The sequence below is a fragment of the Arachis stenosperma genome, chromosome 1 (assembly GCF_014773155.1).
Source record: "Arachis stenosperma cultivar V10309 chromosome 1, arast.V10309.gnm1.PFL2, whole genome shotgun sequence".
Classification (NCBI taxonomy): Eukaryota; Viridiplantae; Streptophyta; class Magnoliopsida; order Fabales; family Fabaceae; genus Arachis; species Arachis stenosperma.
The window spans coordinates 35,524,799-35,596,887 of NC_080377.1; the positions used below are offsets into that span (position 1 = coordinate 35,524,799).

General features: G+C 35.9%; 3 protein-coding genes across 6 annotated transcripts; 2 read left to right on the forward strand and 1 right to left on the reverse strand.

The window, feature by feature from the left end:
* Positions 1-11,078: 11,078 nt before the first annotated feature.
* Positions 11,079-17,346, forward strand: LOC130949404 (phragmoplastin DRP1E-like). The gene is made up of 15 exons (XM_057878158.1): positions 11,079-11,462; positions 11,608-11,671; positions 12,379-12,486; positions 12,880-12,981; positions 13,120-13,170; positions 13,281-13,342; positions 13,552-13,642; positions 13,759-13,823; positions 13,964-14,158; positions 14,253-14,372; positions 14,462-14,532; positions 15,858-16,083; positions 16,209-16,259; positions 16,373-16,741; positions 16,982-17,346. The coding sequence occupies exons 1-15, from the start codon at positions 11,334-11,336 to the stop codon at positions 17,108-17,110; spliced, it is 1,833 nt and encodes a 610-aa protein (XP_057734141.1). The 5' UTR covers positions 11,079-11,333; the 3' UTR covers positions 17,111-17,346.
* Positions 17,347-29,824: 12,478 nt separating this feature from the next.
* LOC130973369 (expansin-like B1) lies at positions 29,825-31,832 on the forward strand. 2 transcript variants are annotated; one of them, XM_057897893.1, is made up of 5 exons: positions 29,825-30,014; positions 30,299-30,405; positions 30,731-30,912; positions 31,058-31,190; positions 31,535-31,832. In XM_057897893.1, exons 1-5 carry the CDS (start codon positions 29,876-29,878, stop codon positions 31,736-31,738), a joined length of 765 nt encoding a protein of 254 aa, XP_057753876.1. In that variant the 5' UTR covers positions 29,825-29,875; the 3' UTR covers positions 31,739-31,832. The 2 variants fall into 2 exon arrangements, with proteins under 2 accessions (XP_057753876.1, XP_057753947.1); XM_057897964.1 differs by having other exon boundaries at positions 31,070-31,190.
* Positions 31,011-35,074, reverse strand: LOC130973234 (pentatricopeptide repeat-containing protein At3g29230-like). Of its 3 annotated transcripts, XR_009084093.1 has the most exons (3): positions 33,135-35,074; positions 31,526-31,689; positions 31,150-31,210 (listed from the first exon to the last, which is right to left on the reverse strand). XR_009084093.1 is itself a non-coding variant. In XM_057897781.1 (2 exons), the coding sequence occupies exon 1, from the start codon at positions 35,068-35,070 to the stop codon at positions 33,211-33,213; it is 1,860 nt and encodes a 619-aa protein (XP_057753764.1). In that variant the 5' UTR covers positions 35,071-35,074; the 3' UTR covers positions 31,120-31,210; positions 33,162-33,210. The 3 variants fall into 3 exon arrangements, 1 of the variants encoding a protein (XP_057753764.1); XR_009084099.1 differs by lacking the exon at positions 31,526-31,689 and having other exon boundaries at positions 31,011-31,210; XM_057897781.1 differs by lacking the exon at positions 31,526-31,689 and having other exon boundaries at positions 31,120-31,210; positions 33,162-35,074.
* Positions 35,075-72,089: the final 37,015 nt, after the last annotated feature.

Genomic DNA, 72,089 nt, shown 5'->3' on the forward strand with positions numbered 1-72,089 from the left:
CAAAAAGAAAATAAATTAAAGTTAAAATCGTATAATAAATGAATAATAAATCAATAATATGAATAATAGTGTATTGTATATAATTTAGTATTTTACTTACATCAATATATCCTTCAATGTTATGAATTGTATAGCACTCAAATGCTTAACCAAAAATTCAAAATCAAAGTAAAATAATAAAAAATTTAGAATACTTATAACAAATGCTTAATAAAATCACAGTAATTATAACAGAAAAAGCAAACAAAGATAATGAAGATGACAAAAAATGCTTAATTATAATTATATAAATTATACTTAAACTAACTCAGTAATTATAACAAATGCTTAACAAAATCACAGTACACACAATTTCATAATCATAAACACAAAAAATTTCAGAATAGCATCATAAATATATAACATAACAAATCTTGAAAATTACAATAAATAATGAAAATTTCATAGTCAAAGAAACCAAAATCAACAACTCAGAAAAATAATCATATAAAGTATACAATTAACAACTCATGAAGATTATAACAAATGCTTAATTATAATCATATAAATTATACTTAAAGCAAATCATGAAAAAAAAACAGAGTTCTATGACTTACCCAGTTATCCGACGGTGAAGAGGTGACGACCGGCGAAGGCGCGACGACCAGAGAAGAGGTGACAACCGGCGAAGATGTGAAAACGGTGAAGATGACGGACTCCCTGCTATGGTGTGCATGATGTATCCTGACCTGACTGACCTTCACTCCACAGTGCGTAAGAGGTAGTGGTGACGGACTGAGGGGGTGGGATGTAGCGTCGTAGCAGTGAAGGACTGAGAGGGTGGGAGGTGGTGGTCGGTGGTGGTGATGGTGCGACCATGCGTGGTTCAGAGAGGGCGAGAGGCTGAGGTTTGACGGTGGTAAAGAGTTCAGAGGCTAGGTTGAGGATTGTGAATTATAAGTGTGACGGCTAGGGTTTCCACTTTCCTTCATATGATAGATATATATATGTATATATATATATATATATATATATATATATATATATATATATATATATATACATATATATATATATATAAGGGTATTCTAGTATTTTTACATAAACGAGGTTTAAACGGGTCTCCACAGCGCGGGGACCTCTATCTCTGCCCCCGTCCCCGCGGGTACAAAATCGTCCCCATATTCGCCCCGTGGCGGGTAAATCCCTGCGGGTACCCGCTCTGCTGGGATTTTTGCCATCCTTAATATTGGTTGGGCTAAAAAAGAGGTTACAGGATGAAAATGGAGCTTGGGTTGAAGAGCTCCCTCAGGTACTATAGGCTTATAGAACAACACATCATTCTACGGCTAGAGAAACACCCTTTCGACTTTCATATGGAATAGAAGCCATGATCCCAATAGAGATCAATGAGCAAAGTCTAAGAGTGAGATTTAATGATGAGGTCGAAAACATCCAAGCCCAAAAAGAAGAGATTGAACTACTTCCCGAATCCCGAGAGCAAGCACAAATAAGACAAGCAGCGTTAAAGCAAAGGATGGCGATAAGGTACAATAAAAAAAGTCATTCGAAGGAGCTTTGCTACTAACGACTTAGTCCTGATATGAAATGACATTAGAGCAAACAAGTCGGGCAAAGGGAAGATTGCTACAAACTGGAAAGGACCTCTCAAGATAATTGAAGTCATGGATAAAGGTTACTATAGGGTGTCCGACTTGGATGGAGCCGAGTTCCCAAGCTCATAGCATGCTTGTAATTTAAAGAGATACTATAGCTAGAAGCATACTTCGTTCCCTGATGTACTCTTTTTTCCGACTTCATGGGTTTTTCCCGAAAAGGATATTCCTGAAGGGGTTTTAACGAGACATCAAAGCGGGGGCTACGGGTGAAGAATCTTATTCCCTTAGTAGCCAAAGTATCTTTGTAAAGTTACATTTCATTAACAATAGTACTTCCTCTTTTAAGAAAATTCCATTATCGTTCCCATGATACGCACCGACTTAAACTCGAAAAAACGCGAAAATCCATTGCCCGACCTATGTGATCGGCAAGATAAGCTGACGAGGTACAAGCCGGAGTAAAGAGGTTATAAATGATGATCATAAGAACTCAGGGATGACATGGCCAAATGACTTATAAGTCAGAGAGCCCCTGGGCACAACAAAATGCATTGCAAAAATAACTTAAGTTATAAAAACGATTCAATAGGAAAATAAATTGAACGTTTACACTAAGTAATGGAAAAACAAAAGGCTATCTAGTAAAAGCTTTCACAAAGGTTTTTGCAAAGGCTATCCAATAACATTAATGCAAACAAAGCATAGAATCAGCAATCATAAAGGAAAAAATCCATGAGTTCACAAAAACAGCTATTTTGTTAAAGTCCTATTAAGGACTAAGCATCCAAAAAATAAATAGTAGCTGTTGTTAAAGATCCCTTTAAGTGACCAAAAGTTAGAGGCCAACACAAATGCCAAAAATATACATAAAAGAGTTCCTAAAAAAGGTCCCACAAGTCGGGCCTTAACAGAAACATCAAACAGGGCCAATAAGAGGGTTTGAATCGTCAACAGAAGATGAGGTCGAATCAGCAGCAATAGTAGGAGGGGACAGAGGAATTTTTTCGGTGACAGAAGTCGGAGCGGCCTTAGGCTGAGTAGATAAACTTGGCAGAAACCCCTCGGATGGGCTAACCTCACAAGGAGGAGATTCTATTAAGTGCTGCCCAGTCGTCTTCAACTCGGAGTCAGTGGGAGGACGATGAGGAAAGACAATCTTCCCTTCGATTATGAACTTATCAGGATGAAGAGGAGACAGATCAAGGTCGAGAGCAATAACCCGAACCTGGTCCTTCAATACCCTGAACACCTCCTCCGTCCCTTCCACAACCAATTCCTCCAAATCTATATAACTCTCCCTAAGTTGCTCCATTTCCTTTTTCAGCTCCATATTCTCCCTAAAAACCCTAGCATGATTCTGTTGAGACTTCTTCAGCAAATTCTCAGCCAAAGCGTAGGAGGTAGCAGACTCCCTCTCCCTATCCTGAGCTTTGAAGAGCTCGGCCTCCAGGCTTACTTTTTCCTCTTCCAGCCCCTTCTCAGCCTCCCTAAGAGTTGCCACCTCAGCCTGAAAGATCTCCAAAGAATGCTGTGTAGCATTCAGAGGAGCCTTTTCAAACTCTTTAAGAAGGTCATAGCACACTCCCACAGTTCGAATCCCCCCTCGAATTAAGATTTTGAGGTGATTTTTGATAGAAGAATCATCCATAGCAATAAAATGGGGGAAGAACGTGCCTCTCACAAAACTTCACCCCATCAAAACCAACATCATCAATATTAACGACGCTAGACTCCGAATTCTTCCTCTTTTTAGAGGTCGGCTCCGAGAAGGGAGGAAATGGGAAAAAGAAGTATGCACTTCACTCATTCTAGTGTGATTGAGATACTTTAAAGAAACTTGTAAGATAAAACAAATAAACAAGTAATAAAGACGCAAGAAAGCATTCAGTCAAGAATCAAGCAATTGTGAAATGGATGATGAGTGGACATTTATTGATGTGCAAGAGAATTCAATGAACCAAATGAAATATGGAATTCACACATCAATTAATGATACACTTTGAATTTTAGTTCGCATCACCTAATTGACATAGAAGTGGGGTACATGGGTGCTATGTAACTTAGAAAAAAAGGTAGAAGTTGAAATCAATCACATAGCAAGCATGGTCCACAAAGTTTAGAAAGCTCAAAAAGATGTCACTAGGTAAGCTTACAATATAATTTCACAATTCCTCAATCTCAATGTATGACCTAGGTGATATAAATAAAAATCAATCATAAACAAGCATCACCTAATAAAAAAATACATTAACCACATACAATTGCCTCATCATGGTTAAAAATTTAAATCACATGGTGGCCAAACCATGTAATTCACAAGATTTAGAACGCTTTGAAGGCAATGTTGTGAGTACTTGGTATGCATAAAATTAAGCATGAAGAATTTAATACCAAGCAACAAATTACAACCTCAATAAAGGAATCCAATAATGAATAATTTCAGCATCAAGAAATAGCAAATCAAATCAATAATTCAATACTTACCACCTAAAATAGGAAATTAAATTAACTAACTAACTAACTAATTAACTAACTAACTAAAAGAAATGATAGTAGATGATAAACAGTTGTGGTGGGTGATGGTTGAAAGAAGAAAAGAAGAGAAGAGAAAAGAAGAAAAGAAATGGAAAGAAGAGAAGAAAAGAAGAGTATGTAAGACAGGGGAGGTCACGCGTACGCATGGGTCACGCGTACGTGGGACAAGGAGAAATGAAAGTGACGCGTACGCATACGCGTGAGGGCTCATCGTGCCCTTCACACAGTACCCGCATGGTCCTGGCACAACTCTCTTTCCGGACTATGCAGCAGCACAATCCCAGCACCAAAAATCCATGATGATCCAGGTTTATGGGGCGACGCGTATGCATGAGAAGGGTTGTGCGCCCCGCATCTAGCCAGCACGGTCCTGGCACAACTTTCTGTTTGGACCGTGCGATGGTACAGTCCACGCACGATCCTGGCACAGTCAGATTCTGGGGTGTCACGCGTATGCGTGGGTCAAGCGTACGCGTGAGGCCTCTTTTTTTTGAGAAACTAACAAGCTACCTAAGCACTACCAAACATCATCAAACAAGCTAAACTACAACTTAAAACTAAAATAAACCTAACTAAGAACGAAAATTCAACTTATTTACTAATATAAACAAAGGAGAAAGTGGAAAGAATTTACCATGGTGTGGTGTCTCCCACCTAGCACTTTTGTTTATTGTCCTTAAGTTGGACATTTTGGAGAGCTTTAATCAAGGAGGCTTGTGTTTGAATTCATCCTTGAACTTCCACCAATGTTTGGACTTTCATTGATTGCCAGAATTTTCAACCAAGTGCACAAAACTATGATGGAGTTCCACACAAGTTAGGAGCTCCCAAAAATGATCCTCCTCTTTTAATTTGGGATCCCAAACCTTGTTTTTATACCCGTCTTCAAGTTGATCATCATAATTCTCTCCAGGTGTCAAACACGTAGAATTCTTATAAAAGCACCCAAACATCCTCCTAGACCCATTAAATTTAGCAACCCTCCAACCATTGGATTTAAACTTTGAGTTCTTAACCATAATGAACCTTGAATGTTGGTTACAATCACTAACCATCTCCCTTTTGCTCTTAAAGCTACAAAGAGCTCTAAGTTGACCATCCGTCTCAAACAAACCATATTTAAACTAAATAATCAAGCTTAGGGATAAGAGATTTACCCACTTGAATGAAAGAATGGATGGTGATGGCTTCGAGAGAGGTGCCTCCAACGGTCTTGACCAAGCAATCTCCACTCCCTTGTGCTTTTCTTTGATTACTTCCACCATTTGACAACTACCTTTTAATTCAATCTCTTTCTCACCAAATTCTTCAAACTCTTCCCCATCACTCAAGTTATATCTCGGAGGTTGAGAAAAGTCTAACTCAACATCAAATCCAAATTCAATGGGGGAGGATTCATCAAGCTCAAAAGGATCATATGTTGATACAGAATCATTATCAATAGGATGACGTGTTGCTTGTCCCATTTCTTCCAATTCTTCATTCTTAATATGCTTTGGAGGTTGTGTACTATCCTCCTCAACATCACTTTCAAACTCCACAACTTTGGATTCCTTTGTGCATTCAACATCTCCTAAATCTTCAACCACTTCTTCTAGTTCAATCATCTCAACTTCCTCCTTTTGTTTCGATTCTTGCTTCAACTTCTCTTCTCCTTGAAGTTCCAAGTTCTCCTTCTCATTGTGATCCTCAGTTAATCCTCCACATTCATCAATGAGAGTGTCTTGATTGCATGAGCGCAATGAGATTAAGTGCTCCATTGCTTCGCACCTTTGGAGAATGAAAAGAAGCTCTCTTTGTTCTTGCATTAACGGTTGGAGAACCTCATCCAATGAAGGCGGTGGTGAAAGAAATGGTTCATTATTTAGAGAAAAAGTGTCATAGTTGGAAGGTGGTTTATATTGATGAATGTCTAAAGGTGGTGTATGTGAAATTTGTTGTTCTTGGGGGTATTGGTGTTAGAATGGTGGTGGCTCTAAATATGATTCATATGGTTATTGGTATGGTCGATATGGGTTAGGATCGTATAGAGGTGAATGGTGATATGGGGTTTGTGAGTAAAGTTGCCAACAATGTTTAGGAGTTGGTTCATAATTGTGTACATTATCAGGTGGATTGTTACCATAAGAAATCGGAGGAGGTTGTTGCCATGAAGGTTGCCTATAAGCATGTGGCTCTTCCCTAACTTGATTTCCATTCCCATAATGTGATCCCTCATTGAAACTTTCATTTTCTACAACATAATTGTAATTAAACTCATAGCCAAAGGGGTGAGAATTCATATTAAAAAAAGGGAAAACAAAAACAAACTATTGAGAGATAAAGAAACAAAAACCTAACTAGTGACTCAAACTAGCAAACAATCAAAGAGCAAACTATTCACAATATTAACATATGTACAATAACCAACAATAAGCACACATTGTAATTCTCCGGCAACAGTGGCAAAAACTTTATGTTGGCGATCATTGATTCGAAATTTCTTCTCAATAAAAAGCATCACTTCGTTGCAAATATAGTTCCAAACTAACAACCAACTCGCATCAAAGTTTAATTTTGGTTGTCACAAGTTCAACCCAATAGAAATAACCGAGAGTATTGTTCCTAGGTCATTCTCCCTAACAATTACAATCGAGTGCTCAATTATTGGTTATGAGATTCACGGGGGTGGGTTGATGATAAGAAGGCAAGAATTTAAATGACAATAAAGTAAAGAAAATAACTAAAGATATCAAACACTAAAGAGGCATTTATGGAAAAGATTGAGAATCAAGGTTTTCTATCCTAGTCATTAATCATAACACAATAATTATCAAGAGTTAAGCCTATTACGTTATCTTCGCATCAGAAGAAAGTCAAATATGCCTAATTAACCCCAATTCATAAGTAATGTCAATGGAAACAAGATTAACTAACAACTCTAGATCACCAATCCAAGTTGGGTATTAATGACTCAAGATTACCAAACTTCTCTTTCCAAGCAAAAAATACTCAAAATCTACTCTAAAACCCAACTAAGTATTTTATCAAACACTCGGAAGCCATAAAAGAAAAGTATGATAAAATTGCAAGAAATATAAAATTTAAAGCTACCAATTGTAAGATAACAATAATAACAACTCAAATAAATATCAATAACATAAAAAATATTAAAATTGCATTAAAGAAAATCAAAATTAACAAGACTGTCCAAAAGCAAAAATGGAAAAAAATGAGAAATTAACATGAGAACTAAGAAAATTAAGTCAATAGAACAAGGAAAAGTAAAAAAAAAAAAAAAATAGATAAAAACAAGAATTAAAACCTAAATCTAAGAGAAAATTAAACTAAAAACTTTAATTTCTAGAGAGAAGATGGAGTTTCTCTCTCTAGAACTAATCTAAAGCATGATTCCTAAGCTACACTAATTGTTCCCTCATTGTTCCTTCTTGAATTTGGCCTCAAATACTTCAGAAATGAGTTGAATTTGGACCTAAATGAGCTCAAAAATTGCCACCAGTGTGTTTCTTTAAGTTGGTCATGTACTGCTTGTCACGCGTACGTGGAGATCACGCGTACGCGTCGCTTGACAAAACTCTGGTCACACGTACACGGAACTGGACAGATTTTTAAATCCTCATTTTTTCATGAATTCTCCACTTTTACATGCTTTTTTTATTCCTTCAATCCAATCTTTGCCTTCTAAACCTAAAATCACTTCATCAAACACATCAAGATATCGAATAAAATTAAAATGAATTAAATTTAGCAAATTAAAAGCCTTAAATGCATATTTTTAATGTTAAGCATAATTTAGGAGAAATTTACAAAATCATGCTATTTTATTGAATAAATATAAAATAAATTGATAAAATTGACTAAATTTAATACAAGATAAATCACAAAATTAAGATTTATCAAAGTACTACTCACTTACCATTGCAGAACTGACGTGAAGCTATCTTGAACCCTTTCATTACCATCTCTAACTTCATCACTCAAGGTTCAATCACCTACAGTCCATTTCAGATATGTCTCATAACATAATCTTTTATGGTGGGTTTTGGATCCATTTAAAAAATAAATAAATTCTATTGAAAATATATAAGTTGTTACGATTTACATTAGATTGATATATAGTTTGATTTACTTATTAATTTAATCTGATCTGATCCAACATGATTGTAATTTGGATTCAATGAATTTATTTGATTAAAAAATATAAATTCTTAATATTTTAATATTAGAATAAGTAACTATATTTAACTTGATAAAATGAATAAGAAAACAAATTTTATTTTATTTTCATAAGATGTTAACTAATAAGTAATGAAAAATGCTAGTAAATTAATACTTTTAGTAAAAAATTATTAATATTGACTCAAATATAAGGTAAGTATGAGAAAAAAAATATTAATCACCTAATATTTTTTAAATAATAATATTTGAATAACATAAATTTGTAATATATTAATTAGTCTTTTGAAAATTTAATATTTTAATGTAATCTTTGAAAAATATTAATTAGATATTATATTTTTGCTGAGGTATTACAATTTCTGTCATGTAAGGTAAGAATTTGTATATGTTAAAGTTTTAATGTGTATATAATATTTAATAAAGGATAAATATTTGGGTCTCTTAACTATAGTCCAAAAATAAAAGATGCTACTTTTAGAAAAATTAAAGACAAGATGAGAAAGCAAATTCAGATTTAGAAAAGAAAACATTTTTTTTATAGACAGACATGTTTTAAATAAAACTGTTGATGAGACTATATATTTCAATTTATTCATTAGGGATATTCATAACATGCTCTCCTAATTTTAGTGGGGTCAAAAGAGTATAGAAAGAAAAATGACAGATTAGCTAGGATACTATGACAATACCAAAATTAGAGGGTAGACTATGTTTTAAAGACTAAGGGGCTCGAAATCTGGTGTTATTAGCAAAATATAAAAAATTGTCTCTTAGTAACAATCACTTCCATCTAAACTTCTTAAAGGTAAATATTTTCAATACAATTCCATAATGAATTCAGAGGTTAGAGTAGAATCTTCATAGGAATGGCGTAACATATTAGAAGGCTACAAGGTTATTGAAAAAGGGCTAGTTTGACAAGTTAGTGATAGTTTCAATATCTGAACTTTCAGTGATCTTTGGCTTGTTCATCCGCATCCTTGTGTAATTTCTTAATCTTCAATTTCTAATATACAAAATCAATCATTGTTGATGGTCAATGATTTAATAATTTCTATTGGACTATGGAATCAAACTTTAGTTAGAAGCACCTTTTTTAAGAAAATTAGTCAGTGCATTCTAGAAATAAATATTAGGGGAGGAGAAAACAAAATTTATTGGGCCTTAATAAAAGTAGTTTGTATGAAGTGTTACCGATTATCGTGTTGCTTATGGATTCTTGCATGCTCCTGTAAATTTTTTGTCCAGAGATCATGAGACAACGAAATTTGTGGAGGGATTTGTGGAAGTTGAAAATTCTAGTGAAGATAAGAAATTTTTTTAGAGGGATTTTCATGAAAAATTTCTAGTTTTCTAAAACCTTTAACACCGCATTCCATCGCCAAAGTGCATATAATTCCCAGAAACAATCAACCATTGCATTTTTCATTGTGCGAAATCAAAGGAAATTTGGATAAAAAAATGGCTTACCAGCTATAAAGGGCACCAACAACATTGATTTTATGTTGAGTGAAACATGAAGATGAGGTCCTACATACCTAATCAAAGAGTTCCTTACAAATATTGATGATGGTAATTCTAAGTTTGTCTTTATGAAAGGCAAAAAATAAGGCCAATTCTATGGTGCCTAACTTTTGTCTAAATTACTTTTTATAATAACTTTAAAATATTTAAAGGTTTTTAACTTTTATACTTTTAAATTTAAAATTAATTATTTTACCTATTTTAGTAGTTAGGCAATACTTTTTAGACACTATAATAAATACCCAAAAATAAACTTACACTTTAAAATGTATCAATTAGTGTAAAAGTGGTAGTAGGGTCAACTTTAAACTTGTAAAAGGAACTTCAACAAAATTCCAATTCCTAATTGATAAGAATCTTACTTTCTTTTTATTATTTTTATTAAATTTTTATATGATGTTAATTCTATATTAGAGTGTTAAAAAATTGGGAGTTCTCCATCTTTTTTTTCTTCTTTATCCCACATATAGATATCTATATTTTCTTTCATTACATGAATAAAATTATCTAACTTTAAAAAATATAACACTTAACAAAGACATGTCAATTTGAATTGATTTTTTAAAAAAATATTTTTCTATCTTTTTTGAAAAGATATTTTTAATAAAAAACTTAGTTTATATTTAAATATATGTTTTTTAAAAAATTAAGAATATTAAAAATGTCTTTTTTTAATAAAATATTTAAAAAATATATATATCTAAATAAATTTAAAATTAAATAAACATATTTTATTTTTAAGAAAAAATATTTTTAAATTAAAAAAAATCAATTCAAACTAATACTAATTAACAAAAGTTAATAAGAAGACCAAATTAATTTATATGAATATTTTTTAAAAATAAAATTAAGATATTAATTTTTTTAAGAATCTAATAATTGATTCAGTCGTTATATTTCATAGATTAATTAATATATATTATGTTATTATTAACATGATGATAATACTAAATATGTGTGATTATCTTAGTATTTATAAATAGTTAATTAATAGTATATAAATAAATTAAATATTATTAATTAATTTTCTTTACATATAAGTATATAACTATATTTGGATTGGACCTATTTAATTAACGATTCATATAATGACTATAATGACTAAATGATAATGTGAAAAGTTAATGGTAGTAAGACAAGTCACGCCTCCTCCTCCTTCCCCACCCCGCTGCTCTTCTCCACATCCAAACAGCACTTTTCAACGGCCAAAAAGCAACCAAATTCAAAATTAAAAAGAAATACGCAACACCCGCAGAGAGAAAAAACCGTCATAACGTAACAGAACTCAAACTGAATCCTGAACACTGAACACTGAACTGCACCCAAACCCGAAAATCACTAACAAAAAAAAAAAAAATAGCTTCCTTTCTCTTCTTCCTCCCGTTCCTTCTTTTCCTACCCCTCACACTCACTTTCCTAGCCTCCTTCCTTCCCATCGTTTCTTCTTCCTCCGAACCTGAGCCCGAACCTACCGCTTCCAAACCTACTCACACCACGATGGACTCGTTGATCGGACTCGTCAACCGTATTCAGCGTGCATGCACCGTCCTCGGCGACCACGGCGGCGACTCCGCTCTCCCTACACTCTGGGAGGCTCTTCCCTCTGTCGCCGTCGTCGGCGGCCAGGTCTCTTCTCTTTCTACAATGCGTTTGAATTGTTTGTTTGATTTCTGATTTTAACGCCAGTTCACGTTCTTATGCGCTTTTGGTTTTGCTTTCCGTGACTGTGAAACCTTTTTTTGATGGAAGCGTGGTTTGTAACTGAATGCAGAGTTCTGGAAAGTCGTCGGTGTTGGAGAGCATTGTTGGCCGTGATTTTCTGCCTCGGGGATCAGGTTTGTTACGATTTAACAGTTGATTTGGAATTTTATATTTTTTCCACTGAAAGTTTTCTTTGGTTGCCGAGAAAAATTTGGAAATGGAAGAAATCAACACAATTTTTAATTTTTAACATTTTATTATTCTTGAATTTTGCTTTATAAGAACTGTCAAATTCTGACAAGGGGACAGTATAAGACAATTCTGACAATAAGCTATGTTTTTTTTTTCATTTTTTGAAAACTTTATTTTTATTTAATTATTATTGTTACTGACTTGCTGGCATCAAAATGAAAATGATAATTTTGGATAATGAAAGGACAAATGATACTCTGAATATTAATGAAAAAAAATGATACTCTGAATAATAATGAAAAAAAATGGATTTAGCTAATATGTTACTAAACATATTAATATTTACTATAAATAGAGATTTTAAAATTTTTTACTTTAATAAATGCATAACAAATGTATTGGAAATTTTAATTTTGCAATGTTTCTTATAAAATCTTTTATAATCGATAACCTTAACATGTACTTTTAGGAGTTAGGATGCATGTTAGCTAAATTCTAAAAAATAAAATGCAGAGAAATTAAGTAACGTTTCACTTTCGGTGCTGGAAAAAAAAAAAAAGCAATGCTTGGCCTTTTGTTTTTGTTTTTGTTCTTTTTTTCCCTTTGTTTTTTTTTCCCCTGGATATCTTACATTTCAAATGCTTTGTAGGGATTGTGACTCGGAGGCCTTTGGTGCTGCAGCTTCATAAAACAGAAGACGGGGTGCAAGAACATGCGGAATTTCTTCACTTGCCAAGGAAACGGTTTACAGACTTCTGTATGTCTTCTCATAAAGTTCAAATATACATTCAAATATAGTGGAACTTAGAGTTCTCTGATTACAGCATGCTCCCTGCATGCATTTTTTTAAACTCTTAAATTGAGCCAACGCATGGCTGCATTGTGTCAATTTGTATTCAGTAATAATGTGTTTAACAGTAGGATATATGACTAAGATTATCTTTGTATCTCTTAGTGCGAGCATTTCCTTCAGTTGACTTAAAACTCTAATATAATATTAGCTGCTATGTTATTAGTGTTATACAAGTTGACACTGGTCACTGTAATACATAAGTGATATGTATCTTACTATCTTCTAATCTGATTCTAGTTGATTGTTTTAGTAATAATATTCAAGATTTCTGTTTGATTTCTTAGTTATTTTTTGTAGCTAAGGTTCGAGTGGAAATTGAAGAGGAAACTGATAGACTTACTGGGAAATCAAAACAGATATCTCATGTTCCCATCCATCTCAGCATCTACTCTCCAAATGGTAAAGAGGTTTTCTACATTTTTATTTTGTTTATGCATGCTGCATATAGGAGAGGTTGCTGTCTGTTTATGGAATTATGGTTGTTCCCAATTCTTGTGTTATTCAAGTTGGTCTGATTATTACCCTTTCTGTTGTTAGTTGTCAATCTGACGCTTATAGATCTACCTGGTTTGACGAAGGTTGCAATAGGTACACTTTTTTCATCGTCCTTTCTAGGTTGAACATCGATTTCAGCTTCTGCTTATTATCAATTTAAACTTGCTATTCTTGGTTTATGAAAAGATGTTTTATTTTGTCAGAGGGGCAGCCTGAAAGTATTGTTCAAGAGATTGAAAACATGATTTACTCATACATTGAAAAGGTATATAAAGAATTTAATCTTATCTACACTCCTACAGAAAATGAGTTCCCTTTCCCTCCCCTAACCTTGCCTACACGAGCGTGGAAATCTGAACTATGTTCACTTTTGTGGGAAAGAGAACAAAAATGTAATTCCTGCTTAATGAAAATGGCCGAGTCAAAATATTCAATGGATCTATTGGATAGATAACTTGTAGTTTTGTATTGCAGCCTAATTGCTTAATTTTAGCTATTACTCCAGCAAACCAAGATATAGCAACATCAGATGCGATCAAAGTTGCCCGACAAGTTGACCCTACAGGTATAGTTAATGCAGTTTATTTACTATCATGCTTCGATAGTTAGATGATATGACTCTTGTGTTTATTTCCTAATTGTGTTTTTCTTGATCATGCACTCAAAATGCTTTTCTTTTAGGTGAAAGAACATTTGGAGTGTTGACAAAGCTTGACTTGATGGACAAGGGAACAAATGCTCTGGATGTAAGAATCTTCACCTTTTCAGCATTCTAAACTCTAAATTTATGAGACTATACTGTTGGCTCTGCGAATCAACTTCAAATTGGATGTATGGATAAATTTTCTGATTATGACGGTAACTTTACCAGTTTCTCATGTTGTAGGTCCTTGAGGACAGATCATATCGTCTTCGAAATCCTTGGGTGGGAGTTGTAAACCGTTCTCAGGCAGATATCAATAGGAATATAGATATGCTTGCTGCTAGGCAGAGGGAGTGTGAATTTTTTGCCACTAGTCCTGATTATTCGCACTTGGCCAGCAAAATGGGTTCGGAGTATCTAGCAAGACTTCTCTCAAAGGTTTTTATTTATCCTTCTATGGGGCAATTACAGTGATGGGATTTGCAATTCTTTGTAGTAGTGGCAATTTGTATAAGAACTGATTTTGTTTCAGCATCTAGAGTCCGTGATACGGGCACAGATCCCAGGGATTGCTTCTTTAATTACTAGAAGCATTGATGAGCTAGAGGCAGAGATGGCGCACCTTGGTAGACCAGTAGCAGTTGATGTTGGGGTAAATAGGATGTTATCCCATCTACTATCAATATTAGTTGAAAGTAATTCCAAATAGGATATTTATCAAGCTTCCTTCTATTTTTTCAGGCCCAGCTATACACCATTTTGGAATTATGTCGTGCCTTTGAACGGGTATTTAAGGAGCATTTGGATGGAGGGTAAGAAATCATGTCATTCTTCTATTCTAAAATTATTCTGTTTGCAATCCTCCATAAATGCTGACGTTTTATGGGAGAATAACAATGCCTTACCCAATTCTATACTGATAAACATTTGACTTACAACCAGAGGTTTCATTTTTTTTTTTTTAGATATATGCAGTTCTTCAATCATATATAACTTCTTTTAGATCATTCGTTACAACTCGACCTATTAAAGGGAGCAAAGTAAGACATACTCAATGACTATTAATGCAACCTCTTTGGTATTGCCATCAAGGACGGATTCATAATCATGAGCTACACCAAGAGCAAAACACAAAACTCATGACTAACAACCAAAACATTCCTCTTATATGTTTCAACTCCTAATACAATCCCCCCCAGTCAAAAAAAAAAAAAAAAAAAATCTATACAATCCACCATAATAGTCTAATCTCTCTATGGCCACTGCATCTGTCTGCTCACCTTGCTTACCTTGGTTATAACACCTCTTGTTTCTATTGCCTTCTTAATGTAGACTCCTTTTAAGCTTTATATTCTACACATAGATCTTGAAACAAATTGCTTCCAGTTGGTCTCCTCCTTCCCTTTAAACCACCCCACCATGCATTTATTATTTAATATCGGCTTTATTTTCTAATTATAGATCAACACTCTTGACCATGAAAGTGGGAGAAAGTCTAGGTTAAGATCCAACAGCACATAAACATGCAAAAACAACACAAACATGGTGAAAGATCTCTGTTCAAGCCTTCTAAAAGCTTTCCAAGACTGTTCACCTATAGCTAATGGTGGCTGGTTATAGATTTTCTGTTGATAAGAACTGTTGTTCCTATTCCTCACCTCAATCCATTGATGTTCCGCTCTCACCATCACTATGGTTTTCTTGCTGTTTCTCTCTCTCCCCCAAGCTCAACTAATAGCTACGTGCATAAAATTTGTGTTTCTTATCTAAATTTCTTGTAAAAGATGAAGTAGATTGATTAATAATGCCAAGACAATTTTATAAATTATCCGAAATTCTTATGAAAGATAAATTGCAAAATAAAATGTTATAAAAAACAAACTAAACTTGTCCTTACATTTTCCTAAAAATATCTAGTCATTTAAATGTTATAGGAATTATAGGAGGACATATAAGTAGGAGTTAAAGGTGTTGTCAGTTTTTTGTTTTTTTGTTTCCTTGGTCAAGGTGTTGTCAGTTATTATCTGTTTGAACAAACAAGTTTCTATGAGATTTTTAATACTCTGAAAGTTTGAAACAATCGGATTAATACTTCCTGCAAGGAAAATTTTATACTTTCAATATTCATCTTTCCTAGGCGACCAGGTGGCAACCGGATCCATATAGTTTTTGATTACCAGCTTCCAGCTGCATTGCGAAAGCTTCCACTGGACCGTCACTTGTCACTTCAAAATGTGAAACGAGTGATTTCAGAGGCAGATGGGTACCAACCTCACCTGATCGCTCCAGAGCAAGGTTACCGGCGTCTCCTAGAGAGTTCAGTTAACTATTTTAAAGGTCCCGCACAAGCTTCTGTGGATGCTGTAAGTGCTTCAGCTTTAAATAGTTTGATTAAGTTAACTTGTTCTATATTATTGGCCAACTTTAATACTGATTATGGATGTGTCACGTTAATGAAATTTCCCTTATTGAATGATATATGTGGCAGGTTCACTTCATACTGAAGGAACTTGTGAGAAAGTCAATAGGAGAAACTGAGGTTTGAGTTTTTGTTTTTTTTTTTTTTTTGTTAGATTTTTTTTCGGAAAAAAAAAAGTAACAGATTACTTTCTAACCAAAATATGGTTGTGTTTAATTTTTCCAATGCTGCAGGAGCTGAGGCGCTTTCCAACGCTTCAAGCTGAGATAGCCGCAGCTTCAAATGAGGCATTAGAGAGATTTCGCGAAGACAGTAAGAAGACGACTCTACGAATGGTAGAAATGGAATCATCTTATCTTACTGTCGAATTCTTTCGAAAACTCCCACAGGAAGTTGAGAAGGGAGGAAATCCAACTTCGCAATCGGCAGACCGATACTCAGATGGACACTTCCAGAGGATCGGTTCAAATGTTTTATCCTATATTGGCATGGTATCAGAAACACTGAGGAATACCATTCCAAAGGCCGTGGTTCATTGTCAAGTACGGGAATCCAAGAGAACTTTACTTGACCATTTCTATGTTCAACTGGGCAAAAAGGAGGTACGAGACATAACTTTAGATTCATTTGACACCGGATGAAATTGTGTTCATAGCCATATCCATCGTATTGTACTGGGAAAATTGACCAGAATAGGGAACTTTACAGTTAAAAAAGATATTTGTTTCTGAAGTCTGAATTATTACTAAATTCTTGTATGTGCATATAAATCTATTTTCCGATAATTGAAGTTAGGTGTTTAGGTCGCTTTCTGGACTCACCGTTGCTGTTCTATTTTTCAGGGAAGGCAATTGGCTCAGTTGCTTGACGAAGATTATACATTGACAGAAAGGAGGAAGCTATGTGCCAAGAGGCTTCAGTTATATAGGTCTGCAAGGGATGAGATTGATGCAGTTTGTTGGTCGGGTTGAGATGAATCAAGTTATAGAGTTGAGAGTTGAGTGTGTTGACGGTAAAAGGATTGGTTTTCGTTGCTTACTCTGATGATGCCTGATCAGAGTTATAGTGGTATATATTTTTTTTTTTTATCTTTTTAAATTGAATACATGTTGGTTTTCTACCCATGTTAAGATTTACACTTCAAAAGCATTGTTGAAATTTAATCCAACTCTTCCTTATTTGTTCAAGTGACTTTCACCTTTTTAAAGGTCAGTTTTATATTTAAAAAAGTATTTAGTGTTATATTTTATAAAACAATGATGGTATATGATTAAGTTATTTTGTTAATCAAGATTAACCAAGTTAGTCTAATAGTTTAAGTATTAATTACCAGAAATTTTAGTTGAAGAAGAAAGAGGAAAGGAAAGGCATAAGAAGTAAAAAGACTTGGTTACAAAAATAATTTGTTCATCTAACATCACTCCTTACTGAATACAAGATAATCGGAGTGTCCAAGTTAAAAGTTAAAACTATTAAATTATCCTTAACTAACTAATTTGACATACTTTTTTAGACTAAACCTCCAAAACAATTCTCAAAATATTTTTGAAGTTGGCAAAATGAATTTTAAAAGTGCAAACGCCTCTCATGGCCTCTCATGGCCTCTAAGATTGTGTTTGGTTTTGAGAACACGATAAGACACTGAAAACAAGACACAAAAGTATAGATATAAAATTAGTATTTTTATAGTATGTTTGATGATAAACTAAAGTAAATTATGAAAGTCCAATTTTTTTTATTTATTCAAAACATTTGAGATGAAACTTCGCTTATGTTACACTTGCGGTACATAGTTGGTCCCAGGCCCAGATAAAGGAGGAGGGTTGTGTTAGGTCTTCGACAATCAACGTAAAAATATAGTCGAATCCACATGACATGAATCAAAGACATTATTGCGCTAAAGCTAGGTCGTTGCTCGGAAGCAACACACTGTATGGCTCGAGTACGGTGTCAAATGAGCAAGAGCCGCCGCATCGGTGCCCGGATGTAGTGTTAAATGAGCAAAAGTTCTCGCGTTTTCATGAACGGACGAGGGTAAATAAGCTAGTTCACAAAGTAAAAGGTAAAGATCGGAGCGACAGAAGGTTGAGATTTGGGACATGGAACATAGGCACTCTAACAAGAAAGTCCATGGAGGTGGTGGGCACCACTCCAAGGAGGAAGATTAACATTATGTGCCTATAAGAAACAAAATGGGTTGGTGCGAAGACTATGGAGTTTGATACTTCTGGTTTCAAACTTTGGTATACAGGAAAGGTAAAGAATAAGAATGGGGTTTGAATTATTGTGGATAAGTAGTGAAAGAAGGACGTAGTGGATGTCAAGAGGGTGGGAGATCGGATCATCTCTATCAAACTTGTGGTGGAGGGAGGTGCTTTCCATGTGATTAGCGCCTATGCACCGCAAGTGGGTTCGGATGAACAACACAAGATAAGTTTTGGGAGGATCTAGAAAGTTTGATTCAAGACATACCTTCGGGAGATAAGATTTTCTTACGAGGAGATTTAAATGGCCATGTTGGGAGAGAAGTGACTGGGTATGAGAGTATTCACGGAGGGCATGGTTTCGAGGTGATCAATGTCGAAGGTAAAACTATTTTGGACTTTTCCTCAACCTTTGATCTTCTTATCGCAAATACATGTTTTAAAAAGAGAGACGAACATCTTATAACCTATAAGAGTGGCATAACAAGCTCTCAAATCGACTTTTTTTTGTTGAGGAGAGTCGACCGAAAATTTTGCATTAATTGTAAAATTATCTCGGGAGAGAGTTTGACAACACAACATATGGTGCTCGTCATGGATTTTCGCGTTGAACAAAAGTTGAGGAAAAGACATCATACGAAGAACCCAAGGATGAGGTGGTGGCGGATGAAAAGTGAGGAACAAAGAAGTTTCCTAAGACGGGTAGGAGAAGAGGCAAAGTGGGATGGGAATAGAAGCGTGGAAGAGATGTGGAGGGAGATGGCAGAAGTTATTAGAAGAACAGTAAAAGAAAGCTTTGGTGAATCTAAAGGAATAGGACCAAGAGACAAGGAGTCCTGGTGGTGGAATGCGAGTGTACAAGAAAAGATAAAGATAAAACGGGAGTGCTTTAAAGAGTGGTCTTTATGCCACAATTCAGATAACTGGAAAAAATATAAAGCGGCTAAGAAAGAGACAAAAGTGGCTGTAAGTGAAGCAAGAACAAGAGCATATGAGGGTCTCTACCAGTCTTTGGACACGAAAGAAAAAGAAAAAGGTATATATAGAATCGCAAAGAGTCGTGAAAGAAGAACGAGAGATTTGGATCAGGTTAAGTGCATAAAGGATAAGGATGGAGAGGTGCTGGCTCAAGAGGAGAAGATTAATGAAAGGTGGAAGAGCTACTTCTACAAGTTATTTAATAAGGAACAGAAGACTCTTTCGAGCCTTGGTCGGTTATGCACAAGGAAAGAAGATCAAAACTTTGACTACTATCGAAGGATTTGAGACTTCGAGGTAAAAGAGGTTCTAAAGCAGATAAAAAATGGCAGGATAGTAGGACCTGATAATATCCCGAATGAGGTTTGGAAGGGCCTTGGAGGAAAAGGCATCAACTGGTTAACCAAACTTTTTAATGAGATTTTAAGGTCAAAGAAGATGCCTGATGAGTGGAGAAAGAGCACCTTGGTACCTATCTACAAGAATAACGGGGATATACAAAGTTGCGGAAACTATAGAAGGATCAAGTTCATGAGTCATACCATGAAGTTATAGGAAAGGGTCATAGAACGGAGGTTGAGAAAAGAGACACAAGTAACAGAGAACCAATTTGGATTTATGCGATATACCTATTAAGAAGGATGATGGAGAGGTATCGTAGTAATAAAAGGGATCTACATATGGTGTTTATTGATTTGGAAAAAGTGTATGATAGGGTGCCAAGGGAGGTCTTATTGAAGGTTTTAGAAAAGAAGAGAGTAAGGATCACATATATTCGTGCAATTAAAGACATGTATGATGGGGTCACAAATAGTGTGAAGACTCAAGTTGGTGTGACAGAGGAATTTCCTATTGGTATAGGATTACACCAGGGATCATCTTTACTCCTTAAGTCCATTCCTTTTTACATTAGTCTTAGAAGTACTCACAGAGCACATCTAAGAGCCTGTGCTATGGTGCATGCTTTTTGTCGATGATATCATCCTTATGGGAAAGTCAAGGGAAGACCTAAATAAGAAGTTGGACTTATAGAGAGAAGCTCTAGAAGTGTATGGTCTGTGCATAAGCCATAGCAAGACGGAATATATGGAATGTAAGTTCAGTCTGAGAAGGGAAAACCCTAATATAGAGGTGAAGATTGGAGAAAACATCCTACAAAAAGTTAAAAGTTTTAAGTATCTTGGGTGCATCATACAGGATAATTGAGAGATTGAACAGGATGTAAATCATAGGATTCAAGCAGGTTGGTCAAAATGGCGGAGTGAATCTACTTTTATATGCAACAAAAAAAGTGCCTTTAAAACTTAAAGGTAAATTCTATAGCACCGCTATAAGACCGGCTATACTTTATGGTACGGAGTGGTGGGCGGCCAAAGGAGAGCATGAACATAAGCTAAGTGTGGCAGAGATGAAGATGTTGAGATGGATGAGTGGTCATACGCAATTGGATAAAATAAGAAACGAAGATATAAGGGAGAGAGTTGGAGTAGCACCCATTGTGAAAAAGATGGTTGAATCGCATCTCAGGTGGTTTGGACATGTGAGAAGAAGACCGATAGAACACGCAGTCAGGAGGATGGATGAGATGGAAGATGGACAATGGGCGAAAGGTAGAGGAAGACCTAAGAAGACCATCCATGAGGTAGTCAAACGAGATCTACATGTAAACGGTCTCTATGTAGACATGATACAATGCAGAGCATAATGGCGTCGTTTGATTCATGTAGCCGACCCCACCTAGTAGGACAAGGATTTGTTGTTGTTGTTGTTGTAAAACATTTGAGATGAAAAATATAATAATAAAAAATATAATTATATAAAATTAACAAGAATAATAAAAGAAAAAATAAAAAATAAGTTGTGTTCCTTGTTAGTGTTTCTGTGTCTTTCTTGTCAAGATGGACACAAAATACACTAATTCAGTGTTCTAAATATAATGTCTCTGTCCATATCTCATCAACACAATTTTGTGCCTTTGGGCTTCGTTTGGTTAGTGGGTGGAGATAAATAAGACACAGACACAAATACACAAAATGACATAGACACAATGAGACATGAAATTTGAGAACTTGTTTGGTATTCAAGGACATAACACTATTTGTAATTTACCATTCTAACAAAATGACAATGTTATCCCTGCCACAAACCATTAACACCACCTCTTTACCATTATTTCAGTTCAAATTATCACCATTAAAACTACCATAACCACCTGTCTACCACCATTTCAATAAAAATTACAACTATTAATAATAACAAACATAGCATAAATTCAAAATTCAGATCCAATCTAATTTAATATATGAATTAAAAAAAAATAGAAAACTAAATGTGTTATAACCAAGAAAAAAAAAAGAGAAGTGGAAGCACGTGGGGGGCACATGCCCCCACTTAAATTCTCTTTTTCCCTTCCCCCTCCTTCGGTGACCCCCTCCCCTCCTTCCTTCTTTCATTTTCTTTCTATTTCTTCCCAACAACTTGAAACCCTCTCTTCCTCTTCCCTTCTCATTCAACTATTTCATCTTCTCATCTCTTCTTGCAATTACACACTATTATCAAACTCATCTTCATCATCTTACCTTCCTTTCTTTTTCTACTCTATCTCTATTTATTCAAAATTTCATTTTCTCAAAATCCCAAACCATGGAATGTCAACTTAATGAGTGAAAGAAGCATTCAACTTTGAGTTCTAACTGTTATTGAGGCTTCAAGGTAACTCTTTGACTCAATAATTAGCCATATCTCCAATTTTTGTCATCTCTATATTTATGGGTATGTATAAATTCGAGTTAGGGTTATTAGGGTTGGAAAATTTGGGACTTTTGTTAAGGTGAGTAAGATTACGTTAATTGACAATATTAGTAGCTCACAAATATCATTATTGTCATATTTCTAGAGTTGTAGAATTATTGGACATCATTTGGTAGCTCGTTGACGCGCTCAGAGTTGCTTCTGGTTCTTTGGAATCAAGTTGTGAGTAGATATTATGTCTATAATTGTTTTTAAATATATTATTATCAATATTTATGTTGAATCATTATTTTTGTAGTTTGAAAATATTTTATTATTGTGATTTTTGAATTTTTGAAAATAAATATTGATTTGTGAAACTTATAATTTTATAAAAATACACACGAGGCGATATTTATATATTTTGTAAAGCATACATGTTTTCTTATTTGACTTTATTGAATTTTAAATAATTGAATTTTAGTATGCAATCTTATATATATATATTGGATTTGCTATGGAATTTAGTAATATGTTATATGTATTAGAGATTTTTATAAGTGATTTGGTTTGGATTGGTTTGGGAGACTTTGACTAGAAAACCGTAGTTAACGGTGGTTATGACGTTAACCTAGATGCATCTGGCTCAGACCTCAGCTAGCAGGGGCGTTGCTAGCCTAACGTGTAGGCCACACGTTGGATCTGTTATACCGTACGGGCACACTAGAGGAAAGGGCTACCCTTAGAGGTGGAGCCGCCCTAGGTGTGTAATATTTGATTTGATTTGATTTGACTTCTGGAATGAGAACTCCCATTTCAGTTCATCCGCTTAATTATTTATCTAATTATTTGTATAACTAATTAATATGAATTCTTCATCTTTAGAAAGAAATATAATTTTCAAGGTAAACTCTGTATTGTCTCATGTGGGTTATAGATGTAATGTTTGCTCACTGAGTTGCAAAACTCACCCTATTATATTCCATGTTTTTCAGATACAGGAGTCATTCCAGGTTCCATTCCACCTGCCCCTCAGTAGATCTTAGTCATTTTGGTGAGCCCTTCTTCTTTCCAAGGGCTAAGTAATTATGTAATGGAACATTTGCTCAAAATTTAGATTATATCAATGCTCCATATGTCACAGGCAGGATCCTCGTGTGGGTTATGTTATTTTAAATCTTGAACTGTTTAGGTAGTAATTATGATTTGGTTATGTAAGACTTATGGATCTAATCATATACTCTAGTTATCAACTTGATATATATATATATATATATATGATGCGTATTTTGGATATATTTGGTTGTGGATATAATTTGGAGTACGTTGTTGTTGTCGTCTTTGGAAATGGAGGTTTATTATTAATACAGGGAGTTAATATTTATGTTGGTAAGGTCCTAGAAACAGAGGAGATTCTGTCCGTTTTTCTGAAAATTTGGTCATTTGGCTTGCTGAAGGACTTGTCCCTCGAGCGCCAGTCATGGCTTGGTTCGGGTCATGACAAAATGGATCTGGCAACGAGGAAGAGAGGTGGAAAAATTGTAGAAGAGAAGCGAAGAGAAAATTGGAAGAGAATTGAGAGAGGAAAAGGGAGGCACGACAGAGGCGGCGACGGTGAATTTGGTAAAGACAGATGCAAAGTGGAGGCGGCAACAAATTTAAGCAGAAATAGGCTCAAAGATGAGGGAGCCAGGAAGGGAGAGAAGAGTTGAGGCAGTAGAGAGGAGGATGAGGAGAAGAGGCGGCAAGAAAGGACAAAGGAATGGAGGCGGTGGAGAGGGACAGAGAAGGTGAGGCGGTGGTTGGAGTGGGAGGCATGGAGGAAGAAAGGAGGTAATGAGGAAGAAGGTAAGAAAGAAGAGAAAAAGAAGTGGATTAGGGTTAAGAGGAAAAGGGTATAAATAAAAATAAAAAAAAAAAGATAACAGGGATAAAAGTGGAAATAAAAAACTGTGTCTGTGTCTCAAACTTGTGTCACAGGTTAAAGATGAGACACAAAAAATATGTATTTTGTGTCCATGCGTGTGTCACCGTGTCTATGATAATTTTGTGTCTCATTAAACAAACAATATATATGTGTTACCGTGTCCGGATCTCTAATGGACATGGACACCAACCAAACGAACTGTTGTATCTTGTCTTAGTGTCCCATGTCTATAAAATAAATGCAGTATAAGATTATGATCATTTGACAAATCATCTAATAACAATTCATGTTCAATAACAAGTTACTTATGTTTAAATGATTTTATCAAACATCCATAAGCTTCTGTAATCTTTCAAGATCTGTATTATTAGTACCAATATTTTTCGGATTGTGTTTTTAATACTTTTTTTTTGTTCAAAATTTTTTTTGTTCAAAAACTAAAATGGTTGAAAAGAAGTTGATAACAAAAAACTATACGTAACAATAGCAATTATACTTTTTTTCTTCTAAATTAAGTTCCTGTAAAATGAGAGAGTTGATAAAATAATAGAATGAGGAATTAATTGTTCTTAAATTAAAAGAGTTGAGCTTATTGGTGCACGAAATTGTGATACACAATGACGCCAACAATTTGGTTGGACAATTGTAATCTCACTTCTTTTTCACAACTTCGCACAACTAACCAGCAAGTGCATTGGGTCGTCCAAGTAATAAACCTTACGTGAGTAAAGGTCGATCCCACAGAGATTGTCGGCTTGAAGCAAGCTATGGTCACCTTGTAAATCTCAGTCAGGCGGATTCAAATGGGTTATGGAGTTTTAATAATTAAAAGATAAATAAAACAGAAAATAAAGATAGAGATACTTATGTAATTCATTGGTGATAATTTCAGATAAGTGTATGGAGATGATTTGTTCCTTTTGAATCTCTGCTTTTCTACTGCCTTCATCCAATCCTTCATATTCCTTTTCATGGCAAGCTGTATGTTGGGTTTCACTGTTGTCAATGGCTGCCTCCCGTCCTCTCATTGAAAATGGTCCAAAATGCGCTGTCACCACATGGCTAATCATTTGTCGGTTCTCGATCATGTTGGAATAGAATCCAGTGATCCTTTTGCGTCTGTCACTACGCCCAACACTCGCGAGTTTGAAGCTCGTCACAGTCATCCCTTCCCAGATCCTACTCGGAATACCACAGACAAAGTTTAGACTTTTCGGATCTCAGGAATGGCCGCCAATAATTCTAGCTTATACCACGAAGACTCCGATCTTTCGGAATGGAGGCTAAGAGATACACACTCGATCTAAGATAGAACGGAAGTGGTTGTCAGGCACGCGTTCATAGGTTGAGAATAGTGATGAGTGTCACGGATCATCACATTCATCATGTTGAAGTGCAGCGAATATCTTAGAATAAGAATAAGCATGAATTGAGTAGAAAACAGTAGTAATTGCATTAATACTCGAGGAACAGCAGAGCTCCACACCTTAATCTATGGTGTGTAGAAACTCCACCGTTGAAAATACATAAGAACAAGGTCCAGGCATGGCCGTGAGGCCAGCCTCCTAGTCTAAGGAAAACGTTCCAAAGATGTCAAGATTTCTAAGATGAAAATACAATAGTAAAAGGTCCTATTTATAATGAAACTAGCTACTAGGATTTACAAAAATAGGTAAATGATGCAGAAATCCACTTCCGAGCCCACTTGGTGTATGCTTGGGCTGAGCATTGAGTTTTGCACGTGTAGAGGCTTCTCTTGGAGTTAAACGCCAGCTTTGGTGCCAATTTGGGTGTTTAACTCCAGCTTTTATGCCAGTTCTGGCGTTTTGACTTCAGAATATGGCAGAGAAGGGGCGTTTGAACGCCAGTTTGCATCATCAAAACTCGAGCAAAGTATGAACTATTATATATTTCTGGAAAGCTCTGGATGTCTACTTTTCAACGCAATTGAGAGCGCGTCATTTGGAGTTCTGTAGCTCCAGAAAATCCACTTCGAGTGCAGGAAGGTCAGAATCCAACAGCATCATCAGTCCTTTTTCAGCCTCTGAATCAGATTTGTGCTCAGGTCCCTCAATTTCAGGCAGAAAATACTTGAAATCACAGAAAAACACACAAACTCATAATAAAGTCCAGAAATATGAATTTTGCATAAAAACTAATAAAAACATCCCAAAAAGTAGCTAGATCCTACTAAAAGCTACCTAAAAATAATGCCAAAAAACGTATAAATTATCCGCTCATCACTTATATATGATGAGAGTTATAAATTAAATAGTAATTAATTTTTCAATTTATAACAATATTTTGAAAATCGGACCGGACCAACCAATTGAACCGATCCAACTAAAAACTGTCAATACAAATGAGTCGGCTCACAAGAAAAAACCGTTGAGAAGAAAATCGGAGGTGAACCGCTAAATCAGTCAGGAACTGCCTAGTTGGGTCAGCCAGGACTTTCGTGTTTGTTGCCAGCTCGCTGTCTTCGAAGGTCAATGCTCTCTTCGTGGCTCACTGTAATAGTGTAATGACATTGTTCTGTTCATAAGGATTATTGATCTTTGAATTATTTTTGAATGATTTGTGTTTTCAGTTTTTTATTCATTGATTAATTGATTATTGATTAGCTTTTACTGCTATTTGTGATTATTCATTGTAAATGTGCTGTTGTCCTGCTGTTCTTTGTGCTTTTGTGTCTTAATTATGCTTAGATTGTGATTATCTTAATCAAATTACTGAGGATTGTTGCCTTCAGATATGGGTGCTCCAATTGAATATTTATATTCTTTGTTTTCATGATTTATTATTTTGTTTGTGATTATTTGAAATTTGAAAGCTTTGACTGGGTTGATATTGTTGCTGATTTTGAACCTAGACTTTGGCTTTGTTATTACGTTTCTGGATATGATTGCCTTCAGCTTCAATTTTCATTCCACACACCCTGCACTAAACTAGGCTCAGATTTTAGATTTTTTCAAAAAAAACCTCTATAGGAATGAGATTTTAAGTCATTAATGAAACATGAAATCAGTAATTGGATATGTTATTATAATACTCTTTGCATAGGCTAGTAATTGTTATAATATTCTAAAACTAAACCAGATTGTTTCTTAATTGTGACTATAAATATGTTTTAGAGGATTTATTTATAATTTATTTATTATTATATTATAAAATAATTTTTTCGATTGAATTACTGTTAAATTGGTTGAATCAATAAACAAATAAACTAATTACTAGAGCGATTTAATAACCAATCGGATTTTCAGAACTTTGCTTTATAGCCTTACTAATCTCATCATGTAAATTCCTTACTAAATACTTATATAGGAATGACGGCTCAATATCTAAACATCTACTCAATGTTTATCTCCTATTACTATCTTTCCCTCTTGTTTCGAATTGATTACTACTGGTTACGCTGGGTCCAGAGCCATAAAATGGTTTTCATGTCACACCTTATGTGGCTTAAGGGACTTTCTTCATGGCAGTCTTTGTCAGCACACTGTACGTGATGGCTTTTCATTTTTCAATAACGATAACACCGTTGAATTGTCAATATATGGAAAATATGGTCTTGCTTAGGTCAAATTTCTCTGTTCTTAACATTCCAATAAGTGTCGGCTACCATAAATTTAAACGATAATATATACGACATCCCTTTATTATATATATATATATTAAAGTTTTCTGAGATTTAACTTATATTATACTCAATATTCTTATATTTTATAAAAATATGATATTAATTTTTCTTATAAACACGAGACTGACTCTTCTTTAGGAGGCATCGAAAATAATGAAGTGTATGTGTAATATAATGCTAGAGGAGACCAGTTATCCTAAAATCATTATAATGGCACTAACGTCCACCATGTATGGGACATGACCTGTGAAAGGTGCTACATTCAGAAGAATCTCCTTTGAGGGCCAAAGTCATCTTCTAATTATGACTAGAGTCTGCTCCTTTTGCATTGTGCCCCTCTAGTAGATGGATGATACCAGACAGAGATCAATGTCGTTAGTGTGTAATATGTGGCCAAGTGGGAATTAAAATATCAAGGTCTTCATAGTGGAGAAAGAGCACCTAACCATTCCTCCTTGTGTTCCAAGCAAGATTAAGACATTTCTCAATTCAGTAAAACCCAATCTTTGGTTTTAACCTATCTTCTAAAATATTATGATTGTGAATGTCAGCTAATAATTCTGTTAAGATTCTTCTGTTTGCCTCATGTTTCCTATCTACATAGTGTTCTGAAACATAGAATGAAAATTAATGGAATTGAAGAAAAGTAAACGATCACTAAATATGACATTTATTAATGAAATGATTGACTACATATCCGTTGGACCGAGGAACATAGTGGTAAAAACCAAATATCAGTTAGGTTATTAATTTATTGGTTTAACTGATAAATTACTGGTTAAATCGATAAAATCAGTCTTATATAAATAAAAAAATATAAAATAATAAAAAATTTAAAATTAAAATTTAAAATACATATCTTAACTAATATCTTAAACACAATTAAACTTGAACAAATTATAATCAACAAGTTATAATCTGGTTAGTACATAAAATTTTAGTATTAATCATAAAGATTTTTAATTTTATTTGTATGTTAAAGTATTTTTATATTTATTATATAATTATATACTATATGTATTTATTAAAAAATAATATTAATAAATATCAAATAATCATAAAAAATAATTATATGATAATTAATAAAAATATTTGATATTTTTATTTATACATATTTAATAATATTTATATTAATAATTATGAATAATAAAAAATATAATTAATATAAATATAATTGAATATAAAATTAAAATAATATTTAAAAAAATTATTGTGTGATTTTACTATATAATTAACAATTAGCATAAAAAATAACAAGGAATAATCTAAGTTAGTGGTAAGGGAAACATGCAATATGACCACCAAAAAAAAAAGGAAAGGAAAACATGTAATATAAGGAGGACACAAGTTCAACCATTCAAACCACATCTTTTATCAATTTTTAAATCTTTTCTTGAATGGTTTGGTTGGATTGGTTTTTACTAGTTTGACCGATTCTTACTGATTCTTAATCTTAAACGATTTTTTTATTGAACCGGACCGATTAGGACCTGGTTCACCGAATTTTCAGTCAAATCGACTGGTCCGATCTGAGTACACATAACATAATGGTGTGAGTGGTAGATTATTTCTTTGGAATATTAATACCGAGTAATACTAAGAATCCTAGGTAATCAATTTTGTCTCATATCAGGTAATCTTTTTAAAATTGTTTTATTTATTTTAGATTGTAGATACTAAATCATAACCCTTAATTCTAAATCCTAAATTATAGATTCAAAATTCTAAATTCTCCAAAAGAAGTATTTTTAAAATTAAAAAAATTGACTAATTTTACTAACTAAAAGTTAATTCTTTACACTTTCTCTATATATAACGAATCCTAACTAACTGCTACTCTTGATTTATAATTGTGTGAGAAATCACTACAACCAAAACAAATAGAGCAAACATACTAATTTGGAAAACAATGCCAACTTTCGGATGGCAAAGTGCACTTTACCTCCATACTTTAGAAAATACTCAAATTTACTTCTCTCTATTCTTGAATATTTTAGCCTTTTGTTAACTTAAGAGAAAGGCTGATTTGCAAATATCGAAAATGTTAGAAGTCATTTTGTATATTCCCAAAATTCTGAGGGTATAATGCTCTTCCTCTGATTTTTATTCTTTATATTTGGAACGTCAAAGTTTGTAAGATTGACCAAACCAATTTTCTATAAATAGAAGAAACCCGGTTCTCTTCAAGCATAAACTAGTTTCTGTTTTTCATTTTTTCTTCTCCACCTTAACTGCTTTCTTTATTCTTCCCTTCATGGCTGTCCCACTTTTGGGTCCTCTGGTTATTACCACCTTGCTTTGCATGCAAACTCTGGCAGATACTTCATGCACTGATTGTTTTGTTCAATCTCGAGCAGAATATTACCCGAACTCTGAAGTAAATGGCACAGATGGTAATAAAACTAGGGAATGAACTTAGTGCATAATACACTAGGAGAATCTAATTATGTAGATTTAATAGAAGTTATCAATGTAAAGTTATGCTAACATATATCACTGGACAATCTTAGTGCATGATACACAAAATTTTATCTTGGTGCATGGACTGTAGCATTGTCAATAAAACTGCTAGAAGGATAACAAAAAGTGCACATCTGAATTGAGAAACTAGTAAACATGCTCAAACATGTGCTCATACTTTTGACTGATACATATGCTCCTCTTACATTCATTTCAGCTGGTGCATGCGGATTCGGTTCCTTTGGTGCTACCATTAATGGTGGCGATGTATCAGCTGCATCCAATCTTTACCGTAATGGTGTTGGCTGTGGCTCCTGTTACCAGGTAAGTGCGTAATCAAGTTAGCATTACTGCATAAGAACTACAAAGAGAGTTCATCAAGGATCCAGCTATGTGGCAAACTGCCAATTACTGTAGGCCACCAACTTAGCATGTTTTTTTGAATGAAGTATATATGTATATGTGTATATATTTAAAAAAAGGCATTCACTTAAAACCTATGAATCTTATTCTTATCACACAAAAATTCCTTCTTTCCTATTTCTTCCATTTGGTGCTCTGACTTTCAAACATGTAACAATTCAACAGCAATTCACATGGTTCAAAGTAGTAGAGATGTCATGATGTTGTACTTTTGATACTTGCTCAGGTAAGGTGTACAAACAATACCTATTGCTCAGACAATGGTGTCACTGTAGTTATAACTGACCAAGGCTCAGGTGATGGCACCGACTTCGTTCTGAGTCAACGAGCCTTTGGTGGGATGGCTCAGACCAGTGACAAAGCTCCTTATCTATTAGCTCTTGGCATAGTTGATATTGAATACAGGCGGTATGATATAATTTTACACAGATAAAACCCTATGAGTTCATGTTTGCATCATCAACTTTTGAAGCTGTAGATATATACAAACACACACACACATATATTCAATGGATTAAAGATTTAACTGAGGCCTCTCTCTCTTCTTCTCAAGTGTTTCATGCAGCTACCCAAACAAAAACATAACAATTAAGATAGATGAGAGCAGCAGTAATCCTAATTACTTGGCTTTTGTCATATGGTTCCAACAAGGAATGAGAGACATAACTGCTGTGCAGCTCTGTGAGGTAGTTTTTGCCTCCTTTTCCTGTGCAAATTGGAATTCATAAATCTCTGAGATGAATAAACTCAATGCTTTAAACAGATAATTTTGTGAAGGAGGACTTGGAAATAAACAGAGTGTAAAAGATCACATAATCATGCTCTATCTGCAAACATTTATTTAAATAGAACACTTCAAACAGAAATAAACTGCAATAGCATTAGCGGTTAACTTGTCACTATACCGAAAGGAAATAATACACAAAAACAAAGATATAAACTAAGGAAGAAGGATCCAGTGTCTTATTAGGAAATAATGCTGGCAAACTAGCAGTGACAATGACATTGTAATCTCTTGTACCGTGTGCAGACGCAGAACTTTGTCTGTAAGTTACTGGATCGGACTCATGGAGCAGTCTGGACTACTACCTCTCCACCAAGTGGACCTCTGTCGTTACGGATGCTGTTTAGTGCTGAAGATGGAGACCAAACATGGGTTGTCCCCAGTAGTAACATACCAGAAGACTGGAAAGCAGGGGAGACATATGACTCAGGAGTACAAGTGGACAAATAGAAAAACAGCAAAAATGAAATATCATCTAATCATAAACCTTTCTGTAATGAAAGAATAAAATAAGGCATCAATCCATCCTATCAAGTTCAGTCAATCACCCTTTTTTACAATCCCATCTACTTGATTGTCTTTCCCTTGATAAATTTATTATTTGGTCTCCATCTAGCTTTCAACTGATCAATAACTGAACTCTGGAATGATCATATCAAGAATCACTCACAAGGTGTACAAATACAATACAAATTTTCAGTGGGGAGCCAAATGCTTAAAGCTTTCTCTCAACTTTGATTAAGGATTCTGACATTTGCACATTATGAAATATTAATTGGAAACATTAACACAATTGATTGTTTCATTAATTAATCTTCAAAATATATGCCTCAGACAATTCTTTCAAATAAGGTCAGACAATTATGGACCAAACATGGAACTAGCAATCTGATATCTTATGGAAATCCTTTTATCAGGGAAAGCGAGACTGTTTTGGGATGGTTTGCAATCTGATACCATATATGAAGATATTAAGCATTAGATGGATTTCAAAAGGTGTGAAACAGAAGTAAATGACTTCGATACAAATGGATAGAATTTTCCAAAACAAGAATGAAAGAGCTTTGATTTTAGTAAACATTAAACATCACATCTTGAGAATACAACAAACAAATTTGAAGTCACTCAAGTCAAATATAAAGTATGACATACAAAAGAAACAAAATAAACATTAGGAGTGTGTAAGAATAGAAAGAAATGGAAGGGAGGGATTTGTAGATTCCAAAACTCCATGGAAATTTTATATCTCATGAGGAAAGGAACCAAGGGGTGTGTGATTCGTTGAATGGTTTTACATTCTGGGAATTTTACACTAAAAATCTTATATGAGAATGTATTTTTAGTGTAAGTTTCCCAAGAATGTGAAAATATTCTACGAACCACACAACCCTAAGAGTAAACAAATGAAAATGTGATTTTAAAATATGAGATCCTGTGCTTACATCCTTCACTTAGAATAAGGGGAAAGCATAAATCAATACCAAAATCACTACATGATTCCAATATTTAGTATTCTAGTATAGCGGTGAGTTTGGTTTTGTTGTTATCATCTGAAGCACTTGGTTAGAAAGGAATCACAGAATCTTCAAAAATCAAGAAACAGGTATTGCGGAAATAGTCAACAGGTCGATTAGGAGTTACAAAGAGTGGAATGATATTTGATTTTTTGGGTTGTTGATGGCATTGACGAAGATGATTAGGAATTAATTTGTTTTATCTATTTAGTACTTTTCCTTTGATGCTCCACTTTATTGTGTTGAGCTTTTTGTTTAAAAAAAAAAAAGTAAATCAGCATTTTACTTGAGAAACAAACACATGATCTTGGATCTGAAAACGCGTAACAAACCTGTTAGTGTTAACGAATTTGTCGTACATGAATTGGGTGATGATGCTGGTTTTTCCGACGAATTGATCACCTAAGATCAGAAACTATCTTTGTCAACTGAATTGCCAAATGATATTTTCATCCGTGCACCCAATTCACCCAGCATCGAGTTAATTATGTTTTTCCTATAGGCAGCTTTTTTCTTAATCAAATATTCTGATTCAAAATCTTCAAGATGAACTAAATGGGGTGCTGCTTCTTTCTGTAGTCCTTTTCTCTTTATCATCAGCCTCACATGTTCAACATCATCCCATCTCCCTTCAGCAGCATAGATGTTTGAGAGCATTATATAAGGACCAATATCCAGTGGTTCCATCTCAATAAGTCTCTTGGCTGCAAACTCTCCAAGCTCCAGGTCTATATGCGTCCTACAACCAGAAAGCAATGCACCCCATAATACAGATCCAGCCTTGGGGACCTTTCTTATAAGATCTTCCGAGTTTTTCACCAAACCAGCTCGAGCTAGGAGATCAACCATGCAACCATAGTGTTCAACCTTGGGTTCAATTTTGTAAACTCGACACATGAGGCCAAAATACCAACAACCCTCTATGACCATACCTGCATGTGTACATGCAGATAAGACGCTAATGAAAGTAGCATCATTTGGCTGCAGATCTGACTTCTCCATCTCCAAGAATAGTTCCAAAGCTTTGTCCCCACTGCCATGCAAGCCATATGCCATGATCATAGAGTTCCATGATACAACGCTCTTAACTGGCATCTTGTTAAAAACATCTCTAGCCAGATCCATAGCCCCACATTTTGCATACATTGTCAGAAGACAGGTTGAAAGCAAGACATCAGGTTTAATGTTCCTACTTTTGATAAAAGAATGAACCCAAATGCCCACATCAATCCTCCCTAAATTAGCACATGCTGTCAGCACGCTCACCATGGTAGCCTCATTTGGCACAACTTCGCCACTCTCCATCATCCTCTCAAACATTCTCAAACACTCACTGAACTTCTTGACCCGCACATACAATGCCAACATGGAATTCCACGAAACTACATTCCTCACAGGCATCAGGTCAAACAACTCAAGAGCCCTAAAAACATCCCCAATCCTTGCATACCCATCAACCATACAATTCCAAGACACTACATCTCTGACAGGCATTCTCTCAAACAACTCATTCGCAGACTCCAAATCACGAACTTCCACATACCCTGCGATCAGCGAATTCCAACTAAAAACATCCCTCTCTGGCATTTCATCAAACAACTGGCGAGCATCTCCAATTCCTCCATTCTTCATATACCCATCTATCATCGAGTTATAACTCACCAAATCCAACACATAACTTCCCTCAAACACCGCACGTGCATCCGCAACCCTCCCAAAAACCGAGTACATCCGTATCAGTGAGTTCCTAACAAACAAATCTGATTCAAACCCGAATTTCACAACCCTGGCATGCCCTTTTTCCCCTTCTCCCACGGACCCAACATCCCCAGAAATCTTGATCAGAATCGGGAACGTGTAGTGATTTGGCTCGACACAGCGGGAGATCATTCTGTCGTAGTAGAAGCGAAGCGCCCCGGAGGAATCGCCCCTGCGAGCGTGGCTCCGCATGATGGTGTTGCAGAGGAAAGCATCAGGCTGGCGCACGTAATCGAACAGGTGAGTGGCACGTGGGGCAGTGAGGGGGTCAGAGCAGAGCTTCTTGATCGCCCTGCCAGCTGCGAGAGGGTTCTGGAAGATTCCAGAAACGAGGAGCTGGGTGTGGACCTGGTTGAACTGTCGAATGCCGGCGCATGAGTCAAGCAAGAATAAGATGGGGTGGGTTGGATCCAGTATGGGTAAGATTTGTTCGGAGAGGCTGAGGTTGTTGTTGTGCAGTGATGGTGAACGAGAGCGGGACAGAGAAGATAGTTTAGGCCTAACTGCCATTTCTTTTAGGCGGTAAGGTGTTGGTTTCAGTTCCTTTTAGCTTCAACTTAATTTTATAACGGTCCATTTAAATTTAGGAGAAGTACAATGGTGACAATTTTTTTTTATAGAATAAAGTTCTATATATCAAAGCAAAATCTTTATCTAAGTCTATCTAAATTGTTGTAACAACTTTTTAAATCACGCACTTCTCCTTCTTTATCTCCTCTTTCTTTTCCTTCTCCTCCTCCTTATATTTCTTCTTCTCCCAAATTTGCGCAGGTTCTTTTTCTCTTTTTCTTCTCCTTCTCCTTCTCCTTCTCCTTCTTCTTCTTCTCTTCCTCCTCTTTCTTTTTCTTCTTCCAAATTTGCACATGCAGATTTTTCTTTTTCCTTCTTCTTTTTCTCCTCAGAATCAATTTAATTCAGAACACCTGCGTCCATTTAATTCAATTCAATTTATAATGAACCAAACATGTTATTAAAGTGAAACAATTGTATAGTACTAAATGAACGGAACATTATCCATTATATAAAATCAAATTCAAAATAGTTTTTTGCATAATTGATGCGAAAATTATGAAACACAATATTCCGTAGGAGTACCGGCAAGTGTAACGAGTCGTATCAAGTAATATAACTCACTTTGAGTGAGGTCGATCCCACAAGGATTGGTAGATTCAAGCAACTTTAGTCTATTAGTGATCTTAGTTGAACAAAAGAAGATATCAAATAAGAGATGAAGTGAAGAAGAAATCAGATTTCACTACGATCCATCAAAATATAATAGAGCTTCATCCCCCAATAAGAGAGAAGTTAGCTATTTATAGCTCAAGTACAAAAGATGAAAAGTGAGATGGGAGTCAGAAGTGGAAAAAGAAGATCCCTATTAAAGTACCTTCCTGAGGTTTTTATACTACTCCTAGTTCAAAAAGTACAAGTAAAAATTTCTAACTAACTAAAACTAGGCCCAATCTTTGCTAAAGGGAGGCGTGCTGAGTGGCGTACCACGCCTTCAAGCAGGCCCTGCTTTCTTCTCACTTTGCTACCTGGCGTGCCACGTCATAGTGCACGCTCAGTGACACGCCAGTGTAGTCAGAGTTGGCGTCCCACTTGGCTAACACGCCTTGTTTTGGAGTCCTTGAAATACTTTCTGTGATGTTGGCCCAGTATACTACGCTTTTGGTATGCCTATTGACATGCCAACATTGATGATTGGCGTGCCACTCTGAAACTTCACTCCCATTGACAAGCCCATTGAAGTAGAACTGGTGTGCCACGCCCAAAGCATGCTGCTGGCACGCCCATTATAATGGCTCTAGGGATATCCCTAGTTAGTAAGCCCAGCGTACCACGCCTGGGACACACCCCTTGACATGCCAGTATCGAGGGTTGGTGTGCCACTCTAAAGTTTCACTTCCATTGACACACCCAGTGAAGTAGAACTAGCGTGCCACGTCTAAAACACGCTACTGGCACGCCCATTGTGATGGTTCCAAAATCTTTTTCTGGTCATTATTCCCTGCCACGCCTTCGAGCACGTCCAGTGGCACGCTGGCTTTGCAAAATTGGTGTGGAGCGCCAAAGTACATGCCCACTGGCACGCGACCTTTACTTGTAATTCTTTCATTCTAGATACCTGGCATGCCACACTCATTGGCATGCCCTTGACACATCCTCTTTCTTGAGTTGGCATGCCACGCCTTCAAGCATGCCCAATGGTACGCCCATTTAAGACATCCTAGCGTGGCACTTCACATTACACGTCATAGAGATGCCTTTGTTGGAGGAGTTTAGGAGTACTTCTGGATCTCTAGCCCAGCATGCCACACCCTTGGCTCGCCCATGGACACGCTTGTGGTGGGATCTGGCATGCCACGCCCTTGCACTCGTGGCCACACCTGTGTTGTTTGCCTCAAAATTCCTTTTCTGAAATTAAGCTTAGCGTGTCACGTCCTTGTTGATGACCCAAAATCACCTCTCTAAAAACTATGTCATGTGTGCCACGCTTGTAAGCATGCCCTTGTTAAAGGTTGGCGTGCCACGCCTTTGAGCATTACTAGTGGCACGCCCTTGTTGATGACACAAAACCACCTCTCTAGATACTATGCCTGGCGTGCCACGCCTGGGGACATGCCCACAGCACGCCAGTTTTACATTCACCCTTGATGCTTCTCTGGTGTTTAGGCCTAGCATGCCTATTTTCATCTTCTTTGCTTCTCTTCTTCTCCTGAAATTCATGCAAGACACATATTCAAGGTAGTGTTCAAATAATTCATGATATATCTATCAATATTGCATTAATTCAGTGAGAAAGTCCCTATTTTTTGAGAAATTTCTATGAGAAAATAGACAGATGATGCAAGTCATCAAGATTGAATCAAACACGTTATTAAGGTGAAACAATTGTATAGTATTAAATGAACAGAACTTTATCCAACAATTGTATAATACTAATTGAACGGAACATTATTCATTATATAAAATCAAATTTAAAATAGCTTTCTACATAATGGACCGAACATGTTATTAAGGTGAAACAATTGTATAGTACTATATGAATGGAACATTATCCATTATATAAAATCAAATTCAAAACACCTATGTCTACAATTTAGAGATTATCAATTCAATTCAATTTAATTCATAATAAACCGAACATGTTATTAAGGTGAAACAATTGTATAGTACTAAATAAACGGAACATTATCCATTATATAAAATCAAATTTAAAACAACTTTCAGCATAATGAACCGAACATATTATTAAGGTGAAATAATTGTATAGTACTAAATGAACGAAACATTATCCATTATATAAAATCAAATTCAAAACAGCTTTCTACATAATGAACCGAACATGGTATTAAGGTGAACAATTGTAAAGTACTAAATGAACGGAACATTATCCATTATATAAAATCAAATTCAAAATACCTGTGTCTACAATTTTGAGATTATCAATTCATTCAATTCAGAATACATGCGTCCATTCAATTCAATTCAATTTAGCAATTGCATTCCATTCAATTTGATTAAAAAAAAATCCATTAGCAAAATGTTAGTGTTGTTGGTGATGACGATAATGAAAGAAAAGAAGAAGAAGAGGAAAAGGAGGAGGAGGAGAAGTAAAAGAAGAATCTGCGCACGCGAAGAAGGAGGAGGAGGTATGCGTAAATTTGAAAGAAGAAGAAGAAGATATATGCGTGTATTTGAAATAAAAAGAAGAAAAAGCGCGTATAATGACGCTCTTTTAATGAGAGTGATTTTTGTTGGTGTTAGATCTACTTTGATAAATTTAAATGAAAAATACTTAAATGTGTAACAATCCTTTGTTTTATAATTACAGTAATTAAGTTGATACAAGTTTAATAAAATAAATATATGTTACTGCTTCTCTTCTTTCGCAATTTTATGGCACACAAATTTTTATTATAGAGCACATAAATTTATTGACCTAATTTATACATTTTTATATATAATAAAGACTTTTACATATAGTAAAAATTTTATTAATATAACAAAAAATTTTAGACATAGTACACAATTTTTTACGTAACAAAAATTTTTTTTATCTATAATACAAAAATTTTGTACATAATATATAATTTTTTTATCACTAATATAATTTGTTATTTGGATGAGTCAATGTTTTGAAATGTGGTTATTCAAAAAATTTTATGTTGTGCATAAAAACTATGTGTTGTGCGTAAAAAAAATGTTTACATCAGAATTTTTTTAATATTTTTATATTGTTGATTGGTTGTCAATGTTTTGGATATATAGTCTTTTAAAAATTTTTGTGCTGTGTGTAAAATTTATGTACTATGTACCAAATTTTATGTATTAAGTACTAAAATTTCTGTGCTATATATATTTTATTAGTTAGGTATTAATATTTTGGATATGTGGTTATTTAAAAATTTTTATATTATACATCAAAATATTTTATATTGTACATCAAAATTTAAATCAAACTTTATGTGATTTAATTTTTAATATTTAAAAAAAAAGAAAAAAATAAAAAAGAACAATAATAATAATAATAACGACGATAATAAAAGAAAAAAAAGAACAAAAAAGAAGAAACAATAACAGCAACAGAGCATATACATATGTCTGAAGAAGCATATTGTTACTTAGTTGAATACTTAATTTAAAAAAATTCAAACGCATAGCTTTATTGATAATTGTATAAGGGTGTTTGTTGTCCGATCTGGATTGGTTCGGTTTTGATATATAAAGCCGTTCCATCTAATCATTTTGATTTTAATTGGGGTCCATCTAGTGTACAGATGTACTTTGTACAGATTTTTGTCTTTTATTGATTCAAAAGCATGTCACTAAGAGTGTTGCTTAAAGAGAAAGTGTTATCCTTAATCGTTAACTTGGCTCTGATACCAATTTTTTATTGTCGATGTTTCTTTTAATTTCTTTTTTCGAAATTTCTATTAACTCTTCATATTTTACTTTGAATAAGTTTATAATTTGTATAGATTTGATTGGTAGTGCTTTATTCATAATCAAAAATATTGACTATTTCTACTATTACTTGTATTTATAATTCTGATTTCATTTTTATAGTTTTTCAATCTTGTTTTAGTTTATAATATTCTTTTTTGCATGGATTATTGTATATAAAATCTTTTATCTGTTTGTCTTTTTCTTTAATATAATTTCTCAAATCCTCAAAAACTTCTTTTATTTCTACACTTTCTGTTGTTTCTAAATATCTTTTTAATTTTTCAACTTCATTCTCCATTTTTTCTTTCAACAGCTTTAATTCTTTTAAGTCATAATATGGTTTTTCAAGCATTTATAAATTTTTTAAGTTTAACTCCAACTTGTTTATATTTATTCTTATTTCTATCCTTTTTATTATAAGGTCATCAATTTCAATCTGAAGATTATTTAATTCCCTTTTATACTCTTTTATTTTACTTTTTAATTTTTTCGCCATTTTTCTTTTTATTTTATTTTTTGGTTTTTCAATCTTTGTATGCTTCATTATTTATTTTAGAATTTCTGCAAATTCTATCATCGATTCATCACTATTTTCTAGAGATTCTATCATTTTTTCTAACTCTTCAACTTCTATTCTCAACTTGTCATAGATTATTTTTAGAGCTTCAACTGCTCTTTGATTTATTTCAGAAAACTGTAAATAATTCAACCGATTTTCTCTTTCAAAGAGCTCTTGTTTCTTGTCTTGATAAGTTACATATATTTTTTCTTTATTTATTGTCATAATTTAGTGTTTAGGGTTTCATTTAATTTTTCGACCTTTTTTGTTAATTCTTTTATTTCAGAATTTTCTTCTTTAATCTTTAACTTAGATAAACTTAAAGGGCTATTAATTTTAGATTCTCTTATTTGAAAATTCGATGAAACTAATTTTCCTGATGGTTCTTTTAATAATAGAATTGGGTTTTCAATAGCTTTATATTTTGGTATTTCTGTTTTTACAATTTTCTGAAATAATTCATCAACATAAATTCTTTCTCTGTTTTTAAATATTATACTATGATGGCTATTTGTTAAAGCATAATTTATTGCATATGTAATTGAAAATGGTTCATCGTCTTGTTCCATTAGATTTTTTCTGTGAAATTTATAAGCCAAACTTATAGATCTTCCAAGATTTTCAGTTGATAAAGGTATAGCATATCCAAGATGGGCATTGAATTTAACATTTACGTTTGCTAAGTTTCCATTAACAATTCCAATTATTTGATCTATTGGGTCATCAGTAATTCTTTTGTCACAGATTGCTAAGCTTATTGGTGAATTAATTCCTTTCATATATGTAGATTTGATTAAGACTTGTATAGTACTAATATGAATCCATCCAATTTTAGATCTTTTTTGTTGATCCTTAATTTTCTCAATCTGTTTACTCAATTCTTCATCATTTATCAAAGCTATTTCAAGTTCTTCATTGGCGGATTTTATCTTTATAGGGGCTTCAAGTTAAATTTTTCCATAGTATATTATATTTTTTCTATTAAAAACTTCTTTTAAAAGATTTTGTTTATTAAAATTTTCATTTGATTTGAGGTTTAGTTCTGTTTTTAGAACGGCCTGTTTTTCATTATCTAATAAAGCAGATAATCTATAATAATCAGATTCTTCCGTTAATTCTAAGCTTTCTAAATAATTCATAACTAAGAGATTAGAATAAAGGCGTACCTTTCTGGAGAAAAACTTTCTTTATTTAGTATATTTTACATAAGATGTTTTTATCTCCAGAGGGGAGATTGTAGATACTAGCTCCAAAGGGGAGTTTAGAATTATTTTTCCCTAAGGGGATTCTTCTTCAGACTATAGAATCGCCTCGGCAGCTTCCTCCTTGCTCTCCTAGCATATGAGTACTCTTAGCCTCCTACTTTCCATTGTCTGATGCCTTCTACAATTGCCTAAGCAATCTATTTATAATGGTTGGGTCTGATGGACAATTCCCATCCTTACCCTTCTTATGACGTCATTGCTTACGTCATTGTTTATTATCTTGCACCAGCTACATTGTTGGTGCTCTATGACCTAAGCGCTTACGTCATTATGCAATAATGTCGAGAGATGCTTCAGATGCACTGTCCTCTTCTTTTATGTGGGTGGGTGAGCTGTCTTCTTCTTTTATCATGTGGGTGGATCCCATTTCATTATTGCTTTCTTCATATATTTCTGAGACACACAGCTGGCACTTGTGGTCTTCTCTATTTTTTATCAAATAGCAGAGATTCCTTTTTATCCCTTCAGGGAGTTTTTCTAAGAGTCCGGATAGATTGTAGAATGCAGATTCAAACTCTACCAAGAGTCTCATCTCTCTTTCTTCAATTTCATTTCTTTTACTGGACACAAGCAGAGTATTTCTGCTTTTATAATTGATTCTTGTGTGAGATTCCCTTGTTATCCTTTGAGTTCTTTCGAAGACCCTTGCTAGTGTGCTGGCTAGTCTTCCTTCATGACTGTAAATCGTTAAGTCTTGAATCTGATCAATTGGTTGAAAATTTCCTGGAAAGACGGACATGAATATTACTTGGTGTGCTGGAACCAAGCATTCTTCTTCTTCATTAAAAATAGGTTGACTGTTTGTAAATTTTAGGGATATATCCCTTGGATTACATTGTCAATCATATTTTTAAATCTCTTTACTGCATCAACAAATCCTGCAAGAAACTCACTAATAATTTTTAGATCATTAAAAATTAAAATTGTATCAATTAATCCATACTGGAAAAACTGATAGGTGTCTGATGGGGAAGCATCTGGAAATATAACCAGCTTTGTTAGCTGTTCTTTGGCAATAGGATAATATCCCAGAATTGCCCTTTTTTCTTCAGTCCAATTTAGGACTATGTTAAGGGTTTCTCTGAGATTTGATCTACAGACCCTTTTCTTTTCCTTGATTTCAGCCCTTGTAGGAATGTTTCTTATTATCCCTGTTCTCTGGGTTTGAATTGGAGCTTTATCTGCTCTTTTTAGGGTTTGCTCTGGATGGAGAGCTTCATATTCCCTGAAGGATTCCTTTGCCTCTTCCAGTGTTAGAAACCCTCCTTTATGAATTATCCTTGATTGATGTGTGAATGGTGCTGCTTTTTCCCAGGCATCATATACTCCTTTCATGGGGCCATTATAAATTACATAATATTTTTTATCTTGGGTGGATTTTTTAATGATTTCAGCAATTGTTTTATGTTCTGAAATTTTTTCTTCACCTGATTTGTCCACCATGCTTAGCTGGCTGAACTCTGATGGTTTTGCTTGTTGTGTTGATTTCATTGCTTCAATGGCCTTCTTGAGAGATTGGATCTGTGTCCTTATTTGCTGACAATGCTTGCATTTTTCGAGTTCTTGCTCATATTTTTGAATTTCTTGATCTAATGCGTTGTAGACGAACTCCATTCTCTTGTTAATGTATCTGCAATAACATTTTTGTCACCCTTAATATATTCAATTTTTATTGGATATTGTAACAAAAATAATTGCCATCTTACCAATCGTCCATGATTATAATCAACTTTTAAATTATATCGTATGAAACCTGTTAGGTAACTTGAATCTGTCCTTAATGTAAATTCTCTGGGTAGTAAATCAATTTTCCATTTCTTAAGAGATTTAATTGCTGCTAGAGTTTCCTTTTCATGAGTGGTATATCTCTGTTCTGTTGGAGTAAAAGTTCCTGAAATATACCTGCAAAGTAATTCCTTTGGGGGATATTTAGAATCTAGTGATTCTTTTTCTTGTTCCAAGCTTTTTATAGCTTTCTTAGCTTTTAAACATCCTGACCAGGTTATGTCTGAGGCATCTGTTTCTACTATTAAGTAGTCATTTTCTTCTGGAATATAAAGCTCTGGAAGTTTTTCACATAATTCTTTAATTCTTTGAATTTGCATACTATCTTTTTCATCCCATTTCCATTCTTTTTTAGTACTTATTTTTGGAAATAAGCTTTTAGTGTATTCTGTTATATTCTTTAAAAATCCTTGATCCGAAATATAATTTATACACCCTAAAAATCTTTGTAATTGTTTTCTATCTTCTATTTTATTAGGAAATAAATTTACTTTTTCTAAAATATTTGGTTGAAGTTTTAGCTTTCCTTGAGTGGATAGAATTAATCCAAGAAACTCTATTTCTTGTTTTGCTATTCTCGCTTTCTTTTTGCTAAGAACTAATCCTTTCTGTTTACATCGTTCTAAAACTATTAATAATTTTTGAAGATGATCTTCTTTATCTTGTTTTGTAAAAATTAGTATATCATCAATGTACACTAAAACAAATTCATTTAACTCTTTTAGATTTTCTTCCATAAATCTTTGATAAATACCTGGGACTTGTTTTAATCCGAATGGTAATACATTCCATTCATAGAGCAATACACTTGTTGATTCTTTCGTTGGGCAAGTAAAAGCAGTTAATTTCTTTGTTTCTTCGTCTAAATGAAGTTGCCAATATCCTGATTTTGCATCAAGAGATGAAAACCAAGTTGCTCCTTTGATTTTTTCTAAAATAGAATCTTTTCTTGGAAGTTTATGAGCATCACCAATAGTTGCTTCATTCATTTTCTTATAGTTTATTACCATTCTTCGTTTTCCCCTTTTAATTTCATTATTGTTTTCAACGTAAAAAGCTGGAGCCGCATGAGGGCTTTTACTTAATCTTATAATTCCTTTTTCCAAAAGATCTTTACATTTTAATGAGAACTCTTCTCTATCTCTTGCGGAATAAGGAATTTTATTTGGAACATTTATCTCTTTTGTGGGATCTTTTAATTTAATGCTTACCAACTCGTTATTTGTATTTTTAATATCTAAAGGATTTTCAGCACAAATTTCATCCAAAAGTTCTTCTATCTTTATTTCAAGATTATTTTTTGGAATATTTATTTGAAAGTATAGATTTAAATAACATGTTTCTAATATAGAAAATATTTTAAATTTTAAGATCTTATCTATAGTAGTAGTTGGTATTTTTATACGTTTTTGATTTTTGATTTATTGAAGAATCGTGTGGAGCTTTTAAAACTATATATGTTAATTCTTGAATGAATGGATGATACAGCTTTAAAAAGTTATTTCCTATGATAAAATCCATTCCAGAATCTAACATATATATAGATGGAACAATGAACCTATAATTTTGAATAAAAATTTCAACCATCTCTGCTTTTTGGTCAATTTTATGTATTGATTTGTCAGCTATTCTAACTCTTAATGGTTTCTTTAATTTTTTCCAATCAAGTTTTATACTTGAACTAGCAAAGCATTGTGTTGCTCCAGAATCTATGAAAGCATTTATAAACTTTTCTGTTATTTTTATAGTAATAAATGTAGCATTATTACTCAGTCTCTGAGTCTGTTTCCGAGACATATTCAAAGATATAGTCTAAGTTATCATCAGATTCTTCTAATGGTTCCATGAAACAAGACTTAGCAATTTCTATTTGTTTGGTAAGATCCTTTTTATCCTTCTTTTTCGGGCATTCATTTGCGTAGTGTCCTTCTTCTTGGCAATACCAACATTTACAATTTTCTTTTTTATTCGGGCAATAGTTATTTCTTTGTCTTTTATTTTTATTGTTATTTTCTTTTCTAAAATATCTCTTTTTTCTCCAGTTTGGATAGTATTTCTTTTTCTAAATTGATATTTTCTTTTTCTTTGAAAATTTTTATTAAGACCATATTTTTGAGGTATCTCTTCATTATCCTGACAGCAAATTCTAATTATATTTGTAAATCTTTTTTGAGTTGCTTCTTGCATACAACGTTCTTTTATTTCCTCTCTTATTGCAGCGGTTGCACCACCAAAATTATTTTCAATTGTTCCTCTATTTATTTCTCTCTTATAAATCTTCCCATTATAAATTCATTAGCAGGATATGGAAGTTTTGTTATATACATACTAAGATAATGATTTTTATCTTCTTCTTTTAATTTGTAATAATGTATTCTATATTCACATATATAAGACTCCACATTACATAAATCATATATCTGAATATTAGCTAAATGGTTTTTTGCTTCTTGATATTCTTTATTATAGACTTCTTGTCTATGATCTATGATATTTTTTCCAAAAAATTCTTTATATAGAATCATCATTATATATAATATCTTATCATAAGCTGTTGTTTTTGTTTCTAATTCTTCTATTATTTGGTTTTCTATTGATGTCATATAATCTCTTATAGTTCCTTTAGTATGAAACCCTATGTAATTCCAAATGTCTCTTCCAGACAATTCACTAAGTTTTGGATTAGTAAAGGCTTCTAATAAGAAGGAATTCAACTAGTTTTCAAAAATTTCTTTTTCGTTCTTTTTGCAGTCTAAATCGAGCATTCTTTCTCCTTCCATTTCCTAGATTTTAGGAACATATTTTGATGGTATTTTTGTATATTTTGAATCTTTATTTATAAACCCTTTTTTAAAAGCATAATTATCAAAACCTGTTTCCCATTTAAATTGAGATTGATTATCCTTAGATGTTCCAGCTTCATTTTTTACTTGTATTGGAATTGCTGGTTCTTCGTCACTTGAATAATCTAGAATGTGTTCTTCATTTTCTATATTTTCAGAATTTACTAATTCTTCTTCTATTTGAAAACCATGTTCCATAATATTATTTTCTTGAGCCATTTTTAATTGTTTAAAAAGCATTGTAACTTTTTCTAATTTTTCTTCAATATTCATAATTTCAATGGTGGTTTTACTTTTAAGTCTGTTATGTTGATTATATTTTGAAATTTTTCTTCTTTGGGATTCTCTTTTTTCTTATTTCTTTGAAATTTTATGGATACTAATATTTCTTTAAGCATATCTACTATAGAATTTAATTGTGGGTTAAAAGTATGATAAAAATGTGGGGAATCATTTCCATGGTAACATTTTTTAGAAATTCCATGTGAAAAATAAGTTTTTTCAGATTTTTGAAGTCCTTCAATAAAACTTATAGTAAAATAAAGATTTTGAGAAAAATCATTTTGTATTGATTTTAAGAATTCGGTGTCATTACAATTGACATTAGTTAAAATCATTAATTTTTGATCTATTAATTTTGATAACTTAATTATTTCTTCTCTTAAATCTTCTAATTTACTTTTTTCCATAAGGTAACGTTTTTCTTTGTGAAGAGTTACGATTTTAAATAAAAAGTGTGGCTTTAGAATGTGTGGTTCAGATCTTGCCACATATACACATCTTTAAATTTACATCTGTATATTAAAAATATCCTTTTAATTGAATTGGTTTGTTTTTTGTTTTTTGTTCTTTTTTTTTTGTCCTAATTCAACCAAATTAAACCGAATGGCGGCAACCAAATTAAAACCGTTCCATCTAATCAGTGTTCTTTTTGTTTTATTTTTATTTTTTTTGTTAGATAATTTTTTTATTTGATTTAATTGTTAGATGAATATTTTTTATTTTTATCTTTTTTTATTAGATAATTTTTTTATTTGATTTGATTTTAAGAAGATACTCTGATAAAGATACTTAAAACGTTTTTTTTAAAGATGTTTGTTATTAACTAAAATTTAATACATATAATTTATTAGACTATATTATTTTTGTCAAAATAAGATCATATAAATTGATTTGGTAAAAAAATCGATAAACCAAATCTTGAACCGATTTAAATTAATATTCTTTTTTATAAAAAATAATTACAATAACTTTATTATAGAAAATGACTAAAATATTTTTATTATATATTTTTTTAATTTTAAAAATCTAAAATTCTAACCCTATAATGACACAAAGAAAAAAAAATATTAGAATTTAGAGTTCTTAAATATATATATATATATATATATATATATATAAAAGAATATTTTAATTATTTTTTATAATAAAAATATTATAATTATTTTTTATAAAAAAATATTAATTTAGACTGATTCAAAGTATAGTTTATCGATTATTTTTGGCCAAATCAATTTATCTGATTTAATTTTGATAAAAATAACATAGTTTAATCAATTTTATGTATTGAATTTTAATTACTTAAAAATATCTTTAAAAAAAGACGTTTTAAACGTCTTTATCTAAGTGACTTCCTTTATTTTATTTTTTAATTTTGATGTGTTGTGAATGCCAACAAAAATCTATAAATTCAGTTCATAAAATATTTGAGCAAGCTCATATACCGGTGCGTCCACAGAAGAGGAAATAGCAATGCATCTTGCTCAGCAGGCGTAGCTTGGAGTGGGAGTGTAGCGTGGGTAAGGTAAGGAAAGTGGCTGCGAGAGAGTAGGGGTGGCAATATGTACCCTACCCGCAGGTACCCAACCTGATCTCACCCGATTGGATAGGGTTGTCAACCCGATCCGCAGCGGGTAGGGTAGGGTGCGGGTTGGATTCTCGTGCGGGTTGAGCCTCAACCCTACCCGACCAACCCGCACCCTATATATGTATATGTTATATATTTATATAAAAATATGTTTCAAGTGGATGTTGAACCAAAGACCTCCCACTAAATGTAAAAGATTCTTAGCCACTAAAAAAAGATCATTAATTGATAATTTAATATTTTTTATATAAAAGTCAGTTCTATTTTAAATTATCATGAAATTATATAATAATTTTGCATCTTTTTTATAACCCGCGGGTAGGGTCGGGTACTCGCGGGTTGAGAGCGGATAGGGTTAGGGTTGGGATATTCTCAACCCGCGGGTAGGGTAGTGTTGAGTTTATATAAAAATCTCAACCCGAGGGTAGGGTTAGGGTTGGCTTCAAACCCTACCCTACCCTTACCCGTTGCCACCCCTACCAGAGAGGAAGCCAAACCGGCCTCTTAAGCGCAGCTAATATGCGCCGGAGAAAGCCAGGTGCCGGAGGTAAGCTCTATTCTATTCGGCCTGGAGCATAGATTCCCCATAACGAATAGGCTAGCTCTATCTCTCGCCTATCCTGTGCTCGAGAAGGTCCCCCAGTTCCTCGGCAGCACCTCGAGGTGCATTTAGTTGTCTTACATGAGACTTAGGATATTCCTCACTCCATGGCATGGCGCCTTTCGCTTATCCATTCCGCCCGTCCAGACGCGGCGCCCTTTTTCATTATCATCTACCGCCCTTTCTTTCCTCCCGGCTATTCACGCATGAAGATCGTCGTATGTATGCTTGACTTCGGTTGCCAGTGCGTGTAGGAAGGAGTACATTATGGCAGGATTAGTCACCCGAGCAAACCAACCCTCCTCCAAGAAGAATTGTGCTATGCCCCTGATCTCTATAGAGCGAAAGAGCTACCTGGTGATTTTTTTATTTTTAAAAAAAGTATTACTAATATTTTTATAAAAAATTTGGGAAGACAATCGTCCTCCATTATCTCAACTAAGCTCCGTTCTTAGACACTGCGTATGTAGGAGCGAAATGAAGAAAGGCGAGTAGGCGACAACTTGCGAAGGCTCGGACTGGTCACAACTGTTGTTGTGTTGCTATGATACTGTCCCCAGCAAAGAGTGAAAAGTAGAGGGAGAGAGAGATTTTAACTGCGAGGAGAGTGGAGACAAAGGAAGAGAGAGATCTCTATCGGCGTGTTTGTAGGTCAAGTTTTTCATTTTAGAACCAAAACTAAACAATGAAAAACAACAAAATTTTTTATTTTTCAGTTTTTTTCAACATTCAGTTTCAATATTTTGTTTAATTGATTCGTTAGTTTGTTCGACTTTATTCAATTTTGAACATTGCTAATTATATATATATATCTAAATATTTTTTTTACTAATAAAAATCCATAATTAAGAAAAATTTATTATTATATTAGTCTCTATAATTTTACTAAATTTTTAATTAAGTCTCTATACTTTTATTTCTTTTTAATTGAATCTCTATATTGTTTTTAATTTTATAATTAGGTCCCTCCTAGTATAAAACATATTAGGGTTAACTGAATATTTCTTCGTAAAATAAAGATATTCATAATTAGAAACCTAACTAGATCTTTGACCATATGTATTTCAGAAAAAATATTCTATTAACTTTAGTGTTCCTTATATGAAAATGATCTAATTAAAAAATTAAAATGTGTAGAGACTCAATTAAAAAAATATATAAAAATCTAATTGAAAATTTAATAAAATCATAAGGATCAATAAAATAATTAAATCTTAAGAAATTAAAAATTTAAAAATATATTTGTACAAATTTAGAGTTAGTTCTAACAATAAAAATATTTTTTAATAGAATCTAACTTGTTAATTTATTAAAACTTCATAAGGCTATATGGCGTTAGGATTTTTGCTAGTAAAGAATTTTATAAAAATATAGTCGCGTTATAAATATAGATTCTAAACCAACAAAAAATCCCATCGTACAAATGTTTTGGTTGTCACAAGTAACAAACCCCTAAATAAATTGATAACCGAAGTATTCAAACCTCGGGTCGTCTTCTCAAGGAATTGCAGGGAGGTATATTCTTATTATTGGTTATGAGTCTTGTAAATTGGGGATTTTGAAAGTAAGAAAGAAGTATGTTAACTGATAAGAAAAATAAAATAGTAATAATAAAATAAACTTTTGGCAAGGTATTAGAACTGGAAGTCCTATCCTTATCAATTGTGATGAGAATTGGATTTTAATCCCACTTAGTTAACCTTTACTAAAGCAAAGAAAAGTCAAGTGGAATGATTAGTTTGATCCTCAAGTCCTAGTCAATCCCTGTGGAAAGACTAGTTTTAGAGCGATCTGCCAATTTCAACCACTGCTTTATTTGATAACTCAAGGGTCACCAATTACTTAACTAGAGCCAAAAGGAAAGATTCTAAATTAAATTGAAGACATCATAAATAGAATAAAGCAAGCATAAGTCTGAAATTTTTCTCACATGACGTGGACGCGTCAGCGATGCGGTCGTGTGGATCAAGTTGTGCCAAAGGCACGCCTCCAGTCACGCTTTCGCGTGACTCTCTGTTCAATTTATTTTCTTCCCAACGCACATATGACGCGGACGCGTCGGCGACACTGTCGCGTCGCGTGCGTGATTTTTTTTATAATGCAGTATGCAAAATGCAATGCTTAATATGAATGCTATGCATGATTCCAAGTTCAATCAAAACTAAAAAATAGACTAAAATTAAAACTGAAAAAGGAACGATCATACCATGGTGGGTTGTCTCCCACCTAGCACTTTTAGTTTAAGTCCTTAAGTTGGACATCCTGGTGAGCTTCTTGTTATGGCGGCTTGTGCTTGTATTCATCCAAGAATCTCCACCAGTGTTTGGAATTCCCACAGCCTCCGGGATACCAAACTAGGCGCAGAAAGCCTTCAAGCAAGCTAAAGCAAGTGACAAGGCCCCAAGAGTATTGATTTCTAGTCTGAATTCCGGGGTCCCAAACCTTGCTTTTGCACCCGTCTTCTTGTTGATCATTAGTGTTCTAACCGGGTGGCAGGCAATCTGAATTCTCATTGAAGCAGCCAAACAATTTCATAGACCCATTCAGTTGAGCTCTATACCAACCTTTGCGTTTAAACTTAAAGCTTCCAACCATAATGAACCTTGCAGGACAATTCTTACCACTGACCATCTTCCTCTTATTCTTAATACCACAAAGATCTCTAAGTTGATCATCCATCTCTAGAAGCCTATATTCAAGTGGGAAAGTAAAGGTTAAGGATAATAATTTTACCCACTTGAATGTTGTATTGGACGGTAATGGCTTTGGGAGAGGTGTTTCTAATGATCTTGCAAGCTCCACTCCCTTGTGCTCTTCTTTGACAACTACCACCTCTTTGCAAGCTTCTTCAATATCAACATCTTCCTCTTGGTAGCTTTCTTCTAATTTAATCTCCTCTTCACTACTTTCCAAGGGCATGGGAGGTTGTGCTTCTTCTTCTTGAATCTCTATCTCTTGATCAACATCAAGGGCAACCGTCTTGGAAGGAGGCTCTATGACTTGACTTTCCCATGGAGGTTCAGCATCTCCTAAATCTTCAACCAACTTTTCTTCTTCTACAATGACAGCGTCCTCTACTTGTTCTAGTACGAAATTATGCTCTATGCTGTTCACTGGAGTTTCTAGTGTCTTCTTCACGCTACGTTCTTCATTAGATTCTCCATATGAAGCCATGGGAGTCTGTTGAGTGTCTGAACGTCTGGAAGATAATCGATTTATTGCTTGCTCCAGTTGATGAAGGGTTGCATTAAATTGGTCTATTGATTCTTCGAAGCGAACTTGTGATTCTTGGCTTGATGGATATGGACATGGTGTATATGGAGGTGGTGGTTCCTGGGAGTAATTGGGTTAAAATTGGGGTGGTTCTATATATGGTTTATATGGCTCATAAGGTGGTTGGTATGGTGGATAAGGGTTAGGATCATGTGGAGGTGAATGGCGAAAAGGGGCTTGTGAGTATGATGGTCCAAAATGATGTTGAGGAGGAGGTTCATAGGCATATGGTGGTGGTTGTTGATAATCAAGAGTACTCGCCATAGCCATTGCCTTGATATGCATCACAGAATGGTTGTTGATAGTCCATTAGAAGTGGTTGTTGCCATGAGGATTGATCAAATCCTTGTGGCTCCTCCCATCTTTGATTGTTCCAACCTTGATGCCTGTTCTCATTGTAATTTCTTCTTCCTGCAATATAATTGTAACCAGACTCATAGCCAAAGGGGTGAGAGTTCATAGTAGTAGGAGGAAATAGAAACAAAAACTAAAAAAAAAAAATATTTTGAAAAAGATAAGATTTAAAAAAAAAAAGATAAGATAGGACTTTGAAAAAGATATGATTTTTGAAAAAGGATAAGATAAGATTTTGAAAAATATATAATTTTTGAAAAAAAAAGATAAGATTTTGAAAAAAAAAATAATTTTTTTTGAAAAAGATTTGAATTTTGAAAAATAAGATAAGATAAGATAAAAATTTTAAAATCTGAAAATGATTTTTTTTTGAAAAATATTTACAATAACCAATAATAAAGCACATGTTTGCAATTCCCCGGCAACGGCGCCATTTTGACGTTAGGATTTTTGCTAGTAAAGAATTTTATAAAAATATAGTCGCGTTGTAAGTATAGATTCTAAACCAACAGAAAATCCCATCGTACAAACGTTTTGGTTGTCACAAGTAACAAACCCCTAAATTAAATCCTAAGTTGTTTCATTTGGATGTTGCAATGTGGGTATCACATTATTTTATTTATTCTACCATATGGACCCTTTTGTAACTTTATTTCCGTATCAATGGAATTTCACTACCTTTGAGTACTAAATTAAAATTCAAAATGAAACTGAAAAAAAATTAAAGAATATAAAATTATTGATTGAAAAACACTCTAAATAATAAAAAGCCAAATTAATTTTAATATTAAATTCATTAATACGATTTTAATTTTATATAATAGTTAGAAAATAGATTACTAAAAGCAAATGGAAGAATGGCTTTAATTAGTATTTGATAAAATATTCATTTAGAATAATTAAAAAATATAAAATTATGATATTATTAAAAATAATACATTTTTATGTTGAAAAAATTATATTTAAATAAAATATTTATAAAATATAAAATTTAGAGTAACATAGCTTCATGAACATTAATCATTAATCAATTATGAACTAACATAAAATTATAATATAATTTATTTATGAAAAAATAATCAATAATTAATATTAATAAATATAAAAATCATCCAAATACTTTGATTAAAAGTATGAGTGGTTAATTATTATTCATTATTAATAATATTTTGCTCATAACAAAAACTGAAAATATAATTATTTAAATTTAGATTTTAAAAAAATAAACGTGTAACACCCTACCATACAGAGTCTTATGCTTAAGTCATAATTCAGAGATGGCAAGGTATTACGACCTCTAAAATAAAAATTTAGTACGTATAGTAGTAAGAATGATTGATTATAACTAGGAGCCTTTGTAAAAGAAAAGAGTAAACAAAAATCGCAACTCACAAGCGCAACACTCCGATCGATAACATAACGAACAAGAATAAACCAGCATGAGATTATATATATACAAAGGAGTGTCAAAAACAGGAATATCAAGACTCAAAATCCGGCTGCGAAGATAACCGGTCCGAGCATAGCAATATATACATATGATAAAATAAGGAAAACCCCAAAGGAAACCCAAAGGGACACAAATACAGAAACCTATTCTCCAAAATCTCCCAAAAGAGGAGTCATCACAGTTTGTATTATTTAATGGAAATAAAAGTATCTAAGCAAAACATATAAACTAAACAGGGTCTCCAAGAACAAAGGATCTTTGCAAAACCAGAAGTCTCCAGCAGGCCTCAGCGAGAAACCTCACGTCCTGCATCTGAAAACCACAAAATCCGCATGGGTGAGAACCAGAGGTCCCCAGCATGGTAACAGCTTCCACATATATAATACATAATAATAGAGGAAAGCCAAAGGCAATCCTAGAATTTCCTCCAGATAATTCAAAGCTTATAAATAAGCTAAACCATAAAGGGCATCTGACTAAAGATTCTTCAGTCTAACTAATACTTCTCTTTCCAATTCCTTCACACCTCCCAACCACCAGCAGGAGTATAATGTAGCAAACACAGTTATATCAAACAAGGAATATACAAATAGGAACAAATAAGTCATTTAGACAATTAGCAAGTAATATGCAGTCAAATAGGCAATCTCAAACAATTCATATAGTATGCATATGATGAATGCCTATCCCTAGTGGCTGATGATATCATCTGTCGGTTATAGAGCCAACCCGACAAGTCTTGGTAGCTAACCATTGGACTGTCCCTCTGTCACGCATCCCCAACTCGAGTTATACTCATCATAAGCTTGATCATAATCATGATCTATATCCATCACCTTCACTGGTGAATATTTATGGGGGCGAGCTCATCCGGGTCTTTCACAATGCCCGGCCACACTTATGACATAGGGTCAAAAGAGCTTCGAGTCTCAACCTGAAGCACGTGGTGACTAGCCACTGCTTCCTCCCAGGGAAACTCTCATCTCCAACAGTGGAAGTGCAACATTCACAATTCATTCAATAGCATATATGCATTTATACACAGCCATAATCATGGCTCCGCCGTAACACGGTAATAATCTAGCCATCCGGCTCACGGTTAAATCCATAACCAGCCATTCGGCTCACGGTTAAATCCATAACCAGCCATTTCATTAACAATTACGGCCTTTCGGCCCATGGCATAACAAGCACTTCCACCACCATCCTCTGCCTCTCACATAATCATCTTTGATCCTCATTGATCATTCATTTTTCCCTTGCTTCACTCGCAAGCTACCACATCTCCTAGCTCCTTCTCTAATAGCTAGGCATATCATAATGATTTAAGACATAAGCGGTGAGATCGGAGGTTTAGAAGTATGAGATTTGGCTTTTAAAACTCAAAAATCAACTTTGGGATGAAAACAGGGCCACGCGTACGCGCACTCCACGCGCATGTGTGGATGGCCACAAAACTCATCGACGCGTAAGCGTCATGCACGCTAACGCATGGATTGAAAATTAGCCAATCGACGCGCACGCGTCAACCACGCGTACGCGTGGGTGCTCTCGTGCCCCAGGCACAAAACTGGCACAGTTCCGGCACAACTCTCTGGAAAATAGCTGGGCATTGGGTGCAGCACATCGGCGTGCCCGCGCACATCACGCGCACGCGTGGATGGTGCTTTCTGGAAGAACGGCGCGTACTTGCCAAGTGCGCCTACGCGCGAGGGGTCATTCTGCTAAAAAATTTTCTAAGTTAAAGCTGCAGAATTTACATATTCAACCCCCAATCTTCCAACGGACATAACTTTCTCATTTTAAATCGTTTTTCACCCGTTCTTCGAACGGCATGGACATCCCGAATCCAATTTCATTTCTAAACAGATTTGGCACAAAACGAAGATCCGTAGTCCAAGTTATGTCCCGTCAAAGTATGCCAAAAAAAATCATAATTTTCATACAAAACCACAAAGTGCCATTTTCAAAACAAGCCATTTTCAACTCTTTTCAAAATCAATCAAAACATGCCAATTTCATCCCTTTTCTTTGAAATCAATCAAAATATATCAAATTCAACATCAAGCCTCCTCAACTCACACATTGACACTTTACCACAATTCACCAAAATCACTATCCCATCATTTTAGCCCACTCCACCCAAATGGCTCAAACCCAAACACATTGACATATCATATACTCTTCCTCATGCCAATTTTCAACAACACCAATTCCAATTAATCATCATTGTACATAATCAATATCATACTCACCATCATCATGATTTCACCCACAATTCAACCATCATCAATCATCAAGCACATATCACAACATGCATATTTCTCATACATCATACCATCAAGGCATTAATAATCATCATCACATATATGACCACACCATATATATCAACCATTCAACATCATCAACAATTCAATGCCTATCTTAGGGCCTCTAGCCTAAGTATTTCCTACCACATTACATATTAGATACGGGAAACTGAAATCATACCTTAGCCGATTTCCCAAGCTCAATTGGAGCACTTCCAAACCACTTTTTCCTTAAACTCTCAAGGCCTTAATACTTCCAAGAACATATTTTTCACCACCAAACCCTTTTCAAGCTTTTCAATATCACCAAATCAAGATCCAATATTCACACATACACAACCTAAGCCACAATCATCACACCCATACACAACATCTCAAAATCCAAACATCATAAAACCACAAATTACACTAGAGTTGAGAATCTTACCCCACCCAAGGTCCAAGAAGACAAGATTAACCTTCTCCTTCAAGAGAGTTGGGTCCTATAACATCAAAGAGTCCAAAATCTCAACATTTTTGCTCATGAAACTCGAAAATAAGGCTGGAATTTCGAAGAGAAAAACGTGGCTTACCTCAAGATTAGTTGTATGGGCTTTGTAGAGCTCTCTGCGGTGAACGCGTGGCCGCAAACGGAGTGGCAATCGGAGCTCTAGATCAAAAGTTATGGTGGTTTGAAGATCAACCAAGGGAGAGAACTTGAGAGAGTGTTCTTCCCTCTTGTGCCTCCAATTTCAGCATGTGAGTGTGTTTAGTGAGGAGAGAGAATGCTGAAAACTAGGGTTTTGGTTTAGTTATGTTGGGCCAAGGACCCACTTTGGGTCCGGTTGGCCCGGTTTGGCCCGTTCGGTCCAATCTTGGTCCGAATTCTATAAAATTGGTACCGAAATTCTCGTCTCAATCTCCTCTATCACATTTAGCCATAAAAATCACATTTAGGGCTTTCTAGAATAAATTCTTTTTTATGGGTTAATTAGCCGTTAATTAACCGGGTTTTACATTCTACTCACCTAATTGGGAATTTTGCCCACAAAATTCAAATGCAATTACCTGAGAATAAGTGCGGATAATCCGTTCGCATCTCCGACTCAAGTTCCCAAGTGTGTTCCTCAACACCGCCTCGACTCCATGCCACTTTGACTAATGAAACCTCTTTTCCACGCAACCATTTGATACTAGTATCATCAATTCTGACTGGAACCACTGGAAGCGTCAAATCTTCCCTTAACTGAACCGACTCAGGTTCTAACACATGGCTAGCATCAGGAGTGTACTTCCGAAGCTGCGACACGTGAAACACGTCGTGTAGGTTCGAAAGATGAGGTGGTAGAGCCATCCGATACGCCACCGGCCCAATCCTCTCCAGGATCTGAAATGGACCAATGTATCGAGGATTCAACTTCTTTGCTTTAACCGCCCTACCTACTCCCGTGGTCGGAGTAACCTTAAGGAAGACATGGTCTCCTTCCTCAAATTCTAAGGGCTTTCGCCTCTGATCGGCGTAACTCTTTTGACGACTCTGCGCCGTAAGCATTCTATCTCGGATTTTCTTGACTTGTTCAGTAGTCTCTGCTATCATCTCCGGCCCCAACAAGCCCTTCTCTCCAGCCTCACACCAACATAGCGGAGATTGACATTTCCTCCCATACAAGGCCTCATACGGAGCCATTTCGATGCTCGCATGATAACTATTATTGTATGCAAACTCCACTAATGGCATATACCGATTCCAACTCGCCGGTTGGTCTAAAACACAAGCTCGTAACATATCCTCTAGTGTTTGGATCGTCCTCTCAGATTGACAATCTGTTTGAGGATGGTAAGCCGTGCTCAAGCTTAATCGGGTTCCAAAAGCTTTCTGAAATGCACCCCAAAACCTTGAAGTGAAACGAGGATCTCTACCAGAGATTATAGTAGCAGGTACACCATGAAGTCTCACAATCTCCTTTATGTATAACCGTGCTAGCTCCTCAAGGGTGTAAGTCATACAAATGGGTAAAAAGTGAGTTGACTTCGTCAGTCGGTCCACAATCACCCAGATAGCATCAAAACCAGCCCTAGTCCTTGGCAATCCCGACACAAAGTCCATTGCAATACTTTCCCACTTCCATTGTGGAATCTCTAAAGGTTGCAACATCCCGGAAGGTCTTTGATGTTCAATATTTACCTTTTGACAAGTTAAGCACTTTGAAACATATCCCGCCACATCATTCTTCATACCCGGCCACCAAAACATCGCCTTTAAATCATGGTACATCTTAGTACTTCCCGGGTGAATGGAGAATCCGCTTTTGTGTGCCTCCTTTAAAATATCTTGCCTCAAAGTGCCAACATCCGGCACAATGATCCTACCTTTGAATCTCCATAACCCATCTTTTTCTTCCGACACTCTCCATTGTTTTCCTTGCTCAATAGCCGGTAACACCTTCCATAATGCTTCATCATTTTGATGAGCCTTTAGGAGTTCGAACTTAAAGTCACTTGAGATTTCTAATCGGTTCAAACATAAGGTTCCGGATACTTCTCGAGCACCAATTTTTAGACTCTCGAATCCCTTGAGCAACTTCTCCTCTTGAAGCATCATCCAAGCCACATATAATGACTTCCGACTTAACGCATCCGCCACTACATTCGCCTTTCCCGGATGGTAATGCAACTCAAGTCGTAGTCCTTCAACAATTCCATCCACCTCCTCTGCCTCATATTAAGCTCTTTCTGATCAAAGAGGTACTTCAAGCTCTTATGATCAGAGAAAACTTGGAATTTAACTCCATAGAGGTAATGCCTCCACACCTTTAGCGCAAACACGACCGCAGCAAGCTCCAAGTCGTGCGTAGGATAATTAACTTCATGTGGTCTCAGCTGCCGTGAGGCATACGCCACCACATTATGATGCTGCATCAGCACGCACCCTAGACCCTTCAATGAGGCATCACAGTACACCTCAAATGGCTCGTTCGGCTCAGGTAACACTAACACAGGTGCAGTGGTCAACTTTTTCTTCAATGTTTGAAAGCTCTCCTCGCACTCAGGAGTCCAAACAAACGGAGTGTCTTTGCGGGTTAACTTTGTCATTGGCAAAGCTATCTGTGAAAAGCCCTTGATAAACCTTCGGTAATAGCTAGCTAAGCCCAGAAAACTCCTTATCTCCGTTATGGTGGTTGGTTGCTTCCAATCCATCACAGCCTCCACCTTAGTTGGATCTACGGCTATTCCCTTCTTACTCACCACGTGACCCAAAAACTTCACCTCACTCTTCCAAAACTCACACTTAGACAGTTTTGCATAAAGTTTCTTCTCCTTTAGAACCTGCAACACGGTCCTCAAGTGTTCCGCATGCTCTTCTTCAATCTTGGAGTAAATCAGTATGTCGTCAATGAAGACAACAAAAAATTTATCCAGAAACGGACGAAAAACTCTGTTCATGTAATCCATGAATACCACAGGAGCGTTCGTCAACCCAAAGGACATCACAGTGTACTCGTAATGACCATAACGAGTCCTAAAAGCGGTCTTAGGGATATCCTCACCCCTCACTCTTATCTGGTGATAACCGGATCATAAATCGATCTTGGAGAAAACCCCAGCGCCTTGTAACTGATCCATGAGATCATCAATTCTCGGCAATGGGTACTTATTCTTTATTGTAACCTTGTTCAGCTGCCTATAATCCACACAGAGCCGCATACTCCTATCTTTCTTCTTTACCAGTAGCACTGGCACACCCCACGGAGAGACACTTGGTCGGATAAAATTCTTACCCAACAAATCCTCTAACTGAGACTTTAGCTCGTTCATCTCTAACGGTGACATCCTATAAGGAGCACTTGAGATTGGGCCTGCCCCAGGCACCAATTCAATAGCAAACTCAACCTCTCGCTTAGGTGGAAACTCGTCAATATCATTGGGAAACACTTCCGGAAACTCACACACAACCGGAATCTGTTCCAACCTTTGATCATCACCCGAAACACCCGCGGTTAACAACAGGATACCCTGACATTCGGTTCCGAAACAGTTCACCATTATCGAATTCAAGTAATAATTATTCACCACGACCGACCTTTCTGTATCTTCCGGCATAAAGTACACCGACTTTGTAGAACAATCAAGCAGGACATGGTTCTTAGATAACCAGTCCAATCCCAAGATAAGATCAAGACCGATCATCGGCAAGCAGATTAAATTATGAACAAAATCACGCTGCTTGAACCTAAAGGAAACTTTCGGGCACCCTAGCCTAGTTACCATGGCTTCATGGGTAGCATTATACACCTTTAGGTCATAACCTAAAGTTACAATCTTCAATCCTAACTCATGGGCTTTCTCAAATGCAATGAATGAATGTGATGCTCCCGAATCAAATAAAGCATTTAAAGTTTGACCAGCTATTTCACAGTTACCTCGAATGAGTGTCTCAGATCCCTCAGCACCTATAGCTAAAGTGGTGAACACCCGACCAGTCTGTTGTGCTTTCCCAGCACCTTGTTTCTGCTTCTCCAGGCAGCTTGCGGCTTTATGCCCCGCTTTTCCACAATTGTAGCACAAGCCCCATCCGGCCTTGCATGGTACTCCTGGATGGTGACTCCCACATCTAGTACAAGCTTGATCATTCTGAGGCTGCTTCCCAAACTTCTTCCCTTGGGAGTTGTTGTTGTTGGGCCTCCTGAAAGAGCTTTCCCTCTTGAAAGACGGGTCTCTAGGTGCAAAGCTCTTCCCTTGGTTCTATGGGAATGATCCTTTGTGACTTCCTTTCTCAGCGGTTGCCCTTTTTACACACTCTTCAGCAACCCTACACTTGTTCACCAATTCGGAGAAAGTCCTGATCTCCATTGGTCCCACTGAACTAAAGATATCACTCCGAAGTCCTCCTTCATACTTAACACACTTTCATTCCTCATATTCCATCGAAGTCCCTTGACACATACAAGAGAACCTGAACAGCTCTTCAAACTTGTCAGTATACTCTGATATGGACATGGTACCCTGCTTCAGCTGCAGTAACTCAAGTTCCTTAGCCGTCCTGGCAGAAGTCGGAAAGTACTTCTTATAGAACTCCTCTCGGAAGACATTCCAAGTGATATAGTCATCACCCTGCTGCAGAAGACGTCGGATACCTTGCCACTAATGCGACGCTTCACCGGTGAGCATATAGGTAGCAAACTTGACACGTTGTCCTTCAGGCACCACTTGTACTTGCAGTGCTCGTTCTATGGCCTGAAACCATGTATCAGCCTCAGTTGGGCTAGTAGTTCCCCTGAACTTAGGCGGATTAACCTTCAAAAAGTTTGCTAGTGTCATCGGGCCCTGAACTCCATCTCCGTCATTACCATGGTTGTTCATCTGTTGACCAAGAGCCTCAGCAGTGGCTTGCATAGCAGCAGCCATATTCTCCAACGCAGTCATAAAGTTTACCAGGTCATTAGGGTTATTCTCCGGCGCACGAGCATTCGTACGACCTCTCACACTACCTCTACTGCGTCCACGAGGCGCCATCTGGTTTCTATACACACCAAACAATCGATATTAAGTTGATCAGTCTCAATATCGGAAGTCTAGTACTTCAAGGTCCCAAATGCATGCTCATGAATGTTTATGCCAATTATATCAAGCAGATATACAAATAGCACATAACACACACAAAGAGAATGCACAGAAGTATAGTCAGTCCATCCCTCAGGCTCTACAGGAACGAACTGCTCTGATACCATAATGTAACACCCTACCATACAGAGTCTTATGCTTAAGTCATAATTCAGAGATGGCAAGGTATTACGACCTCTAAAATAAAAATTTAGTACGTATAGTAGTAAGAATGATTGATTATAACTAGGAGCCTTTGTAAAAAAAAAAGAGTTAACAAAAATCGCAACTCACAAGCGCAACACTCCGATCGATAACGTAACGAACAAGAATAAACCAGCATGAGATTATATATATACAAAGGAGTGTCAAAAACAGGAATATCAAGACTCAAAATTCGGCTGCGAAGATAACCGGTCCAAGCATAGCAATATATATATATGATAAAATAAAGGAAACCCCAAAGGGACACAAATACAGAAACCTATTCTCCAAAATCTCCCATAAGAGGAGTCATAACAGTTTGTATTATTTAATGGAGATAAAAGTATCTAAGCAAAACATATAAACTAAATAGAGTCCCCAAGAACAAAGGATCTTCGCAAAACCAGAAGTCTCCAGCAGGCCTCAGCGAGAAACCTCACGGCATGCATCTGAAAACCACAAAATCCACATGGGTGAGAACCAGAGGTCCCCAGCATGGTAACAGCTTCCACATATATAATACATAATAATAGAGGAAAGCCGAAGGCAATCCTAGAACTTCCTCCATATAATTCAAAGCTTATAAACAAGCTAAACCATAAAGGGCATCTGACTAAAGATTCTTCAGTCTAACTAATACTTCCCTTTCCAATTCCTTCACACCTCCCAACCACCAGCAGGAGTATAATGTAGCAAACACAGTTATATCAAACAAGGAATATACAAATAGGAACAAATAAGTCATCTAGACAATTAGCAAGTAATATGCAGTCAAATAGGCAATCTCAAACAATTCATATAGTATGCATATGATGAATGCCTATCCCTAGTGGCTGATGATATCATCTGTCGGTTATAGAGCCAACCCGACAAGTCCTGGTAGCTAACCATTGGACTGTCCCTCTGTCACGCATCCCCAACTCGAGTTATACTTATCATAAGCTTGATCATAATCATGATCTATATCCATCACCTTCACTGGTGAATATTTGTGGGGGCGAGCTCATCCGGGTCTTTCACAGTGCCCGGCCACACTTATGACATAGGGTCAAAAGAGCTTCGAGTTTTAACCTGGAGCATGTGGTGGCTAGCCACTGCTTCCTTCTAGGGAAACTCTCATCTCCAACAGTGGAAGTGCAACATTCACAATTCATTCAACAGCATATATGCATTTATACACAGCCATAATCATGGCTCCGCCGTAACACGGCAATAATCTAGCCATCCGGCTCACGGTTAAATCCATAAACAGCGATTCGGCTCACGGTTAAATCCATAACCAGCCATTCGGCTCACGGTTAAATCCATAACCAGCCATTTCATTAACAATTACGGCCTTTCGGCCCATGGCATAACAAGCACTTCCACCACCATCCTCCGCCTCTCACATAATCATCTTTGATCCTCATTGATCATTCATTTTTCCCTTGCTTCACTCGCAAGTTACCACATCCCCTAGCTTCTTCTCTAATGGCTAGGCATATCATAATGATTTAAGACATAAGTGGTGAGATCGGAGGCTTAAAAGTATGAGATTTGGCTTTTAAAACTCAAAAATCAACTTTGGGATGAAAACAGGGCCACGCGTACGCGCACTCCACGCGCACGCGTGGATGGCCACAAAACTCATCGACGCGTAAGCGTCATGCACGCTAACGCGTGGATTGAAAATTAGCCAATTGACGCGCATGCGTCAACCACGCGTACGCGTGGGTGCTCTCGTGCCCCAGGCACAAAACTAGCACAGTTCCAGCACAACTCTCTGAAAAATAGCTGGGTATTGGGTGCAGCACATCGGCACGCCCGCGCACATCATGCGCACGCGTGGATGGTGCTTTCTGGAAGAATGGCGCGTACGCGCCAAGTGCGCCTATGCGCGAGGGGTCATTCTGCTAAAAAATTTTCTAAGTTAAAGCTGCAGAATTTACATATTCAACCCCCAATCTTCCAACGGACATAACTTTCTCATTTTAAATTGTTTTTCACTCGTTCTTCGAACGGCATGGACATCCCGGATCCAATTTCATTTCTAAACAGATTTGGCACAAAACGGAGATCCGTAGTCCAAGTTATGTCCCGTCAAATTATGCAAAAAAAAAAACCATATTTTTCATACAAAACCACAAAGTGCCATTTTCAAAACAAGCCATTTTTAACTCTTTTCAAAATCAATCAAAACATGCCAATTTCATCCCTTTTCTTTGAAATCAATCAAAATATATCAAATTCAACATCAAGCCTCCTCAACTCACACATTGACACTTTACCACAATTCACCAAAATCACTATCCCATCATTTTAGCCCACTCCACCCAAGTGGCTCAAACCCAAACACATTGACATATCATATACTCTTCCTCATGCCAATTTTCAACAACACCAATTCCAATTAATCATCATTGTACATAATCAATATCATACTCACCATCATCATGATTTCACCCACAATTCAACCATCATCAATCATCAAGCATATATCACAACATGCATATTTCTCATACATCATACAATCAAGGCATTAATAATCATCATCACATATATGACCACATCATATATATCAACCATTCAACATCATCAACAATTCAATGCCTATCTTAGGGCCTCTAGCCTAAGTATTTCCTACCACATTACATATTAGATACGGGAAACCGAAACCATACCTTAGCCGATTTCCCAAGCTCAACCGGAGCACTTCCAAACCACTTTTTCCTCAAACTCTCAAAGCCTCAATACTTCCAAGAACATATTTTTTACCACCAAACTCTTTTCAAGCTTTTCAATATCACCAAATCAAGCTCCAATATTCACACATACACAACCTAAGCCACAATCATCACACCCATACACAACATCTCAAAACCCAAACATCATAAAACCACAAATTACACTAGGGTTGAGAATCTTACCACACCCAATGTCCAAGGAGACAAGATTAACCTTCTCCTTCAAGAGAGTTGGGTCCTATAACATCAAAGAGCCCAAAATCTCAACATTTTTACTCATGAAACTCGAAAATAAGGATGGAATTTCGAAGAGCAAAACGTAGCTGACCTCAAGATTAGTTGTATGGGTTTTGTAGAGCTCTCCGTGGTGAATGCGTGGCCACAAACGGAGCGGAAATCGGAGCTCTAGATCAAAAGTTATGGTGGTTTGAAGATCAACCAAGGGAGAGAACTTGAGAGAGTGTTCTTCCCTCTTGTGCCTCCAATTTCAGCATGTGAGTGTATTTAGTGAGGAGAGAGAATGCTGAAAACTAGGGTTTTGGTTTAGTTATGTTGGGCCAAGGGCCCACTTTGGGTCCAGTTGGCCCGGTTTGGCCCGTTCGGTCCAATCTTGGTCCGAATTCTATAAAATTGGTACCAAAATTCTCGTCTCAATCTCCTCTATCACATTTAGCCATAAAAATCACATTTAGGGCTTTCTAGAATAAATTCTCATTTATGGGTTAATTAGCCGTTAATTAACCGGGTTTTACATTAAGCATTTATAGACGATGGTATTGTTATCATGTTTGCATAAATAAATAAAAAAACCCGTAATTAAGCTTAAGTCATTTACCTATTTGTATGGTATATTGTAGTATGAAATTACTTTTAATTTGTGTTGTGCAATGATATTATGGTTTAATTTAAGCTTTTATTTTAGAATTGTGTTATGAATTTTATCTCATCATTTTCTCTTAGATATTAAGTTGATGTACTTTTATTTATTATTATTGAAGTGGATGTGATATAAAATTTGTAAAAAGAAAAAAAAACTTACATTCAATTTATTTTATTGAAGTCTTCTATTCTTCTATTTCTTTTTATTTTTTATTCATTTTATTTTTTTAAATATCATATAATTTATTATAATTTATACCAATTAATTAATTATAATTCATTATATCAGTTAGTTTAATTCATTAAGTTATAATATACATGATAAAATAGATCATTTATTACTTATACGTTTTGTAAAACCCGGTTAATTAACGGCTAATTAACCCATAAATGAGAATTTATTCTAGAAAGCCTAAAATGTGATTTTTATGGCTAAATGTGATAGAGGAGACTGAGACGAGAATTTCGGTACCAATTTTATAGAATTCGGACCAAGATTGGACCAAACGGGCCAAACCGGGCCAACCGGACCCAAAGTGGGCCCTTGGCCCAACTAAACTAAACCAAAACCCTAGTTTTCAGCACTCTCTCTCCTCACACAACACCAAACACGCTGAAAAGGAGAGGAAATGAGGGAAGAACACTCTCTCAAACCTCTATCTCTCACTTGATCTTCAAATCACCATAACTTTTGATCTAGAGCTCCGATTGCCGCTCCGTTTGCGACCACGCGTTCACCGCGGATAGCTCTACAAAACCCATACAACTAATCTTGAGGTAAGCCACAAGTTTCTGTTCGAAATTCCAGCCCTTATTTTCGAGTTTCATGGGTAAAATGTTGAGATTTTGGGTTCTTTGATGTTATAGGACCCAACTCTCTTGAAGGAGAAGGTTAATCTTGTCTCCTTGGACCTTGGGTGTGGTAAGATTCTCAACCCTAGTGTAATTTGTGATTTTATGATGTTTGGGTTTTGAGATGTTGTGTATGGGTATGATGGTTGTGGCTTAGGTTGTGTATGTATGGATGTTGGAGCTTGATTGGTGACTTTGAAAAGCTTGGAAAGGGTTTGGTGGTGAAAAATCTGTTCTTGGAGGTGTTGAGGCCTTGAGAGCTTGTGGATAAGTGGTTTGGAAGTGCTCTGGTGGAGCTTGGGAGAATCGGCTAAGGTATGGTTTCGGTTTCCCGTATCTAATATGTAATGTGGTAGGAAATACTTAGGCTAGAGGCCCTAAGATAGGCATTGAATTGTGGATGTTGTTGAATGATTGAGATATATGATGTGGTCATATATGTGATGATGATTATTGATGCCTTGGTGGTATGATGTATGAGAAATATGCATGTTGTGATATATGCTTGATGATTGGTTATGGTTGAATTGTGGGTTGAACCATGTTGATGGTGAGTATGATGTTGATTGTGTACAATATTGACTTATTGGAATTGGTGTTGTTGAGAATTGGCATGAGGAATAGTATATGATATGTCAATGTGTTTGTGTTTAAGCCACTTGGGTGAAGTGGGGTAAAATGATGAGATAGTGATTTTGGTAAATTGTGGTAATGTGTCAATGTGTGAGTTGAGGAGGCTTGATGTTGAATTTGATACATTTTGATTGATTTCAAAGAAAAGGGATGAAATTGGCATGTTTTGATTGACTTTGAAAAGAGTTGAAAATGGTTTGTTTTGAAAATGGCATATTGTGGTTTTGTATGAAAATATGGTTTTTGGGCACACTTTGGCGGGACATAACTTGGACTACGGATCTCCGTTTTGCACCAAATCTGTTTAGAAATGAAATTGGATCCGGGATGTCCATGCCGTTCGAAGAACGGGTGAAAAACGATTTAAAATGAGGAAGTTATGTCCGTTGGAAGATTGGGGTTTAAATTTGTGAAATTCTGCAGCTTTTAACTTAGAAAATTTTTAGTAGAATGACCCCTTGCGCGTGGGCGCACCTGGCGCGTACGCGCCGATCTTCCAGAAAACGCCATCCACGCGTACGCGTGATGTGCGCGGGCGCGCCAATTGTGCTGCACCCAATGTTCAGCCATTTTCCAGAGAGTTATGCCAGAACTGTGCCAGTGTTGTGCTTGGGGCTCGAGAACACCCGCGCGTACGCGTGGTTGGCGCGTGCGCGTCGATTGGCAAATTTTTAATCCACGCGTTAGCGTGCATGACGCTTACGCATCGATAAGTTTTTGAGGCCATCCACGCGTGCGCGTGGAGTGCGCGTACGCGCGGCCCTGTTTTCATCCCAAAGTTGATTTTTGAGTTTTAAAAGCCAAATCTCATACTTCTAAGCCTCTGATCTCACCATTTATGTCTTAAATCATTATGGCATGCCTAGCTATTAGAAAGGGGCTAGTGAATGAGGTAACTTGCGAGTGAAGTAAGGGAAAAATGAATGATCAATGAGGATCAAGATGATTAAGTGAGATGCGGAGGATGGTGGTGGAAGTGCTTGTTATGCCAGGGGCCGAAAGGCTGTAATTGTTAATAAAATGGCTGGTTATGGATTTAACCGTGAGCCGGAATAGCTGTGTATGCTATGAATATTGGCTGGTTATGGATTTAACCGTGAGCTGGAATAACTGTGTATGCTATGAATATTGGCTGGTTCTGGATTGAACCGTGAGCCGGAATGGCTGATATGGATGTTGATCCATGGATGAGAATTCATGCATGTTGATGCTGAATTATTGATAATTGTGAATTGCACTTCCACTATCAGAGATACGAGTTTCCCTGGGTAGTAGCAGTGGCTAGCCACCACGTGCTCCAGGTTGAGACTTGATACTCTGTTGACCCTATGTCGTAAGTGTGGCCGGGCACTGTGAAAGACCCGGATGAGCTCGCCCCTGAAATATTCACCAGTGAGGGTGATGGATATGGATCATGTTTATGATCAAGTTTATAACGAGTATAACTCGAGTTGGGGATGCGCGACAGAGGGACAGTCCAATGGTTAGCGACCAGGACTCGTCGGGTTGGCTCTATAACCGACAAGATGATATCATCGGCCACTAGGGACAGGCATTCATCATATGCATACTATGTGAATTGTTTGAGATTGCCTATTTGACCGCATATTACTTGCTAATTGTCTAAATGTCTTAACTGCTCCTATTTGTATATTCTTTGTCTGACATAACTGTGTTTGCTATAATATACTCCTGCTGGTGGTTGGGAGGTTTGAAGGAATTGGAAAGGGAAGTATTAGTTAGACTGAAGAATCTTTAGTCAGATGCCCTTATATGGTTTAGCTTGTTTATAAGCTTTGATATTATCTGGAGGAAGTTCTAGGATTGCCTTCGGCTTTCCTCTATTTATTATGTATTATATATGTGGAAGCTGTTACCATGCTGGGGACCTCTGGTTCTCACCCATGCGGATTTTGTGGTTTTCAGATGCAGGACGCGAGGTTTCCCGCTGAGGCATGCTGGAGACTTCTAGATTTGCGAAGATCCTTTGTTCTCGGGACTATGTTTTGGTTTATACGTTTTGCTTAGATACTTTTATCTCCATTAAATAATACAAACTGTGATGACTCCTCTTATGGGAGATTTTGGAGAATAGGTTTTATGTATTTGTGTCCCTTTTGGGTTTCCTTTGGGGTTTCCTTATTTTATCATATGTATATATTGCTATGCTCGGACCGGTTTTCTTCGCAGCCGGATTTTGAGTCTTGATATTCCTGTTTTTGACACTCCTTTGTATATATATAATCTCGCGTTGGTTTATCCTTGTTCGTTACGTTATCGATCGGAGTGATGCGCTTTTGAGTTGCGATTTTTGTTTACCCCTTTTTCTACAAAGGCTCCTAGTTATAATCAATCATTCATACTACTATACGTACTAAATTTTTATTTTAGAGGTCGTAATACCTTGCCATCTCTGAATTATGACTTAAGCATAAGACTCTGTATGGTAGGGTGTTACATTATGGTATCAGAGCAGTTCGTTGCTGTAGAGCCTGAGGGATGGACTAACTATGCTTCTGTGCATTCTCTGTGTGTGTGTTATGTGCTATTAGTATATCTGCTTGATCTAATTGGCATAAACGTTCATGAGCATACATTTGGGACTTTGAAGTACTAGACTTCCGATATTGAGACTGATCAACTTAATATCGATTGTTTGGTATGTATAGGAACCAGATGGCACCTCGTGGACGCGGTAGAGGTAGTGCGAGAGGTCGTACGAATGCTCGTGCACCGGAGAATAACCCTAATGACCCGGTGAACTTTATGGCTGCGTTGGAGAACATGGCTGCTGCTATGCAAGCCACTGCTGAGGCTCTTGGTCAACAGATGAACAACCATGGTAATGATGGAGGTGGAGTTCAAGGCCCGATGACACTGGCAAACTTTTTGAAGGTTAATCCGCCTAAGTTCAAGGGGACTACTAGCCCGACTGAGGCTGATACATGGTTTCAGGCTATAGAGCGAGCATTACAAGCACAAGTAGTACCTGAAGGACAGCGTGTCGAGTTTGCCACCTATATGCTCACGGGTGAAGCGTCGCATTGGTGGCAAGGCATCCGACGTCTTCTGCAGCAGGGTGATGACTATATCACCTGGAATGTCTTTCAAGAAGAGTTCTATAAGAATTACTTTCCGACTTCTGCTAGGACAGCTAAGGAACTTGAATTGTTACAGCTGAAGCAGGGTACTATGTCCATATCAGAGTATACTGACAAGTTTGAGGAGCTGTTCAGGTTCTCTCGTATGTGCCAAGGGACTCCGGTGGAATATGAGGAATGGAAGTGTGTTAAGTATGAAGGAGGACTCCGGAGTGATATCTTCAGTTCAGTGGGACTAATGGAGATTAGGACCTTCTCCGAATTAGTGAACAAGTGTAGGGTTGCTGAGGAGTGTGTGAAAAGGGCAACCACTGAGAAAGGGAGTCACAAAGGTTCATTTCCACAGAACCGAGGGAAGAGCTTTGCACCTAGGGGTCCGTTTTTCAAGAGGGGAGGCTCTTTCAGGAGGCCCAACAACAACAACTCCCAAGGAAAGAAGTTTGGGAAGTAGCCTCAGAATGATCAAGCTTGCACTAGGTGTAGGAATCACCATCCGGGAGCACCATGCAAGGCCGGATGGGGTTTGTGCTACAATTGTGGAAAAGCGGGGCATAAAGCCGCCAATTGTCCGGAGAGGCAGAAACAAGGTGCTGGGAAGGCACAACAGACTGGTCGGGTGTTCACCACTTCAGCTATAGGTGCTGAGGGATCTGAGACACTCATTCGAGGTAACTGTGAAATAGCTAGTCAGACTTTAAATGCTTTATTTGATTCGGGAGCATCACATTCATTCATTGCATTTGAGAAAGCCCATGAGTTAGGCTTGAAGATTGTAACCTTAGGTTATGATCTAAGAGTGTACAATGCTACCCATGAAGCCACGATAACTAGGCTGGGATGCCCGGAAGTTTCCTTTAGGTTCAAGCAGCGTGATTTTGTTCATAATTTAGTCTGCTTGCCGATGATCGGTCTTGATCTTATCTTGGGATTGGACTGGTTATCTAAGAACCATGTCCTGCTTGATTGTTCTACAAAGTCGGTGTACTTTATGCAGGAAGATACAGAAGGGCTGGTCGTGGTGAATAATTATTACTTGAACTCGATGATGGTGAACTGTTCTGGAATCGAATGTCAGGGTATCATGTTGTTAACCGCGGGCGTTTCGGGAGATGATCAAAGGTTGGAACAGATTCCGGTTGTGTGTGAGTTTCCGGAAGTGTTTCCCGATGATATTGATGAGTTTCTACCTAACCGAGAGGTTGAGTTTGCTATTGAGTTGGTGCCCGGGGCGGGACCAATCTCAAGCGCCCCTTATAGGATGTCACCGTTAGAGATGAACGAGCTAAAGTCCCAGTTAGAGGATTTGTTGGGAAAGAATTTCATACGACCAAGTGTCTCTCCGTGGGGTGCTCCAGTGTTACTGGTGAAGAAGAAGGATGGGAGTATGCGGCTCTGTGTGGATTACAGGCAGTTGAACAAGGTTACAATAAAGAATAAGTACCCATTGCCGAGAATTGATGATCTCATGGATCAGTTACAAGGAGCTGGAGTTTTCTCCAAGATTGATTTGCGATCCGGTTATCACCAGATAAGGGTGAGGAGTGAGGATATCCCTAAGACCGCTTTCAGAACTCGTTATGGTCATTACGAGTACACTGTGATGTCCTTTGGGTTGACGAACGCTCCTGCGGTATTCATGGATTACATGAATAGAGTTTTTCATCCGTTTCTGGATAAATTCGTTGTTGTCTTCATTGATGACATACTCATTTATTCCAAGACCGAAGAAGAGCATGCGGAACACTTGAGGACCGTGTTGCAGATTCTAAAGGAGAAGAAACTCTATGCAAAACTGTCTAAGTGTGAGTTTTGGAAGAGTGAGGTGAAATTTTTGGGCCATGTGGTGAGTAAGAAGGGAATAGCCGTAGACCCAACTAAGGTGGAGGCTGTGATGGATTGGAAACAACCAACCACCGTAACAGAGATAAGGAGTTTTCTGGGTTTAGCTGGCTATTACCGAAGGTTTATCAAGGGCTTTTCACAGATAGCTTTGCCAATGACAAAGTTAACCCGCAAGGACACTCCGTTTGTTTGGACTCCTGAATGCGAGGAGAGCTTTCAGACATTGAAGAAAAAGTTGACTACTGCACCTGTGTTAGTGTTACCCGAGCCGAATGAGCCATTTGAGGTGTATTGTGATGCCTCATTAAAGGGTTTAGGGTGCGTGCTGATGCAGCATCGTAATGTGGTGGCGTATGCCTCACGACAGTTGAGACCTCATGAAGTTAGTTACCCTACGCACGATTTGGAACTCGCTGCGGTTGTGTTTGCCTTGAAGGTATGGAGGCATTATCTCTA

What these genes read in the sequence shown, in the direction of transcription:
- LOC130949404 (XM_057878158.1), top strand. Translation starts at nt 11,334, where the DNA reads ATGGACTCGTTGATCGGACTCGTCAACCGTATTCAGCGTGCATGCACC. An exon ending in TCGCCGTCGTCGGCGGCCAG is followed by an intron (nt 11,463 to 11,607) that starts GTCTCTTCTCTT and finishes AACTGAATGCAG; the next exon opens with AGTTCTGGAAAGTCGTCGGT. An exon ending in AGGGAACAAATGCTCTGGAT is followed by an intron (nt 13,824 to 13,963) that starts GTAAGAATCTTC and finishes CTCATGTTGTAG; the next exon opens with GTCCTTGAGGACAGATCATA.
- LOC130973234 (XM_057897781.1), bottom strand. Translation starts at nt 35,070, where the DNA reads ATGGCAGTTAGGCCTAAACTATCTTCTCTGTCCCGCTCTCGTTCACCA.
- LOC130973369 (XM_057897893.1), top strand. Translation starts at nt 29,876, where the DNA reads ATGGCTGTCCCACTTTTGGGTCCTCTGGTTATTACCACCTTGCTTTGC. An exon ending in TGAAGTAAATGGCACAGATG is followed by an intron (nt 30,015 to 30,298) that starts GTAATAAAACTA and finishes CATTCATTTCAG; the next exon opens with CTGGTGCATGCGGATTCGGT. An exon ending in GCTGTGGCTCCTGTTACCAG is followed by an intron (nt 30,406 to 30,730) that starts GTAAGTGCGTAA and finishes ATACTTGCTCAG; the next exon opens with GTAAGGTGTACAAACAATAC.